The sequence below is a fragment of the Pogoniulus pusillus genome, chromosome 31 (assembly GCF_015220805.1).
Source record: "Pogoniulus pusillus isolate bPogPus1 chromosome 31, bPogPus1.pri, whole genome shotgun sequence".
In the NCBI taxonomy this organism is placed as follows: domain Eukaryota; kingdom Metazoa; phylum Chordata; class Aves; order Piciformes; family Lybiidae; genus Pogoniulus; species Pogoniulus pusillus.
Window position 1 is genome coordinate 7,434,316 of NC_087294.1, and position 60,948 is coordinate 7,495,263.

A 60,948-nucleotide genomic window follows, 5' to 3' on the forward strand; every position below is an offset into this window, starting at 1 on the left:
ATATCTCCAGGGCTGGGGCCCAACCACTTCCCAGGACAGCCTGTTGCAGTGTTTCACCACCTCATAGCAAAGAACTTGTTCCTAACATCCCATCTAAATGACACGGCACTCTGTAGAACAAACTCGCCGTCATGTCCACGTTGTTTTTCACCTCCCCAAGCCCTGGGCTATATGAAATAAAGCAGTATGCTCAGTGTCTGTAAGCACAGCGCTTAGAGAGCCCCCTGGCCACGGCAGAACTCGGTTAGCTGAGCTAGGAAGAAGTCTCGGCGAGCTTTCGTGAAGTATGTGGCTTCTTCTGGGCAGCCACTAGAGAGCAATGTAGTTACATCCCAACCTAGAGAACGTGTAATTGATTTCCCTTCCCACGTTTGACTCCTGCCAACCTTCACGCCCCCCCCCTTTGCATCAGAACTGAGACCCAACCCTCGACTAAGCCTATAGAAACAATACTGCAGGACGTTCTTAGAGAAAAGGAACAGAGCAGGGATTTTCCCCCCCTAAATTTCTCAAACGTCCGGGAGAAAGAAAGTTCCTCAGTATCTATTGCCTTGGCTTTGGTACAGTTATCAGTCCCTCCCCAAGATGAGTGAAAACACTACCAAAGCACAGTTCTCCAACTGTACTTGCAGTAATTTTCACAAATTACTTGCAGTAATCTTATTTCTCTTCAACTTATTTATACAGGTCCTGTATGAAGAGCTTAGTGTGAAATAGTGGATTTTCTCCATAGGCAGTACTGGACTGCACTAAACTTAAAGCAAAAGAAGAACAGCCTAAAGTAGAAGGCAAATCTGCTCTCACAGCCTCGGGAAGGAGCCACAGCCATCCTTACCTTCAGGGGCCATAGCCCCCTCACAGCCAAGCCCCTGGCACCACAGCCATCCTTACCTTCAGGGGCCATAGCCCCCTCACAGCCAAGCCCCTGGCACCACAGCCATCCTTACCTTCAGGGGCCATAGCCCCCTCACAGCCAAGCCCCTGGCACCACAGCCATCCTTACCTTCAGGGGCCATAGCCCCCTCACAGCCAAGCCCCTGGCACCACAGCCATCCTTACCTTCAGGGGCCATAGCCCCCTCACAGCCAAGCCCCTGGCACCACAGCCATCCTTACCTTCAGGGGCCATAGCCCCCTCACAGCCAAGCCCCTGGCACCACAGCCATCCTTACCTTCAGGGGCACTTGGTATTTGAAGAACAAGCAGTGTTCAAGCTCCAGCCCCTACTCAGGGCTGAAAATTAATGCCAAGAAGTATCAGAAGAGAAGCAATTCATAAATGGCTATGCAGTGAGTTAGCTATATATGCCCAAATAGCTAGACTGTCTGGTGTTCCTACGCTCTTCACCAAGCCAGAGGACTGATTTACACCACGGTCAAGTAGCCCAGAATGGACTGGCAGCACCTACTGCTCTCTGATTGTTTCCATCCACACTGTAGTCTCTGTACTTAACATAATCTTCCTTATGTCTTTTAAGGATGGAGCAGCACAGGAGCTGAGTACAGCTTTGATTGATTTTCACCTGCAAAGTGATACAGTTTCTGAGCCTTTAGGGTCTAGGCCCTTTCCATCCTATTTCAGTTAAATGGGCCATATATGTGACTCGGTCATGATGCAAAACCACTTCAATGAAAACGAAATACAGGACAGAAGTGTTTGACAGCCAATGTTTTTGCTAGAAATCAGCACGTTACTGAGGTCTGAAACAGAAGAAAAGGCAAGCATTTTTATTCTTATGGGAAGAAGAAAAGCCCAGGAATTAATAACAAAGAATATCCCCTTCCTTCCAAAAATGCCTCATTTCTCCCTTAAGTTTTACAGCTCTGTGCATCAAACAACCAATTTCATAATGGCTCATCAGCTACAAAGTGTCTCTATCATCAAATTTCTGCTGCTTTTTTTTTCCTTTCTAAGGGAAGGAAGCCACCCTACTGATGCAAAGCTTGAACAAGCTCAACACCCCAGAGGAGAAGCTGGACCTGCTGTTTAAGAAGTATGCTGAGCTGGTTAGTACAGGACTGGTTCTTTTCCGCGCACACTGTCTGTACAGGAAACAATAAAAGCTGCCTGCCACGCAGTATGCTCAGACCTCATGCAGTAGTTCTATGAATCCCTAAGTGCAAATATACCCAAATATCATTCTCAGGGTCAAACAATCAATTAGGAATGAGGAGAAGGAAAAAGAGCAAAGGTGGTGGTGGTGAAGTAAAAGATGAGGCAGAAAGGCTGAGTTAAAAAGTTGATGAGACAGTAGAACTTGGGAGGTGTTCTGCTGGAAAGCAGCTCTATGGAGAAGGACCTGGTGGGAATCTGGTGGACAAGAAGCTATCCATGGGACAGCAATATGCCTTTGTGGCCAAGAAGGCCAATGGGATCCTGGGCTGCATTAAGAGGAGCATGGCTAGCAGATGGAGGGAGGTTCTTCTCCCCCTCTACTCCGCCCTGCTGAGACCTCACCTGGAATATTGTGTTCAGGTTTGGACTCCCTAGTTCAGGAGCCTTTCGGTCTGGTGATGAGAAGACTCAGAGTGGAACTAATCAATGTTCATAAATATCTGAGGGCTGGGTGTCAAGAGGGAGGGCACAGGCTCTTCTCTGTTTCACCCTGTGATAAGACAAGGGGCAATGGATATAAACTACAGCACAAGAAGTTCCACCTCGACATGAGGAAGAATTTCTTTACTGTAAGAGTCACAGAGCACTGGAACAAGCTCCCCAGAGAGGTTGTGGAGTCTCCTTCTCTGGAGACTTTCAAGGCCTGTCTGGATGTGTTCCTGTGTGACCTGCACTAGATTCTATGGTCCTGCTCTGGCAGGGGAGTTGGACTCAATCTCTGGAGGTCCCTTCCAACCCCTAACTTCCTGTGATCCTGTAACATTTGTACTTAAAGGCAAATTTACCAAACTGATCCAACACTAGGAACTAGTGTCTAGGCTTCAGCCTTCACCTTCTAGAAGGAGTTTCACATACCTCTGTATATGGGTATTGCTTTAAATAATGTAATTGTAGTTTAATCAGAATGAAAATAATACAGGGCTTAGTATAAAATGTTAGGAAGCAAAATATAGAGCACTGAGCCTGATCAGGCTGAATGCTTTGATGACTCTTTCCTGAAGGACATTATTGTCCATCATCAGCAATGCCCCTACACAGATGGCATCCCTGGTCTCCAGCATCTCTTTTGCTGTTGGTTTTTTTCCAGCAGGTTCCTGGGTATATAGCAAGCTGCTTCTTTTTCAGGAAGCTGCAAAAGAGAATGAACGACTACTGTGTTATCTCATGATCTGGAGAAGTCTCACTGCATAAAGCACTACCCACTGCTCCAGTTCCTAACACTGAAGCAAAAATAAAAACCTCACAGCTGTCCTGCAAAGAAACTCAAACCAAAGAAGAAAGAGATGAAATAGTGTGACAGCAGTATTAAAAATTATGTTCACCCTCCCACACTGCAGCACACTTGGGAGTGCCACAGAAAGCAGGCTTGGGAGGCTCTCCAAGTGGCACACTCCTCTCTGATTAGCACTGACATAGCAAACATTTCCTAAGAGGTTAACAAAGTGTGAAGACTTTCCCAGTACTAAAATAGCTCATTTTCTTTACTCTTCTGTCCCTCTTGGTTTCATTTTAATTCCCTCTTCCTTACCCAGCTTGAAGAACATCGTGCTGAGCAGAAAAAGCTCAAGTACCTGCAGAAAAGACAGGCCCAGATCACCAAGGAGAAGGACCAGCTGCAGAGTGAGCACAGCCGAGCCATCCTTGCCCGCAGCAAGCTTGAGAGCCTGTGCCGGGAGCTCCAGAGGCACAACAAAAACCTGAAGGTGAGTGGTGAAGGTGAAGGTACTTGGCAGTGGGGGAAGAAGATGCTGGTGCCTTTCCATCTTGTTCTAGTACCAAACCAAAGAGATGTTTGCATCGGTACGTGCAATATATCACACATATATATGCTCTAATCTTCAGACCCCTTTACACCAAGACCCCTTTATTCCTCATTTGGATATTTCCAAGAACTTTTGGATATTGAGTTTGCCCTCACAAGTCCTCCTTGCATTATCAGGGAGCTCAGTGCAAGGCTGTTAGCACCACCACTGGTGGATACTAATGTGGAAGTCATTTGCATCATGAGAATCAGTTAAAAAAAAAGACAATTTTTAAGGAGTGTCAGGAGGTTAGTATCTATGTGCCATGCCTGCCTAGTGCTTGGTTCATTGTGCCATTTAAATGTGACATTTATAATAGCATTATGCTTCTTGACAGATGTTAGGTTCAAGAAGCATATTGTCATCAGTAAGTTTGTAGATGGCGCCAAGTTAGGTGGCAGTGTTGATCATCATGAGGGTAGGGAGGCTCTACAGAGGGACTTGGATAGATTGGATCCATGGGCCAGTGTTAATGGGTTGAGCTACAATAAGGCCAAATGACGGGTCCTGCAGTTAGATCACAACAACCCCAAACAACGCTACAGGCTTGGGGCAGTGTGGCTGGAAAGCTGTCTGGCAGAAAGGGACCTGGGAGTTCTAATTGAGAAGCAAGTCAATATCAGTAAGGGTGTGTTCTAGTGGCCAAGAAAGCCAATGTCATTGTGGCTTGTATTAGAAATGTGACTACCAGAAGCAGGGAGGTGATTGTCCCCTTGTACTTGGCTCTGATGAGGCCAAACCTCCAGTACTGTGTTCCATTTTGGGCACCTCATTACAAGAGGAATGTCGAGGTGCTGGAGCAAGTGTAGAGGAGGGCAACAAAGCTGTGAAGGGTCTTATGAGGGAACTGGGGCTGGTTAGTTTGAAATAGAGGAGGCTGAGGGGAGACCTCATCACTGTCTGAAGCTACCTGAAAGGATGATGTGGAGAGGCTGCTGCTGATTTCTTCGCAGAGTAAATAGTGATAGAACAAGAGAATGGCCTCAAGATGTGACTGGTTAGGTTTAGACTGGACATTAGGGAAAAAAAATTTCATAGCAAGAGTGGTCAGGCATTGGAATGGGCTGCCCAGGGAGGTGGCTGAATCGCCAACCCTGGATGTGTTTACAAGTCGTTGTAGTGGTTACAAGTCATTGTAGTGTAGCCTGTTACCGAGGCTCTCCCTCCGCTCATCTCGCATTGGACTGTGGTGTAGTCTCACCAGGGCAGAGCAGAAGGGAAAAGAACCTCCCTAGACTCGCTGGATGCACCCCAGGATACCATTTGCCCTCTTGGCCACAAGGGCACATTGCTGGCCTCTGGAGAATTTGCTATCTGCCACTAGGACTCCAAGGTCTTTCTCCATGGAGCTGCTCTCCAGTAGGGCAATCTCTAAAGAGTGCAATTTTGTTTCACTTAGGACTGTTCTGAGAGGACCTAAAGCAGAAGAATCCATCAAATGTTATTTTTAAAATGTCCTGCTTAAGTGATTTTTATTTGGGCTTTGGCAGGACAGAGAAGCTGATTTTTGAGCACTTGAGATGAGCACATTTGATAATGTTCCAAAGAGTGGAAAAGAAAAACTGTAGGAGATTGTGTCATTTCAATAGCAAAGGAGAAAGTTAGCCTGTCCAGATCACGAACCAGCTCTGACATGTGGTACATTACATGCACATCACGTCATGTAAATGTAATCTTTGCTTATCTGGTGTGTGGAATTCCTATTAACTGGAGATTGGTGTAGCCAAGTGGTGATGAATATGCAGTATGGAGCTGTGCTGAAAATCCACAGGGCAGATGAGAGAAGAAACATTTCTGGTTACTATTAAATACTGGCCTCAATATCTGACTTCCCTACAGCTCAGATTATTTCCTTGCAGCTAACACTTCACAGCAGGGGAAAAAAAAAAAAAAAAGACATTTAATTCTCTCTCCAAGAAAAGTGGAATAAATGTTCATTAAATAGCAGAATGCATTCCCACTGCAATAGAGTAGCTCTGCTAAGACCAGCAACTCCTTTCTCTGCGTGCTGTTCACGTTCACAGAACCACAGAACCTTAGAGGTTGGAAGGGACCTCCAAAGAGCATCAAGTCCAACCTCCTTGCCAAAGCAGCATCACCTAGGGTAGTCTGCACAGGAATGCATCCAGGCAGATTTTGAAAGGCTCCAGGGAAGGAGACTCCAAAACGTCTCTGGGCAGCCTGTTCCAGTGCTCTGTCACCCTCACTGTAAAGAAGTTTCTCCTCATGTCGAGGTGGCACCACATGGCGTGCAGAGCACTGAGGCACTGAGGAGTTTATGTCTTGGTGCAAGGCAGAGGTAATGCCTGCAGGTTTCTGCAGAGTGCTGCAGCCACACAATCAGCTTTCTGCTCACCCTGCTCCTCTCACACACACCCACTCTTAGTCTGTAACTGGGATCTCAAGGATTTAACAAATCACTGCCATTTTCTATGTGATTCAGAGGAGTTTCCTGGGAAACACCCCAGCCTGGCAGCAAATACCCTCCTCAGATAGCTTTTCCTCTGAAGCAGAAAGATCAAGAGAAATACAGTGCCTGCAATTAAATGCTTCCTGGCTCGCTGTCTTTGGCCATGAATCTTTGTACTGCCTCTGTGCTCTGTATAATTATTCCTCCTCAGAAGACAGGAGGAGCAGGAAATAAAATCCTCTGAGTAACACATGGATGTGCGTTGGAGTTTTGCATGATTGCCACTCTCAAGATGTCTCATTTCACCTTGTAATAGAACTTTTCAGTGTGACATACCCACAATCCATAGTTTTTTCTTTATCTTCAGCTGAATTTATTACTCCAGAGAGCTTTAAATCACAGCAGTGATGTATTATAGCATCGTTGGTCCACTGAAACAATGAAGAATTTTTCAGGTAGGGTGTTTGGAAGCCATAGAAAAAGATCTTCAGACACGTAAGATGGATTTCTCACCCTGACTTCTGAAAGTGAAAGCACTTGGTGGTTGTTTTCTTTGCGCAGGGTTGCACCTATGCAACCCAGGGCTAAGAGGCAGGAATAGTTTCTTGAAAAGCTTAGTATAGGTAAAATGGAGTTCTGAATTGACTGAAACCACCTAGGAATTCAAGTGAAATTTGGCAAGGTTTTGAACAAAAATAAAAAGGACCAGGCTGTTTGTAAACGTTCCCTCTTAAAAGGAAATTTTCTCTTTCACTTTGGAAATGCTAAAGCAGTGAATTTGAAACACCTTCAGAGTAGCATTTTTACCTCTTTTACTTTGAAAAGCATTTCTTCTCCAATGTTATAGTGAAGAGTCAACCAAAAGCTAACTAAACTCAAACAGAACACAGTTCAATTTTTGGGCAAGCAAAATGTTGTAGGGTACCTACACCTGTAGCCAGGTGGGGGGTGGCCTCTTCTCCCAGGCAACCAGCAATAGAACAAGGGGACACAGTCTCAAGTTGTGCCAGGGTAGGTATAGGCTGGATGTTAGGAAGAAGTTCTTCACAGAGAGAGTGATTGGCATTGGAATGGGCTGCCCAGGGAGGTGGTGGAGTCATTGTCCCTGGGGGTCTTCAAGAAAAGCCTGGATGAGGCACTTAGTGCCATGGTCTAGTTGATTGGATAGGGCTGGGTGATAGGTTGGACTGGATGATCTTGGAGGTCTCTTCCAACCCGGTTGATTCTATGATTCTATGAAAAAATCATTCCCACTAATTAAAAAATAAATAAATTAGCTGCTCCTTCATCTTGATGTAATTTTTTCACGTGCCTAGTTTCCAACAAGTGCCCCTCCCAAGTAATTTGCCCAGCTCCATCTGCAATTCTTTCTTCCTCTTAAGAGTGAGAGTCCTTACGGGCTTGTACTTTGGTTTGCTCCGTTTGTGGGTATGCACAGGTCTTTGTGTGTGAACTGCAGAGCACAGCAGTGCTGCACGGTGGTGCCTTTGCACTACAGTACTATTAGCACTAATAGCTACAATACCTTCCTCTCCTCATTCAAGGCGCTGCCAACTCTGTCACTTTCCACTCAGCAAAAGGACAGACCTTGAAGGGTGGTTGTGCAAGATCAGGCTCGTGTTGTGCATGCTAAGTAGAAATTGGGCCATTTGGTATTCATCTTACTTTAAGAGTAGGACCGGTATCAACACCTTCTATGTCACATTTCTGATATAAATTATACCTCATTAGAGTCAACTAAGGCTTTATTCAAGTATATTTATAGCAAATATCCATATGCAGTATCAGAGGGTTTTATGCAAATGAATATGCTAGCTGGAAAAGGTTTCAGCTATTAGACTATGTCGTTTGTATGCCATGGAGTGAGTTCTTAACATAGTTCTGGCATGACTTGTAACTGCAGCAGATATGGTCCTAGCCACTATACATCAGAATTACATGCCCCAGAATGGCAAACTGCCCTGAAAGCAAAAGAAGCAGGGAATAAAAAGAGGCCAAATTTCTGGATCCAAAGCAATGACTCCAGGTTCTTTCTGCATGAGAAATCCAAAGCAGAATTTCAATACTTGTTTAAAAGAAAAGGTTAAAAAACAACAACAACAACAAAAACTGATCAAACAAAGAAAAAACTTAAATCCATTAATCTTTCTCCAGGCAAAATTTGGATTCTTTGCTTTGATTCTGTAAGAAACAGCCCCTAAGGTTCCCTCAATGCCACTACCTAATAAATGAGCTCAAATGTTGGCGTCAGTTAAGAAAGTTAGGGAAGGAGAAATGAGGAATTGGGAAGGGTTTAATAGAAAGTGATGGATTTCTCTTAAAAATTAAAATCCCCAAACCCATAAATTCCACACGAGGCTTCCTAGTTAAAAGGAGATGTTTTAAAGGGTGAATTATTTTTAATTCAATCAAAGAGAATTTCACTAGAAGAGCTTTTTACTACTTCCACTGACTATCTTCTTCCAAAGCAAAAGCAGTGCTGCAGTATCATGAATCAAGACATGCATGTATGTCGTTTTTTCCAGGCTTGCTTTGATCTGAAACCCTGCTCTATATCCATCTTTATAAATGCAAATTTTTTAGTTTCCCAATGTTTTCAAGGCTGCTGTGTAATTTGCTCTGTAAATTTAGAATCATGTCTAATGCTCAAGCAGATGAAAGCAAGAAAATCTCCAAAGAGGAAGGCAAACATGTATAATCCTTCAAAGGAAAGCCTTATGCTACTCTGAAACAGTATCTTTCTGGAACTTCTTATTATGCATCTTACTTAAGTGCCTGTGTTCTCTCCCATTTAACAACAGGAGGAAACAATTCAGCGGGCACGAGAGGAAGATGAGAAGAGGAAAGAAATAACTAATCATTTCCAGGGCACACTGAGCGAGATCCAGACTCAGATCGAACAGCAAAGTGAGAGGAACATGAAGCTTTGCCAGGAGAATACAGAGCTGGCAGAGAAGTTGAAAAGCATCATTGACCAGTATGAACTGCGAGAAGAGGTGAGAGCAACACTCTGGCTGCCCATGGCGACAGGCAGCAAACTCAGCTTCCCTGAGAGGAAGCAGAAAGCATTGCCAGCCTGCCCTCCCTGCTGGCTATCATTTCAGTGTCTCGTGGAGGTAGTGAAGGTAGTGAAGGTAGCCCCTACCACACTTAGTTCTCTGAACAGGACTTACTGTGCCAGAGTCTGCATGGAAAACTCCACAGGCAAGGAGCTGTATGGGCCAGCACCCTGCTGTGGCATACACGCAGCCTTGCTGCTGTGGGAAGAGGGACTAAAGCATCCAAGCAGCAAGGTGTCTGAGCTGCCAGCCAAGCTGTGCCCCAGGCCCCTTACAGTACCCCAACAAATCCATGAGGTCCTCCCCCAGCACCTCAGTCCTAATTTTTGTCAAGTCACTACTAAGCACCAACCAAGTCTCATCTTTTTGGACAACTTGCTCTGCTGGTGATGCCAAGTACACAGGTTGCTGAGAAGGGCTCTAATGTAAATGCTTTGACCCTTCCCCAGAAGCAGAATACTCTGCTGAAGGATGAAGGAGGCCCTGTCTTTTAGAACAGATTCTAGGCACAATACTCAACATAAGCTCTAGATAATAGACAGATGGGAAATTAGTCCTTCTGTAAACATTACAGTTGGTCAGAAAATTTGGATAGGCCCTTCCAGTAAAATACCAAACTACCATTTTATTTTATCTTCTTTTGTTTTATTTTATGGCAAATGCTAACAAATATCACAAGCCTTTTTATTGTATCTAAATACATTTAGTGTGAGCCTCAGTGCAGCCAGACATTATCATACTGCATAAAACATAAGTAATCTGTCCTTCCAATCTGGAACGCCTGACACAAGACATGCACTTCTGGGCCCCTCAATTCAAGAGAGATGTTGAGGTGCTGGAATGTGTCCAGAGAAGGGCAACAAAGCTGGTGAGGGGCCTGGGACACAAACCCTATGAGGAGAGGCTGAGGGAGCTGGGGTTATTTAGCCTGAAAAAGAGGCTCAGGGGTGACCTCATTGCTGTCTACAACTGCCTGAAGGGAGGCTGTAGCCAGGTGGGGGTTGGTCTCTTCTCCCAGGCAACGAGCAACAGAACAAGGGGACACAGTCTCAGGTTGTGCCAGGGGAAGTACAGGCTGGATGTTAGGAAGAAGTTCTTCCCAGAAAGAGTGATTGGCATTGGAATGGGCTGCCCAGGGAGGTGGTGGAGTCACCATCCCTGCGGGTGTTCAAGAAAAGCCTGGATGAAGCACTTAGTGCCATGGTCTAGTTGACTGGCTAGGGCTGGGTGCTAGGTTGGACTGGACGATCTTGGAGTTCTCTTCCAACCTGGTTAACTCTATGATTCTATGATTCGACTTCCAAATCAGTTACATCTTTCATGAGGCCTTCTGATGAATGAGGGAAATGTTCATTCCCATCTTGTGGTTTCAATGAGAAGAAAATGTAGATCAAGGGAATGCACTCAGAATATTTGCTCCAGTGAATTTTATCTAAATGAAGCAAGAGCAAAGAGATCTATCAGCAACATTTACCTCCTGAAGGTCACCATAGATCCAGACATTTTACACACCAGAGGAGGTCTTTGGTTCATCTGATCTGATCTTCTCTGCATCCCCACTCAGGTACCAGGCCCAGGCCCTCCAAGCTCATGCTGTGCATGTGCAGCCAGAACACCAGAGACGTGCAGGGCTTCCATGTACAGAGAGGACAGCATGAGCTGTACGCTTGCTGTCAAGTACTGGAGGTGCAATGTGTCTATGCATTTATGCACAGAGTGGCTCAAATCAACTGGCCACTTAGTAGCTCAAAAACCCCACACCCCTTGCATACATATTATTGATGAGCAATTATTTGACCTTTAGTTCTGTTGGATTATATTGATCACTCCACATGTAGATCATCAAACTGGCAAAGATGCTAAGGCTCTTCTTAGAGCTTAGGACTAGTGCCTTAACCTAGTGCCTTAATTATAAATGAATAAGGGTTTTTTTCACAGAATTCCAGTCTAAAGGATAAACAATTTCAGATTGGTCACAGAATAATAACGAGATATGTTTATCTAATTCCATTGACCTGCTGGATATCTTATGTTTTGCTGTACAAAGTTGCTTTCTCTCTCTGGCTACCTTCTGCTTGGCTTCTGGCTGTTTCTATCTCTTCTCCTGACCTTGTATTTGCCGTCTGATTCTCTTTTCTTTTGGCTTTACAAAAGGTAATGGTAGGAAGGTAGAGGCAGTGTGCTGGTGGTGAATAGTCTTTCAGGACTTCTTTGTCTCCAAAAGTGGGGAGAGAGCTAAAATATTATACAAGAGGGTATTGTGTTGTTATTGATGTTTAAATGTATATAAATTTGCCTTCTCCTGATGCAGACCAGGCTCTGGTTTGCTTTCTGGGCTGCCAAGTGCACACTGCTGGCTCATGTTGAGTTTCTCACCCACAAGCACCCCCAAGTCCCTCTCCTCTGGGCTGCTCTCCAGCCAGTCACTGCCCAGCCTGGTTTTGTGCTTGGCATTGCCTCAACCCAGATGCAGGACCTTGTACTTGGTCTTGTTGAACCTCATGAGGTTAGCTTGTACCCACTTTTCCAGCCTGTCCAGGTCCCTCTGGATGGATCCCTTCCCTCCAGCCTGTCTGCTGCACCACACAGCTTGGTGTCATCAGCAAACTTGCTGAGGGTGCACTCAGTGCCTCTGTCTGTGGCACAGATAAAGATGTTGAACAAGACTGGTCCCAGGACTGATCCCTGAGGAACTCTGCTTGTCACTGGCCTCCACTTGGACACAGACCCATTGACAGTCACTCTTTGAGTTTGGCCATCGAGCCAGTCCTTTATCCATCTCATGGTCCACCCATCAAACCCATGTGTCATCAGCTTGGAGACCACAAAGTGGTGTAGGACAGCATCAGAGGTCTTGCTCAGGTCCAGGTAAATGACATCAGTTGCTCACCTCTCAACTGTTAATGTTGTGACCTGTTCATAGGAGGCCACCAGATTTGCTGGGCAGGATTTGGCCTTGGTGAAGCCATGCTGATTGTTGCATCCAGTAGTAGTTGCAATAGGTTGTGAGTCTTCCTGTCCTGCAGTATTTTTGTCTCATGAGGGTTCCAGTAGGTAGCTGTACATGCATGAGCATGAAAGGCTGTGTACATAATGAAGCCTCCACATTCAGCAGAGCTTTTTCTTGTTTTTTTTTCTTACAGCACCTTGATAAAATATTTAAGCACAGAGAACTTCAACAGAAACTGGTGGATGCCAAGTTGGAGCAGTCTCAGGAATTGATGAAGGAAGCCGAGGAGCGACATCAGAAGGAAAAGGAATATGTACATATCCTTCTAATCTGTCTTCTATCTAACTTTAGGCCAAGATGAGCTCTGTATGCTACTTTGATAATATATTTGGTAGCTGATATTTGATACACCATCTTCCCACATATGCACATTTAAACAGAGTGGAGAACAACATGAGATTGAAGTGAGATAGCTGAAGGCCAGTGATTGCCCAAGCTCTGAGCCTCCCAAGATGTCCTTCAGTGGATCTGCTTTTGCCATTTGAGGAGGTCTGAGGAGCTGCATGCTGTAACAGACCCTCCTCTTCTCTTTCGTAGAGCTTACCCTCCCAACATCGGTCTGCCAGTTCCTCTTCCAGACAGTAAGAATCTGGGTGCATTTAGCAACCTGCTCGCATGGTAGAGAGAACAGCTCTAGCAGGCAGACGTGGAAAAACATCCCTGCAGGCATGGCCAGGATGAGAGGAGGTCACCTCTCCCTGGTCTCCCACATTTTGGAGCTCCATCAGACCAAAATAGATTTTCTCATGATGCTTGGGATTTTCACATCCATCCCAAAAGATCAGAGTTCAACACTGGCACCTTTTCCCTCTTCCCAGTGGTGGCAGCAGCTGAGACTCCTCGAGGAGTACAACAGGCTCTCATCGTCATGTGATTACCCCTTGAAGGCTCACTTTGATGTCTTCCTATGCAGTTCTTCCATGTAGAAATCTTTACCTCTACACAAAACAAGCTGTCCCCTCCTGCAGTCTCTGTGTCACATCTCAACAGGCAGCTCACCTCATTGCTTGCACAATGTGCAGCTAAGGATTCTGATTGTCTGTGTAAGGAGCACTGTGTGGCTTTTCCAAAGAGTCAACTTTACTTAAGGATGCAATTTTATTATCTTTCCATAACTGCTCAGTGTTAGTTGGACTTCCTCCCTACATCAGGCCCCCCAGTTTAGGAAGGACACTGAGATCTTGAGCGTGTCCAGAGAAGGGCGACGAGGCTGGTGAGAGGCCTCGAGCACAGCCCTACGAGGAGAGGCTTAGGGAGCTGGGGTTGTTTAGCCTGGAGAAGAGGAGGCTCAGGGGTGACCTTATTGCTGTCTACAACTACCTGAAGGGTGGTTGTGGCCAGGAGGAGGTTGCTCTCTTCTCTCAGGTGGCCAGCTCCAGAACAAGAGGACACAGCCTCAGGCTGCGCTAGGGGAAATTTAGGCTCGAGGTGAGGAGAAAGTTCTTCACTGAGAGAGTCACTGGACACTGGAATGGGCTGCCCGGGGAGGTGGTGGAGTCGTCGTCCCTGGGGCAGTTCAAGGCAAGGTTGGATGTGGCACTTGGTGCCATAGTCTAGCCTTGAGCTCTGTGGTAAAGGGTTGGACTTGATGATCTGTGAGGTCTCTTCCAACCTTGGTGATACTGTGATACTGTGATCAGAGATGTTTAGTGATGTGCAGTTAATTGCAATTTAAAGCCTTTGTAGCTTTCTAGTATATGATTAGGAGGTATTGAGCAGTTTTCTACATAATTGGAATTTGCCATTTCTGGCAGAAAAAAAAAGAGAAGCTTGATTTTTATTAACCCAGTCCCTAAATCCATGTCATTAAATAAGAATGCATGTTCTGGGGACTGTTTGGTGGGGTTTTTTTCAGTCCTGAGCATGATGTGACTGTCTGGGTCTCGAGCAGCTGTTACAGCTCCAGTAATACAGCATAACATCACCACACTTGACTGAAGTGATGTTTTGTAAACACCACATGCAATATTTATTCATTTCTTTGTATTTAAGCCTCCTTGTTACAACCTCATAGCCTATTAATAAATGTGTCAGGTTTCCTGATTCATTTCTCCCTATGAGGAGAGGCTGAGGGAGCTGGGGTTGTTTAGCCTGGAGAAGAGGAGGCTCAGAGGTGATCTAATTGCTGTCTACCTCCCCTACCTGAAGAGAGGTTGTAGCCAGGTGGAGGGTTGGTCTCTTCCCCCAGGCAACCAGCAACAGAACAAGGGGACACAGTCTCAAGTTGTGCCAGGGGAAGTATAGGCTGGAGGTTAGGAGGAAGTTGTTGCCAGAGAGAGTGATTGGCATTGGAATGGGCTGCCCAGGGAGGTGGTGGAGGCACCGTCCCTGGAGGTGTTCAAGAAAAGACTGGATGGGAGACTTAGTGCCATGGTCTAGTTGAGTGGCTAGGGCTGGGTGCTAGGTTGGACTGGATGATCTTGGAGGTATCTTTTAACCTGGCTGATTCTATGATTCCCAGCTTGGTGTTTGCAGATGACCTCAGTCTGCATGCTAGTCTAAGCAAGCCTCTCTGCAGCTTGCTTCCATTAAAGAGGAGTTTATGAATTCTTGGATTTTCACTAGCTGTAGAAGCTATGTGGGTGAGTAGGAAAGAAGAAGGATTTAATTAACAGACAAAAGAATCAACATTTCTTTGTCTTCTCTGTGGTTCTATTCACCTTTAACTTCCAATGTAAGAGTAGGCTCTTGCACAGTACTTCTATTTATATTGTATTTTCAATTTTCAAATATGCCTTTGGAAACTAAATGCTCTGTACCACGTGTTTGGGTAGCACTAAATACTCTGTCTTGCCTAATTCCTCTAACTACATAAATCTGAAAGCCACATCACTCCTTATCAAGGTAGCACTGGCATAAGCACAGGTAGCTAGAGGACAAGAATTTCCAACTGATAAGCTAGAGACCTAACAATTTTCTCTCTGTTGCCCAAAACACAGCTCCTGAACCAAGCTGCTGAATGGAAGCTCCAGGCCAAAATGCTAAAGGAGCAAGAGACAGTCCTGCAGGCACAGGTGAAGTAGGAGAGGTGATTGCATGGTGTGCCTTTGTTTCCCAGCTTTTAACCCATGTGGCATGTTCCAGGTAAAGTATCCAAACCACTTCCTATGTATTCCTTCCAACCCCATTCTGCATCTCATAGACCGTTGCAAAGAAAACAGGCTGTTTTCAACCCAACCATAAGGTAATGTCCATGCTACAAACCCTACTGTGGTGCAAGAGTTTAGTCTGGAGGAGAGAAGGCTCTGGGGAGGTCTTGTTGCAGCCTTTCTATATTTTAAAGGGGACTTATAATAAAGATGGAGTCAGGCCCATAGTAGTAAGAGAAGGGCTACTGGTTTTAAACTAAAAGAGGGTAGATTTATACTACATGTAAGGAACAGGTTCTCCAGGGAAATTGTGGATGCCCTATCCCTGCAAGTATTCAAGGTCAGGATAGACAGAGCTTTGAGGGACCTGATGTAGTGAAAGGTGTCCTTGCCTAAGATAAGTGAGTTGGACTAAATGATCTTTAAAGGTCCCTTCCAACCCATTTTATGGTGTTACGAGTGTTTACAGTACTTAACCACACAACAGTATGAGCACCTTGGCTTGATTATTCACCATGACTACATTCAGGCACCTTCCTAATCCAGCAAGGTACTGGAGTGCATACTTATCATTAAATATGTTTTGCAAACTGATGTGCTTTTCTGGTGTGGAGTGTGAAGGCAACATTTTCATTAATTGTAGCAAAAGCTCTGCCTGCTAAGAGCTTATACAAAGGGACCTCTAGGATTTCAGTGAAGCATTCAGTAAAATAAAAACGTCAGGTAAAATTTACCCTAAGAGTCAGGCTGGAGTGAAAGGCACTAAAGCCAAGAAACTGCACTTCTAGAGCAGTGCTGTATTTGACCTTGAATATGAACAACACTCTGGACTTTCACATCAAAAAGAGACTGCATCAGTAGACTTTCTCAGACTTATAGAAACAGTCATGTAGATTAATCTTTGATAAATCAGGACAAGGGGCAGTGGGTGGAAGTTCAGGCATGGGAGGTACCATGTGAACATGAGGAGGAATTTTTTTTCACTGTGAGAGTGACAGAGCACTGGAGCAGGCTGCCCAGGGAGGTTGTGGAGTCTCCCTCTCTGGTGATGTTCAAGAACTGTCTGGATGCATTTCAGTGTGATCTGCTCTAGGTGATCCTGCTCTGGCATGGGAGTTGGACCAGATGATCTCACCAGTTCCCTTCCAGCCCCTGATATTCTATCATTCTATGATTCTATGATTTTATGACTGATCTGTGTGTGAGAATGATTCCCCTCAGCAGAGCTTTGGGGAGAGTGGGGTAGGGTAGTGATGTCAGTCCTTATGCCCCTCTGCAGCTGCCCACCTCCTCACCTATCAGAAACCCCCCTCCTAGCCCTTGCTCACAGTTAATCATACTGGTAAGTTGCTCCAGCTCTGCCTGCAGAGTTTGCTCTGACTACAGAGGTGTTGGACTAGATGAGGTCCCTTCCAACCTGGGTGATTCTCTGATTCTGTGATTCTATGCTCATGCTGGTTGTCTAATTCTTACCTGTTGAGTAGCCAAGAAAGGTTAACATTAAACTGATAACCTGGAAACATGTTAAGAGGGGTACTGGTCCTTTACATGTTTTCCAAAGGCTAAGTTAAGCTGGTAACACAGTGAAGGTTATCACATAAACTGCTGTTGACCCCAGTTTCACAGGTTCTGCAATCAAACCTCAAAGGCCTCCAGCTGACTCTCTTCCAACTGCAAACCTGCTCCAAATTTTCTCAGAGTGGTTTTAATTAAATTTTTATGTTTAACTAGAGAGAGTTTTGTATGCTGGCAGAACTCTGTAGCCAGTTTAATGAAACTGAAGGTATTGATAAAAGCTAGAATGCACTAAGCATACATTTGAAACTGTAAAACTGTTTTTAGACCAATCCAGTCAAACAAGTCTGCAAAGGCACTGATTAACAAAATAAAGATGTGATTCACCTCCTGAAATGAAACATGCAGTTAGGGGTTCTGCCCAAGTGTGAGAGCTCTGTCACTTACATAGCAGTCTCAATTTGGAATTACTGGGAACAAGAACATTATTATCAACATCCTAATCATTTGCATTAGGGTAGCACCAAAGGGCCTCTCTCATGGACTAGATGCCATTGTGGAAGGTGTTGTGCAAGCACAGAGCAGAAAAAGCATAAAACATTCCTGGATGCAAACAGTACAGAACAAGTAGATACTGAGGGGAACAGCCTCAGTAATTATGAGAAGACACTGGTCAATAAGATAGTACAAAGCTGTAATCATAGAATCAGCCAGGTTGGAAGAGACATCCAAGATTAGCCAGTCCAATTTACCACCCAGCCCTGTCCAGTGAACTAGACCATGGCACTAAATGCCTCATCCAGGCTTTTCTTCAACACCTCCAGGGATGGCGACTCCAGCACCTCCCTGGGCAGCCCATTCCAATGCCAATCACTCTCTCTGGCAACAACTTCCTCCTAACCTCCAGCCTATACTTCCCCTGGCACAACTCGAGACTGTGTCCCCTTGTTCTGTTGCTGGTAGCTCTCACTGCCTGCTAATAGTGAGGAGATGACAAACACCCACTGCTTTCTTCAGATGGAAGGAATCAGGGCACATCAGCTTCATGACAGCATGTCTCTGGGCAGCACAGCATGCCTGAGAGAGCCAAACCCAGCCCTCCAAATGGTGACAGGGATCTGGCACCAGCTGAGGTACTACGTGAAAAATTAGGTTGTGCATTCCAGGTGCTGCACCCCCTCCCTAGGCACTGCACACCCTTCCCAGGAATGTTGCTTAGGTGGAGATTTTAGCTTTGTGCTTTGAAAGAAAGAGAGAAGATAAAACTTAGCCAGAACCTTTAATTTTTGGTAGTCAGTGTAGTGCAGGCACTGGGCTGCGACAACTGAGAAGAACATAAGGGCTGAAGAGATGTCCTGACTGTAGCACTGTCATGGCATGGTGATGATGAGGTGCCCCCAGCTTCCCAAAGCCTTGCACTTAGAAGTTCCTTCCTGGGAGCAGCTCTCTCCCAGCTTTGTCTTCAGTGGGCAGCAGTCCTCATATCTCTAACTGGAGAGCATAAGTGCATGTTCCTAGTGAGAGACAGCTCTCAGAACCCATTCCCAGCCACTATGAAAGCATTCATGATTCAAATCTAAACTGCAGAAGCTATTCTCAAGTTGTGCTGGGGGAGGTATAGGCTGGATGTTAGGAGGAAGTTCTTCCCAGAGAGAGTGATTGGCATTGGAATGGGCTGCCCAGGGAGGTGGTGGAGTTGCCATCCCTGGAGGTGTTGAAGAAAAGACTGGATGAGACACTTAGTGCCATGGTCTAGTTGATTGGCTAGGGCTGGGTTGGCCTGGATGATCTTGAAGCTCCCATGCCTTTACTCAACTTGGCATGGAGGGGCTGCAGCCAATACCATACTCTCAGATATTGTGTCTCTAACTACCTATCTTAAATGTAGCTCAGGCACATCCACAGAACACTGCCAGTTATGGCCAGGAGAAGAGGCATCATAACTAGCCAGAATCAACATGAATCACAACATAACTATATGGGGGTGTTTAGCCTGGAGTAGGGCTTACTACTCAAGCATATCTTTGAACCACACGGGCCCTCACCTTGAGTTAATCTCACTGTCTGGTCCATTAGTAGTCAGACCAGCTCAGGTTACTCCCTGCCCATGAAGATGGCCCAGGGATCCTATTATTTTCCACTCTGTGGGTCATCTTAGGATGATGTAGATGTCAGACACAGTTGTGCACAGAAAAGTATACAGGTCTTGTAAGGAAAGGCAGAGCCTGGAAATCTTTGCAGACCTTAATCGTATCCTCTTCAAGTCCCCACACAGTTACCAAGGTAAATGTTTTCAGGATTCTCCACTTCTAGGGAATTCTTTTACTCCTGAGCCCCCTGTGTAGAGACAGCATAGCTGCAACATTCAGGAGAATAAGGGATCCATAATTCAGAGAGCTTTTTAAAATCACATGCCTGGGTCTTCCTAGTTTTACTCAGTTGCCCTTCTGCAAGAGAGAGGAATCACAACAGTTTGCAGCCTTAAAAAGATGGAGAGTTTCAGTTCCCTGATGTTGGTGCTTCATGGTCTCCAAACAGGAGCTAATTTCCACGTCCAAACACAATACTTATTATCTTCTACCCAAGTGAAAGTACACTGGCCTGGAGCCTCTGAAATGACTGTGGTTTTTTTCTCTCTTAATGCAGATCACTCTCTACTCTGAAAGGTTTGAAGAATTTCAGAAAACTTTAACCAAAAGCAACGAAGTGTTTGCCACATTCAAACAGGAGATGGAGAAAGTGAGTAGCAGCTCACACCTGGACTCTGTATTTCAGACTTAGATTTTGAGCCGTCTCACTGCAATCATTTTATGGGGATGGGACCATTTTTGCACATTTTGGAGAACAATCTCACTAGCATCCAAATAAGATCTGGGGCATACTCAGGCAGGGCTGATACCAGCATAGACTTCAGCACTGCAAGCCAAACATTTCATTTTCCCTTTAAGCTAAAACCAAAAATGACTGGAAGAATAAACAGTTCACCTAAAACCAAGGCAGACCCTACAGAGACAGCAAAGGGGTAGTCTGGAGCTGCATTTGTCAGCCCGTGGGTTCAGCAGTGCCCACAGCCGTCTGGGTGCCTGGAAATGACACAGAAAGGTTGACACAGGCTGCGTGGCCTTTCCACTGGAGTGTGTAGGCAGAGATGAAACTCACCAACACCTTCCCACCACTGAGCCCAAGTGATTGTTTCCTTGCAGCTGGGGTACTTATTTCTGCAACGAAACCTAAATACATTCAGCTGTTGTATCTACTTTCTTAATGTTGTGCTCTGCCACCCAGGCTCAAAACTCTGATTCAGGAAACCTCTGATGAGCTCCACAGACAACTCAGTCTGCAAAAACCCAAAGGGAAAAATGATGATGTTGGGCTAGTAGTGTGTTTTGGAAGTAGTATAGAGGTGACTAATCCAGAGGCAACTTCCTTGACATCGCTGTCTCAGAAGATAAAAGCCCTCCTTTGACTTGACAGCAATCTAACACTGTGGTCTGGTAGAGTTGAACAGAGTAATGCTGCCCTTTTTTTGCCTTTTGGGTTTGTGATTTTTTGTGCTCTGGTAGCTGGCTGCACTTTTAACCACATAATCAGCTGGTCCTACTTTATGACCACAGACTGGAGGCAGAAACTTATATGGCAGCTACACAAAACTAAATCCATCCCTTAAAACATTTAAGTCATTGCTTAGCATGACCACTACGGATACTGGTAGAAGAGTTATGAGCACAATGACCTAAATAAAAGGGCTGCCCTAATTTCATCTGCAGTATGGAATTTCTGTTCTGATTCAGCTTTTCCTCCTACTTATATAGATGACAAAGAAAATGAAGAAATTGGAGAAGGATACTGCTACCTGGAAATCCAGGTTTGAGAACTGTAACAGAGCATTACTGGACATGATTGAAGAGGTGAGCTGTGTTTTTCTTCTCAGGATGCACCCATTTCCCCACATAAAGCTTTAACTACGAGGTGAGATGAACCTGAAACCACCGGAATTCAATGTTCTTTTGTTTGTTTGTTTTCCAAGCTACCTTGATAATTAGATGCCTTTTAAAAAGAATTAAAAAAAATAAATCTCAACTGCTGGGGCTTTGAGATTGTGCAGAGACATCGTCCATAAGGAACCGAATTATGTAGCTGAGTTTTAAGTGCTCTAACAATGTGTGATTGTTAATGCTGTCACACAGAAGCAAATTTGGTTCGCACTACTTTCTTTCCATCCACCCAGGCAATTAATGTGCTCTAGCTAATGAGCTTCAAATTCACATCTTCTGTTAACTGCCTCTGTAGGCAAACTCTTAAGAGCCAAAAGTGAGTACTGTAGCTTACCATAGTTGTAAACACTCGGTCACAGGGGCATTGCAGAGGAAATTCATAAGCATGTTGGGACTCATTCAAATAACATAGGAGGCTGCATGAAGTTTCACCCCAAACTTACACTAACCTTGGACCAAATCTTTCTGGTTAGCTTTGCAGCTCTGTGCTATTGCTCTTTCTACAAGCTGCAGTATCACTGGGTGTAGAAGCAAGAAAATGTAACAGTTCAGGCTGCTCTCACACAACCCAGAATCAAAACATTCAAAAGGTATAATACAGCTTGTTGTCACCCCAGATTCACACCCATGCCCACCAGAAGTCGAGGTAGGCTTTTGGATGTTTATCTACATGGACATTCACTATGTTTTTCCATCTCTACAGATCATTAGCAGGTATTGCTGCAAATATTTTTGAGTGAAATTGGTTTGAATCTGTATGGATAATGCTAATATGCTGTAACAGAGGTGAAGTTCCTCTTGGAGCTTCAGTACAAAAGACCATAGTTATTATACAGCAGTTGGTTAAAGCCAGCTACCTGGTAGAAGCCTGTGATGTCAAATTGTTTCCTGACTGACAGTTCCACTAACGAGTTGCATGCATCATACCTCAGTCTCCACCTTTGTCTGATATCTTTTGCCACAGAAAGCCATGAGGACCAAGGAATATGAGTGCTTTGTGCTGAAAATCCAGAGGCTAGAGAACCTTTGCCGAGCTCTGCAGGAAGAGAGGAATGAACTGTACCAGAAAATAAAGCAAGCCCAGTTCCCTGAAGAGGTGAATGGAAATGGCATGTTAGAAGAAGAAGATGCTGATACAAGCCCTTCCTCTTTGGAGCAGGAAAGCATTGAGCTGCGCACTAATGATGAGGCCATGCTGAAGGAGCTGGCTGAAGCTTTCAGAGTGTCCCACAAGGCAGAGTCATCCCTCCCAAGCAATAGCAGTAATCCAGAGACCTGTGATGGTCAAACATGTAATGCTGTCCTGGCATCAGATCTCCCCTCTCCTCTCACCCCACAGCCAGAGGCCAGGAATCACTGTGAGCAGCCCAGCACGAGCACAGCAGCACTCACTGAACACATGCCAGGACCCACTGGGACCATGCCAACTCCCACTGAAAATATGACAACACCCACTGAGAACGTGCCAAAGCCCACCCAAAGCATGCTCGAGCAGCCGGAAAAGGTGCCAACACACAGAGAAAGTGTGTCAGTACCTCCCAAGAACATGCCAGTGCCAAAACCAATTGAAACCATGCCAGCAACCCCTGAAAACGTGCCAATACCTGCACAAAACATGTGCACTTTGCTTGGGAATGTGCCAGTACCCACAAAAAACCCACCAGAAGTTGCAGAACATGTGGATAACCCAGCAGAGCAGTCTGTACAAGGTCAGCCCACAGAGCAAAAAGGGGACACAGATATGGAAGCAGTGGATTGAAGACACTGGTGTGTCCAGGCTTGTCCTCTATGAACCACAGCTCTAAATAGAATCACAGAATCAACCAGGTTGAAAGAGACCTCCAAGATCATCCAGTCCAACCTAGCACCCAGCCCTGTCCAATCAACTAGACCATGGCACTAAGTGCCTCATCCAGGCTTTTCTTGAACACCTAGATAGATACCTTTTTCTTTGTTTTTAAAAGAAACAACAGATGGGTGCTAAAACACACTGACACATCTCGAGGCAATTGTGATGCACTTCCCCTTGCTACCACTGTCCACTAATAATGGATTTGCAAACTTTGCTGTCCTTCATCTGCTTGAAGCATGGTATTTTCTTAATGACAGAACAAGAAAACGAAATTAGAGAGTTTTTTTTTCTTTTCCCCAGGCATAATGAGTCACCTCATCCAGCAAAATAATGCTAAAGTGTTGGACTTTCAATGTTAAAAGGAAAAAATAATCAGAATTCACATACCTCTGTTTAAAGATTCAGAATTAATTGTGTCTATTTGGTATGATGCTGCATACAAGATGGTCTGCTTGGACACGTGGTGATTGTAATAATAAAATGAGGTGAAAGGCATCTCTACTTACAAAGTAGTGAGACCATCAATGTGCTCAGCCATGTCTCTCTGGACAGGTGCAGTAACAAAAGGTGAAGTTTTTGTACAAGTGAACTACCACTCAGCACTGTAGCCTGAGCACCCACAAGCTCTTAGCCTTAACTTGAATTAGTCTTTTCTGCTTAAGTGTTCTAAAACAAGTTTTGGTTTCAACAGAACTACAGTGGAGGGGATAATAATTTTTTCCCTTATTAAATTACTGAAAACAACAGCAATTTCCAAACTGATGGCAGTTCCCAAGGTAGGGGTCACAACTCTCTTTCTCCATCCAACAAAAACTTGATGTTTTGTCATCCAATTTGAAATCATGAGCCAAGCTGAGGGACTCCAAGCTGTTTCCAGCTCACAAATGAGGCCAAAATATGGTTGCATATTCCAGCTTCCAGGCCAGGAGCAGAAAGCAGAGTGGAGCAGTAGAAGATACCAAAATGTATTCAGAAAATCCCCCTATAAATCATACTTCTAGATAGGTCCATCTCGGCCGGTCACAGCCACACAAACCTCTTACCACAGCTTGCGACACGTGCTGATGCTTCCAGAAGGCTGAGCACATTGGTCTGTCGCTCTGCTCATAGCAGTGGAGCACAGGTAAAGAGCCCAAAAGGGAATAGGTACTAGGATAGCAGGAATTCCTCTCACAGATATCTTTAGGGACTGGCTACATTCTCGTTCTTTCTCTCGTCTGACTGACTCTTTACATCTGCCTGCCAACACATCATTGTTTCATAATGTAGCCACCTTGCCAGAAACTGGTTGAGTCTGGCACCAAGAACAAAAATGAAGAAGGAAGAATGATAGAGTACCTACCCAGGCAGTTGAATGGACTCAAGGAGAGTCAAAAGGCTTTGTGGAAGACTTATTGTTTCTCCTCCCCTTCCACTGAATTCAGTCTAGACCTTTTGAAGTTTGAGCTGGATAGCTTAAGAGTTTGAAAAGGGCAATTAAACAGGATGTCCCAGGGCTGGAGAGGGAAATACTGCAATCAAATAAACCCATGATTCTACACAAATCCCAAGAAGCCCCTGAAGACAAAGCAACTCATTGAAGCTGGAGTTGAAATACAGGTGAACCAAGAGGAAAGATGCTCTCTTTGTGAGACTGTGGGACACTCTGATCACAGAGTCCTTCCAGCACACTACCCTTTGAAAGTGGAGTCTGAATCTTCAATTTGCAAGTTTGCTTTGATATGGCCTAACAAGTAGCTATTATGGCTACAGTTTTCAAAAGTGGATGCCTCCTGTCAGATACCAAGTCTGACAGAATTTATTTCATGTCTTTAATCACCCAAAAGTACATCATTCAAGTCTTAGTAACCTTAAGGCCCTTTTATTAAGCAGTGGAGAAGACAGACATTTTCATTCCTCTGAAGACTTTCAAGACCTGCCTGGATGTATTCCTGTGAGCCCTGCCCTAGGTGATCCTGCTTTGGTAGGGGGATTGGACTTAATGACCTCTGGAGGTCCCTTCCAACTCAGCACATTCTATGATTCTACAATTCTGTGATTCTGTGATTTTGAGGACAAGTCATCTCATGGTAAGACAGGCATCCAAGACAGAAGAAATTACTTTTTCTCTGAAGATGCCATTTCTCATCATTGATTCTAGAGCCAATCTGGGATGACTAGCTTAAATTTAAAATGCCTGCTATTACATGTCTCTAAATTAGGCAACATGAATCCTAACAAATGTTGGGATTCAAAGCCCTAAGCAAATGGCCATCTCTGAAAACCAAGTTAGTTATGTGCATGTGAAAATGTTAACCTATGTGAAATCCTTATCCTAAGATACAACATTAAACTCACATGATTTACTTTTTTAGTTTCTATTGACTTAAGCTTGCAGAAATATAGTTTCCATTAACTATCTATTTCCATTTCTATTGACTTTAGCTTGTAGAAATACAGTTTCCATTACAAGTTTTGTTTGTTGTTAGAGTGACTTTCAAAATTCATGCAGTTTATATAGCTGTTAATGTTTTTTATCCTTTCTTGGTCTTGTTTGATTCTGTGACCATTTTAGCAATTGACTTCCTTAAAGCCAGCTTCTTTTCTTTTAATTGTTGAAGTGTTCTTATACCTTTGAATATTCAATTACATAATAACAACGATCAACATGGCCTCGCAATTTTAACTTGGTTCCACTTTGCATAATCACTGCAGTTCCATCTTTAGTTATATAATTGTTGCCTCATGTCTTCCAACTTCAGCAAGCAGGGAGACAAGGATCCTACAGATGAAAACTTCCTACATAGTCATGATTGATTCTTACAGCATCATCCCTTATGAATAATTACACAACCTTCTGGGAAAATCACTCCCACGCTATTCCACCTTCCTCCTTTTCTGCCCTTTTAATTCTTGCATCTAAAACTGCGCTCACATACTTGCAATTCCTCTTACTGTGTGAGTTTCCACCCACATACTTGTTGCTTCTCTTCTGCCATATCATTTACCAACTGCATTTTATCCCAGCAGTTTCCTCCTTATTCTCAGCACACACAAACAACTCTGAAAGCACAGGAAAGTGACCCTCTGGGCTTTTAGTTTCAGGATTTGGCCTCACATGTTTGCAAGAGATGAGAGAAAAAGTTGTAGGAAAAAATCCAGCTGATCCCAGTCTGGACAGAGCATTTAGAGTAAAATTATGGGGGTGGTTTATGTGTAATCTCACAGCATATAGAGCTGTGAGAGGCTGGAATGCTTTCAGTAGAGGTGTAAAACTTAACCATGCACCTATTTGTCATTCATTGCATCAAATTGGCAGTTTACCATCACAGACATCTGTGTGTTAACCTACTTTCATTCTTCTTCAAAATAAATGAGTGGCCTGCTCTTGCTCTCTTCCCATACTAGTACCCAGTACAAAACTGGCTCTGTGTGGGAGCAATGTCCTTGTGAAAAGCCTTTGGGATTGCAGATTGGACCTCAGTTCTGCTGCACTTCCCTCTGGTACCTCCACACTCAAGACAGAAACCCACCACATTTCTGTCATCATTTGGAGGCAACAAGTGGCAGTGAGACATATGTCTTCCCTGCTGCTCATCCTTATCATCATTCTCCTGCTGATACTGGCAGTCCCACTAATCCTGGTGTGTGCTGTGGGCACCTCCTTCAATCTTGCTTTTATTTCATATAGTTATTCCCACACACCAGGTACAGATTTGGAAGTGAGGAAAGGTGGTCATGGTAGCCATAATTTCCACATTAAATCCATCCATTGCTGCTCTGCTTCCAAAGCTGCCACAGCCTTTATTTGCTGTCCAGCTCTGCCAGTGTAAATCAGAGTAGCTCCTTTGGAGCCACCTGAGCTCCAAATGTTCATGTCCAATGAGAATCCCATCCAAGGGGCTGAATTATGAGGCCATTAGCAAGCCCTCTGTTCCTACAAAGTGAACGTTTTACCCAGACATTACTTCAGGGGCCCTCAGAGAGGCAGAATAGATTTATTCGGTTAGAATTTGGCCAAGGCATTGCACTCAATGAAGCTACGTTTAGGAGAAGTGCCAGAAAAGCAATCTTTATTGACTACAAGTGGCCACAGCCTGCACTTTGCAGCTCATCCAAACACCAAGTGCTGCCCTGCTCCAGCTCACATCCTTTCCTCAGAAAGAAAGGCAGAGAACCTTTTCTTCAACCACTTCACCCACTTCCTGCAGCTCTTCACTCTTTCACAGTATCACAGTATCACCAAGGTTGGAAGAGACCTCACAGATCATCAAGTCCAACCCTTTACCACAGAGCTCAAGGCCAGACCATGGCACCAAGTGCCACGTCCAATCCTGCCTTGAACAGCTCCAGGGACGGCGACTCCACCACCTCCCCGGGCAGCCCATTCCAGTGTCCAATGACTCTCTCAGGGAAGAACTTTCTCCTCACTTCAAGCCTAAATTTCCCCTGGGGCAGCCTGAGGCTGTGTCCTCTTGTTCTGGTGCTGGCCACCTGAGAGAAGAGAGCAACCTCCTCAGGGCTACAACTTCCCCTCAGGTAGTTGTAGACAGCAATAAGGTCTCCCCTGAGCCTCCTCTTCTCCAGGCTAACCAATCCCAGCTCCCTCAGCCTCTCCTCGTAGGGCTGTGCTCAAGGCCTCTCCCCAGCCTCGTTGCCCTTCTCTGGACACGCTCAAGCATCTCAATGTCCCTCCTAAACTGGGGGGCCCAGAACTGAACACAGGACTCAAGGTGTGGTCTAACCAGTGCAGAGTACAGGGGCAGAATGACCTCCCTGCTCCTGCTGGCCACACCATTCCTGATGCAGGCCAGGATGCCACTGGCTCTCTTGGCCACCTGGGCACACTGCTGGCTCATGTTCAGGCGGGTATCGACCAGCACCCCCAGATCCTTCTCCCTGCAATGACCAGACTAAACTTACTCTGCTTGCTGGAGCTTGCTGGATGGTCCTTGTCAAAAGCAGAACAAAATATGACTACATTCAGGTTTCATTTCACACAAGATCTGAGTCAGGGCTGATGATACTGTGAGCAGCTGCAACAGCTCTCTGCCTCCACAGTGCAGGGGGCTCTGCTCTGCTCACCAGCTTAGGGCTCCATGTTGTGGAGGCAGGGAATTAACGTGGCCCAGTCAGGAATATATATAACAATAGAATTGTTTTGTCTTCCTGAAACCCTGCCCTCAAAACTATACACAGAAATTCATTTGGTTTAATTAGCAGACTCAGTTTGATTACCTTACAAAGGATGCTATAGATAAATCTGGCTATTTAGAAGTCAGGAAATGGAAAAGATTAAGCTATAAACACACTTAATCAGGCTGAGCAGAAAGTTTACTCACAGGCGATGGAGGCTGGCTGAGAGAAAGGGCAGTCCAGATGCTTGTCAGCTCTCTCTTTCAAAAGACATCGAGATCGTTAGGCACATTAAGCTGGCACAAAAGGTGCTTACGGTGGGGAGCCTCCCAACCAGGGACCACCCAGTCCCTCAGGAGCTTGTCCTTCACAGTGCCGGGGGGCTCTGCAGGAAGTATGCAGGCTGGGGAGAGCTCTAAGGCGGGCAGCACCCCAATGTTCATTCCTCTCCTAGACAAAGAGCCGAGTTAGCACTTCCTAGGCGGGAAGGCCACGGCCAATCCCCAGCCCGATCCCAGCGCGGGCACTGCTCGGGGCAGCCCTTGTGCCCCAAGGGCCCTTTGCTTCCCGCTCTGTGACGCCTGCAGGGCGAGGCGGGGGAGGAAAGGGGTTTTGCACCTTTCCTCTCCTTTTCAAACCACGGAGTGAGAGGAATTGTGGAGTATCCAGGACTTCAGGATACTCCAGCACATGTCAGGCTCTCTGATGAACGGATCTAACTCACTAAACCGACAGAAAAGTAATACAACTAAGCAAAAAAAAGATTATTTTCAAGCACGTCAAAGTGCTGATGCGTAGAGTGGGATTAGTCCTTCTGGCAGCAGGAAGCCCAGAGCAGCTTCAAGGTGCTCAGCTTTCAGGCAGCTCAAGCAAGGTCACCTCAGGCATACCAAAATCCTTCTCACTACTTCATTGCAGCACTACCTGTTGCCACAGCTGGAGGCAGAACGTGGGACCAGATGGATGACTGCTGTCAGCAGCAGAGTATTTGCTATCTCTTAAAGACTGCATCAGGAATGGTGTAGCCAGCAGGAGCAGGGAGGTCATTCTGCCCCTGTACTCTGCACTGGTTAGACCACACCTTGAGTCCTGTGTTCAGTTCTGGGCCCCCCAGTTTAGGAGGGACATTGAGATGCTTGAGTGTGTCCAGAGAAGGGCGACGAGGCTGGGGAGAGGCCTTGAGCACAGCCCTACGAGGAGAGGCTGAGGGAGCTGGGATTGGTTAGCCTGGAGAAGAGGAGGCTCAGGGGAGACCTTATTGCTGTCTACAACTACCTGAGGGGTGGTTGTGGCCAGGAGGAGGTTGCTCTCTTCTCTCAGGTGGCCAGCACCAGAACAAGAGGACACAGCCTCAGGCTGTGCCAGGGGAGATTTAGGCTCGAGGTGAGGAGAAAGTTCTTCCCTGAGAGAGTCATTGGACACTGGAATGGGCTGCCCGGGGAGGTGGTGGAGTCGCCGTCCCTGGAGCTGTTCAAGGCAGGATTGGACGTGGCACTTGGTGCCATGGTCTAGCCTTGAGCTCTGTGGTAAAGGGTTGGACTTGATGATCTGTGAGGTCTCTTCCAACCCTGATGATACTGTGATACTGTGACTAGATACCACCAAAGGAGTCCTCCTTCCACTGCTTCTGCTGGGTATCACAGCCGCCTCTCCTATATGTGGGGTGCCACCTCAGTGACCCAGCTGTGGGCTGGTTTGGGGTTTAAGTCAGCAGAAAATCAGTGTTGCAAATGGAAAAAAAAAAAAAAAAAAAAAAAAAAGAGACTGCTGGTGTGTTTCCCCAAAGTGGCTACTACTGGGCTGGTGTGCTAGTGCTTCACTCAGTGTGGAAGCTGAGAGGAGCTGAGGGCTTTTGAGCATGTGTGCCCTGCACATCAGTAACACTGAGGTCATGAACAAACAAACTTCCGCTGCCACCCCTGGGGAGCAGAGTGCAGCATGCAGATCCTCAGCAAAAGCTGAGTGCAGCCCACAGATGTTTTCACATGGGTCTACGCCCAGTGCTACAGGTATTAATTCCTACAGGTTCTAGCAATGGTAATGACAAGGAGAGAAGGCCTTTGTACTTGACAATAGTTTCTCCCAAGCCAAATTTTATACTGCAAATAGACTATGGTAGTCATCAAAAACTTTGATTGAAGCTCTCCCTGTCTTCACCAAAATGCTAGTTCTACCTTTCCACCACTCTGTTGCATCAGGACATTCCTCCCTCCAAACACATTCTTCTGTACATTCTCCAGAGGGGAAGTGAAATGTTAACTCTCCTATCACCTCCTTTATGTCTTCAGCCTTCAGCCAACTCTCCACCCCTTACTGATGAGCCAGATTTTGAGATTCCTGTCTTCTTGTGAAAGAGATTTAGTGGGTGATTCCTCATTAATACAAATATCACCGTTCTCATTAGAATTCCTTCTTAGGGAGAGCTCTGCCAAATGCAACTAGACAAATTCATACAGTACTTGTTCTCAGTAACACCTGTACTGAATTTCTGATGTCCAGCAATTACCTGAAGTACAAACCCTCTTCTGCCAAAAGCAGGCAGAGCAACACTTCCATGAACTTCAGGAGCCAGAGGACAGCTACAGTGCCAAGCTCACACCTTGGCTTCCTGGCTTTGCTGCAAGCTACTTCTTATTTGTTCCCACCACAGATGCCACATTAGCTCCTGAAAGCATCTTCTGCTAGGCTCTTCCCGAAGAGCAGAAAGATGGCTGAGTAATCCCACTTCCCCCACTCCACCTCCATGGACACAATGCTTCCTTGCACTAAGCAGCCACATCACCCCATTAACAGTATGCCACCAGCGATCTTCTAGCAAGGACCCTCAGGAGATGTTCCCCATGGCAACAGGCATTGTGCCATCGACATCCAGCAGCAGGTGCACTCAAGTATCATTCCTTTCGTCCTTTCTTTCCCATACAAATCTTGTAGAAAAGTAGTCCTTGGAAGGAGGTCACAAGCATGTTACAGATGAGGCAGGCAGAGCACAGAGGCAAAATAATTCAGCTCAGACATACATATACTGTTCCAGTTCCCAGACTGGCTGCAGCCTCTCTGCATTGCAACTTGTACCTGCAAGCACTGAGGTGCAGTGCAGACCCAGCTTGGCAGGTCTGGAAAGAGTGGTGTCCATGCTTCCCCAGCTACGAGCATCCTGCCAGCCTCAGTGCAGGTGGGAGGGAAAAGTTAAGGAAGTGGAACAGGGACGCTTAGTCAGAGCCACAAAAAGTTAAATCCAACAAGGCACACGTACTGCCAATTTTTAAGTGAGGACTGCTTACAGAAACATCAGGGAAAGCTGCCATAAAACTTTGGAGAGGAAATGCCTCTTACTCTGCACTTGACTTGTACTCCAACCAACACACAGTGAGCTGAAGCTTACACGGCACTTTACTACTGACAATTCAGTTCCCAGGTCCTCCCCAGCCATATGCCAAGGTCTGCAGCCTGCTCCATTACAACCACCAATCCAATCAGTCAGCCTAGCCCTGACTGCACCAAATGCAAAGGCTGCCCAGTTGAAAGACTCCCACACAGTTCAATATATTCTCTGGCAGAAAACTGAGGTTAAAATGCAAGTTAACACAACTACTATTTGTGTAACTGGAGTATCCTGGTTACAGAGCTTGTAACCATAGCAATCATTTAAAGCTTTAAAGAAAATACTCTCTCATTATTAAAATGTTGATCCTTGATTCTGTTTCGGTTTCTTATCTTTCTCTTGTCTCCAATCACAGTGGTGCTGTCTGCTCTGAAGTCTTATAGAAGGAACAAAAAAGGAAGAGCTCACCTCAGAGCTGCTATCTGCGAGTAGTATGTGTGATCTGTGCCAACAGATTGATGCCTCCTAAGCATGCAAATACGAAAAGATCAGTTTGTCATGTGAGGACAGGGAGGTTTGAGAGCATTACACAAGTAATCAGCTAGCAGGGACCTTTCTCAGAAAAAGTCCCAGGCAATTAAACTGAGCCTACTATTCATCACATTCCAAACACAAGATATTACTTAGGTTGGAGCCCAACTCATTTGAAAGCTCAGGCTCAAAAAAAAAAAGGGGGGGGGGGGGGGGGGGGAGAAGGGGAGTGGGGAGAGGCAGAAATATTTGGCAATTGATAATTTATATTGGTATTTAAGTTTCCTTAATTTTATGTCCAGATTACTTTCTATCTCCAAAGACACCATTCCACAGTTATGACTCCTGTATTCCTAGGAGTCATGCAGGCATCACACAGCAGCAACATTGATTTGCTACTCTCTATCTGGACAGCCAGGGAGATTTTTATTTTGAAAAGATCCTGAAGGAGCCCTTTTTTTTTTGTTTCCCCAACTGCTTGTTAAATGAGTATGTAGCTAGGAAAATGGGACACCGATGCAGTAAGATGGATGTGATCTGCACACGTGTTTTTCTCACAAGAAAACAAGTGCAGTGCATGTTTAACAAAAGGGAGTCGCTTCAGGGTGACATTATATAACAGAGACAGATGTAAACTGTTGAACATACAGCACTCCAGGCAGGTACATTACAAAGAGCAAACATTTTTCTTCACAAGGAGCAAATTTCTTCTTGGCACATACAATCATAAAATCAACCAGGCTGGAAGAGAACTCCAAGATCATCCAGTCCAACCTAGCACCCAGCCCTAGCCAATCAACTAGACCATGGCACTAAGTGCCTCATCCAGGCTTTTCTTCAACACCTCCAAGGACAGCAACTCCACCACCTCCCTGGGCAGCCCATTCCAATGCCAATCACTCTCTCTGGCAACAACTTCCTCCTAACATCCAGCCTAGACTTCTGGCACAACTTGAGACTGTGTCCCCTTGTTCTGTTGCTGGTTGCCTGGGAGAAAAGACCAACCCTCACCCAGCTTTGAGAGCTAACCCTGGATGCCACCGCAGCTGGTTCAGTCCTGCAAGCTTTGCTCACACTGCATCAGGCAGTCTGTGGGTTAAGGAGCTATACCAGCTGCTGTAGTTTCCCTGCACATCACACTGATGTTGGTTGGACATCACTGAATGAAAAGTGAGTGTGCAGGAAGCCCAGTGACTAATACAAGCATCTGAGGCCAAAAAATACTAATGCACCAAGTCAATGACACAGCACAGCAGCCACAGCCTTAACAGGAATCAAAATGAACAGAATTTGTTTCACAGAATACTGTCAGAATAGAAATAAACCACGAATATAGCTGTGTGAAACCTGGACATGTATTCTTAAGTGTACACACCCACACACATATGCAGCTCGAATATTTTATTCCTCTCTTCTGATAGAATCAGGGATGGCTCACGCAAGAACATGAGCCCAGGCATGCTTCTAACCCAATTTGCCTGTGACACCCCTATTTTAATTACATACTCTATCATGTAACAGCTTGAAAAGCCTTATTTCAGTGACTTTTTCTTTCCTCTGCATTCTTGCAATGCTATCCAGTCTCTTCTAGCAACACAGTAATTACCACAGCAGATCAAACCTGAAGTTCTGCAATTCGTCTCTCAGTACCAGAACAGGTAAAGACAGCAGTAATTAAGCTAAGGGAACAGTTTCTACAAAATACTAGTTCTCATTTAGTGTTCTCACATAGGCTAAAGCCTTAAACCATGATCCAAAGTCACTCTGGCAAAATATCAATATGGAATCACTGAATTCACTTGCAATTACCTGATGGTAGCTTATTTACTTTTCCACTTCATAAACAGTTCATACTCTAAGAGGCAGCTATGCACAGTACTTCCTGTAATTAACACAACACACAGCTTTTCAGATTTAAGGTTCTCCAATCTAGTCAGTTACCTGCTTCCAAAATTAAACCTGAACAGCTATGGCTGGCTTTTTAGAGCGTTTCCAATCTCCCTATCACACCTCAGCTCTCTTGAGCTGTGGCAGATCGCTTTACTTCTTTTGCCTTGATGATTCGCATCCTTCCTGAAATTCTCTGTAGTAATGCACAGAGGCTGAGAAAATCATGCTGTAAGCACATGGGGCATGGTTTGCTACAATGCAGCATTAGATCATTAGTCAGTCAGCTGAAAAACTGACACAAGAAGCAAGGATTCAAGGCTCCCTGCCTTGCCATAGAGTTTCAGAGATAAAATGCACAGTTTTAACACCAGAAACGCTTTTGCCTAGTGCTACTGCATTGTGCTCTCCCTTATAGAAGCCCTTCTGATACTACTCAGGCACCAGAGGGCAGACATAGATTAAAAGATTCAAGCAGAAGTGAACATTCAGCAGCAGAAGCAGAAGTGAAGGACCATCCACACTGGCCACAGCCAGTGCAGCAGGGAGGCACTCTCAAAACAGCTCCCAAAGGACACACTCTGCTCAAAACAGCTCCCAAAGGACACGCTCTCCTCCAATGTCAACAAAGTGAACGGGACCTGTAGTTTGCAAGGGGACACATTACACCCACACACCCTTTTAGTACATCAATCTTCAAAATTACTACATCAAAGTTTCATTTTCACTGACACTGAAAACTTGCTTTCACTGCACCCTTGTAATACTTACGGCAATTGAAGTAAGTCTCTCTACAAAGGATCAGTTTAACCAATCAGCCAGGAGAAGAAGGGAGGGGGAAGGAATCCACACCATTAGCTGTCAGGTATTTACTTTTTATTTTTTTAATACAGAGAAGTCACAACAAAATATTCTCTAACAACACACGCAAATGATATCATAACCAATTATTTGAATTTCATCAACATTCATTTGCTATGTACATATTCTTCCATCTGCAAAAGTGCAATCCGAGAATGCCTCAACAAGAAACCTTTATGGACAAGTGTATTTCTGAGGGGTTCTCTCACCAGTGGCCTTACAACAACATGTTTGTCTTCAGTTATCTGGTACAGCAAAATGAAGAGTACATGGGGAAAAAAATTAAAATCAACTGGGTTAGATGCTTCCCTTGTAGGAATATTTCCTATTTTCCCAATTAATTTCATTACAGATACACTGCTCGCTACTGGAGATGTTAATGCAAATAGACTATGAGATAGTCTATAGGCTGGCTACAGAACACTGTAGTTTTAATGCCTCTGCAGTATTAGATAGCACAAGAATTTCAGGCTGTTCACCTTGGTAGCTGTCAAATTACACATCAGCATGTAAAAGATGTTCATCATGTTAGTTATGGTTATCCAAATTTACTTTTAAACATCCTACTGACAATTATTTTTTGTATGCATTCAAAATATGAAGTCTACCTTAGCGCAAGCCTCTCCTATGGAAAACAGAGTTAACTACTGGAAAGAAAAGCATTTGCACATGCAACTCCTATTAGTATCACAAGGAGTACCGTGCACGTAAGAACTTGTGTAGAAAGAACCTCCAAATCCAGATGATTGTATTCTCGTTTACAAAGCATATTTCAGGCACAATTTAATCCGACCACAGGCCAGATTAAAAAAGAACAAACAGCATCAAAAAACAAAGAAGAAGAAAATAAAAAGAGAGAGACAACGAAAGGTAATAAAGAATAAACTTTAGCCAAACAATCAAAGCAAGCTTGTTGATGGTCCCACTGTAGCTGGGCTTGGTGTAACCTTGTTTGTGGTAATAACCACACCAGGACAGTGTCAGAAGTCTCTCAAAGCCCTTCCCATAATTCTCCTTAAAAAGGAAACAGTTTTCCCAACATTGCCACTAACACACAAACCCCAAGGATGTGCTTCAGACCCAAAACCAAGCTCAGGAGCACGGACAGGAGGAAGGGAGTGCCAGAGCTGAACTGCTAACTCACTGTTGAGACCAGCAGCAGTGTAAATGTACAAGACAGACAGTCCAGATAAGAAAACCATCAACATGAACTGGCTTGCTTCTATGGACCATACTATTTGAGTTAGCACTAAGTCACCTGTGCCAGTGTAAGCCCCCTGTGCAGCTTCAGTATTGCTCAAAGAACAGCTCATGTTAAAAGGAGCTAATTCTGTGGTGAAGACAGCAAAGAAATGAAACTAAACTCAGCATTTTTATGCACAAAGAAACACAAGTATTCAGTTTGAGTTTTATGTGTACATTAACTTCTTAACTTAGCAAGAAAGCATAATTCTCAGTCCAGAATATGAAACATTTTTTTGGCTTCTGACTTTTTCTTGTTTTCTTTCCCAGGCTGGCAGAGTATCAGGGCCATTTTCAAGAGCAAGACTTAATCATTAAAAAAAAAACAAACAGATATTCTGATTTGGAAAACAAAAAAAAATAACTTGAGAAGGAAAAAAGAATCCCACCTTGTAATCAGAAACAAAATCCACATCTCTCAAAAGGACAAATGTTCCATAAATACACTACTGAGAAAAGTAAAAAAAACCCCAAGAAAACAAAAACCTCCCCTAGATCTCAACTGGCTTGAGAAATCACATGAAATCTTCACGGCCTCTTTTAAATTTTTTGGTTGTGTGATGGAGAAACTGGAACAAAACCTAAGAACTGCAGAGCCTACAGGTCCAAGCCCTCTGATAGAAATTCACTGCCTAATGCCCAGTCTATTATGTACAGTACAGAGGTATGCAGAAAGTCTCCCAAGTTTTCAGATCTTGGACTTAATGCAATTTTGAAAGCTAAAGGTCCAGCAACTGTTTTAAAAGGCAATGCCATGTTTCCTACTTGATACCTCTCTGCTCTCACAGGTCTGATAGTCCAGATCCCACTTCAAGGTCCTCAATTCCACTCCAGTCACACCAGCCCACAGTAGCCAGCAAAGCCTCAGCCTCGGCAAACAAATACAAACACAACCCCATTCAGCTCAGCCTCTCCCCTCCTTAAAATGCCTGTGAAGAAACACCTTTAAATAAAGCATTTCAAGATCTGTGCATCGTATTGGTATGAACAGACGACGTGGCTGGGCACATCACAGCCTCGGTGGAAGCAGCACTATTGCCACACGCTCCGTCAGTGAGGACAACACACACCAAACACACAGCAGGAAGACATTATGCCAAAAGAAACAAGAAACAACAAAGAAAATTAAAGACTGAATTCTCTGGCATACATTTACATTCACTTGTCACAACATCTTAGTTTATCCCATCTTGGGAAATCTGAAAGCAAGCCTGCTGAGGCAACCAGCAGCACAGGGCCAGCTCCTGCGCCCATGGGAACTGATAGAAAAGGCTGAAGGAGTTGAACAGTAACAGGGCAGTTTCCTTGCAGGGATTTCCCACTTCCACCAAGCTGGAGGGAGAACCCTACACAATTATCCACTTCTTAAGTGGATGCACTTCTTTGTCCTGTATGTCTCCCACAGCCTCCCTATAAAGTGAACTGTAATCCTACAAAAATAATAAAATGCAGTAATTTTTAGCAGAACTTTACCCACACTCAGGATATATTCAAAGGCCATTAAATTGGCTTGCCTCCAACCTTCACAGAGATCTTGTCAGGACAATTCTGGTTTTAACAACGTGTGTATATATATATATATATATACATATTAATATGTACACAGACAAAGAAGCTGCTCTTTCAGTTAGAAAAGAAATTAGATTTCATCACAGAATGAACCCTATAAAAAGATATGTAATAAAGTTGAAATACCCATAAAATAGCTATTACTAAAGCAAAGCTTTCGTCAATAAGCCTCCAAAACTTTAAATGAAGAAAATGGCTTCACGAAGTGGTAGTCTAAATTTCCACAGTGAGGACACTGCTGGACGTTGCTGTATTCGGAGAAATACTGCATGCCAATCCGTACGTCTATCACTGGCTTCCCACAGTGCTTACAGTTCAGTCGAGCCTGCAAACAAAAACACAACAAAGAAACAAACAAACAAACCCTTTTGAAATAAGGAAACTTGCCTCTGCCCCTCGCCCCTGAAGAAGAGGGCGGCACATGCAGCCCTTCGCCCTGCCCACCCTAGCAGGAGAAAGGGTAAGGCAGGAAACTGGCAGTAATAGCATCTGCTGGTAAGGATATTCCTCATGTGGACCAGCAGCTCACAGACATACACGACATTTTTCACATGAAATACCACCACCAAATTCTGGAGACTAAGCTACCTCCCACTCTGACTGATGAGGGGCAGAGAGCAAACACAGTTTATATATGCAAATCATTGTTTTGTATGGCTTCATCTCTGAATCAGTTCCTCAATCCCCAACACACAAAGTGCTGTCTCAATGAATCATGAATGAAGCCACAAAGTGAAGAGAAAGTTTTACACTTACGCCCTGCAATTCAACTGTTCAGTGGTCTAGGCTGACATGTGAACGTGATCTGTCTATGAAAGCTACCAGCATTTTAATCTTTTGGCTTAGTAAGCGTGTAAGTTGATCTGCTTTATCAGCATGGCATGCTATTGTATCACTTTAATATCAATTTAAACATTTATAATACATATCAGGTTATACAAATCAGACATTGCTTCCAGCCCCCAAACTGTTCTACAAAATCCAGCTGAGAAAGGACCAATATTAACTGAGTGGATATGAAAAATAATTAAAGGTCAAGAGTGAGGACAGACTGAGCTGTTAATGTTCAACAGTAACAAATAAAGAAAAAAGGAAGCCTTCTAAAGAAATCTAGCTGATAAACCCAGCCCGTCTGATGTAAAGAAATCAACAGGCAGCGTGAAAGCCCAGCAGACCATTTGAAATACTCAAGAGAGGGATTTGAGACTGTAAAGGAGTTCAAGAGCAAAGGTGAAAAATGAGCATTGTGGGCTTGTGACGCACCACAGCTTAACCTCACAGCAGCTCTTCACTGAAAAGAGCAAACCAATATTTTCTATGGCAATCTTGACCTGAGGAATTTTCCTGGGGAAGAAATTGTTATTAAACTACTATTATTGTTGAGACCACACTCAAAAAGAAACAAAGCACCAGCTCACAGCTCTGCTTAGAAAGCAGAAATGCTAAAAAATACAGTTCTAGTAGTGTATAGACTTGTATAATTTTAACCAAACTGTTTTCCCCCTTGCTAACATCAGCTAGGTGCTACTAACCTGTCAGTGGCTGCAGTTCCTTATCCACATCTGTGATGTGTAATTAAGTGTTTTCAAATAAAGTGTGAATTACTCAAAATAAAATTAGCAAGGTAATTTGGAGTTAAATTATAAACCATATTTAAATGTCATTCCTCTGTACACAGGGAATCATCTCTAACAGTCAAGGCGAAACAACAGTGTGTATTATCTGGCAGTCGCAGCCACTGCAGCTAATGATTTCATAGTCAGTTCTATTGCTTACCATGTACTGTCACACTGTCCATTAATCACATAATTAAGGCTTTTCTACAGTAAGGCCTTAATTCCTGTCTTGTACCTTCAACAGAAGCAATTCAGATTTGAATTTGATGGATTTTGCAGTGCTAGCTAGTCAGCATCAATGTTTCATCTTTAGAAGTCTCTATTTAAAGTTTATGAGCTCAAAAGGTACTAAATTTGGAAGTAATACCTGCCTTTAGTTATAACTTTTATCAATGTCACTTTAACCAGTAGCAGCAACATCACTTGTCTTACAAGCAATAGGTTTTGGTAAATATGCTACCTTTAAAAAAAAATGGCATTTTGCATATTGACAAAGTTGTGGTTTAGATTGCTATTAAGCACACACATTACCACAACCTGATCAGACTTTGAATGCATATATCTCTGTGAGACTCCTGTCCTAACCCACTAATGACACCTAGGTGCCTGCAGGTAATGAACCAGTCCACAGTATCCTGAGTACAATATTGAACCATTCCTGAGCCATTCCCAAACAAATGCCTTTTCCATGGCTGTCTACCCCTACCTGCACAAAAAAAGTGTTCTGCCCGTCATATGAACAATTCTCTTGGATACTGATTATCCTCCTGTCTCAGGCACATGTCTATTCTGGACTAACCCCCAGACCTTGGATCTTTCTCACCTGAAATACAGATTAGGTGAGCATTTAATGAAAATTAAGCTGCTTCAGGCTGTGGGGGATTACCATCACCACAGCCACAGCAAAGACTAAGGACAGCTGGGTACTCTCCAAGCATATGGACACTTTAGACCCTTCCATTCCGTTGGGAGTTTCTGATACAATTTTCTTAAGATAAAACACAATACAAGAAACTCAAATAAATCTGAATGTAGGAAACACCTGCTCAAAACATGCAATTGGTATTAAAATACTACTGGAATTACATATGATGTCAAACATACTTGCTAGTGATTATCCTAAGCATCAGATTTAATTGTGACTACACTAAAAGGAGCTTTGTTTAAATACATAAGTTTTTAAACAAAGCTGCATTGCTTTTGCCTAGCCTCCTAAGTTAAGACAAAAGGACAGGGAGTTTCTTGTACTGCACTCAGAGGCACAGGCTGGAAAGAAAGGATGAAACAAAGGAAGCAGAAGAGACACACAAACCTTGGCTTTACTTATTATCAGCTGCAATTTCACCTTATGAGCCTTATTACATATGGTACTAACCTGACAACAGGGAGATGCTGCCAGAATATCGTAGGTATACATAGTTCCCAGCTGATGCCAGCTTCCATCCCATCGGGACTTGCACTTAATGCAGATAATTTTGTGAACCCCTTCTAAGCAGTCTACACAAACAGCATAGAGGTGCATAAGCCTTCCTGTGGACAGGAAAGACACTTCTTAAGCAGACTAGAACAGAAGATTAAAACACATTTCCAGCAATGTGTGATCTGACCTTTAGTGACATAAATCACACCCTCAGAAATTTTATTTTATTTAAAGAAAAGGAGCAAATGATGAAGTAAAAAATGTTTCTCTATGGGAAGTATATAGGGCTTGACTGAGGTGATTTTCCATGGATACAAACTCAGGAATCAGTTATCACCCTGCCCACACTCCCTTCCTCCATTTGCTGGTAGATCTTAACAAAATAGTTTATAAAAGCAGTTACTAAAACTCCATGAACAGACGTCACTTTAAGCTATATGATCAGCTGCACTGTTTCCAAAACCAGGGCTGTGCCCTAGCTTCATTCCCATTTCTCAGAAGTGGAAAAGTGTTGAGGCTGATTAGCAAGATGGGTACAGATTCATTTAGCGACTTGACAAAATCTTCCAGCAAAAAGGGAACTAAGGATCTTATATTCTGCATGGAAAAAAGCAACAGCCAGAAGATCAATTTTGTTCCATGTACTTTTTCCTGACTGTTGATTAACAGTAAGCATATTTCCAAACATTACATATCATATATACCCAGATTTCAATATGCCGTACAGAACTATGAATCCACCAAGCCCTGTCATGACTTTAGGCTCTGTATGTGCAATGACTTCCAAAACCTGTGTCGTATTGACTTCCATAAAATCCAAGTGGCTCAGACTTGAAAATTATGTGTTTCCTCTATATTAACGTGACTGAAGTCACCAATGCATAATCCAAGATGTAGATTTCACACAAAACAGAAAGACCCACACAAATGACAAAAAATGTGGCATCTAGACTATGTCCAATTGGTAGCCACTGGATTTATTTGTAAGTTTCATAGCTGGTTATCAGAACTGGGCTGGTAGAGTACTGAATGTAGAGGGTTATATTTTGCACTGCTGTGTAAGACAAAGCTTAGGTGTAGTGCAGTTACAGATCAGCTACAAAACAGGACTGCATGCAGTGTTTGTGGTGGATTGCAATTTGTGCTCTTCAGCACTGAACACACAACAGCAACCTGCAACTTAATGAACACATGTACCTTGTGCCTCTTCTAGATAAAAGGGAACAGAATGTCAACAATTTAGGCTTAGTCCATACCAGACACATTGAACATTCTTTTTTTGGTTTTAAATGTTTGGGGTTTTAAGCCAACTATTTCATAAAAATCAAAGGAAAACTCCCAACTTTTCTTAAAGTATCTCCAGATGAAAAATATACTTGCTAGTACGAGCTGGTAAAAACTGAGTTATTCCATTTTGGCATGTTTGGCTTTAGAAAAATGCAAGTGATGAGACTAAAGAGCTGTGCTAGTTTGAAGCTAGCTAGAATGTTTTGGTGAGAAGAACTAGATTACAGGCTGTGAAAGGAAAATAATGGTGATGTCTACTTCGCTCATAGGCTTGCTGAGATGTGTAAGAACAAGAAGTAAAAACACAGATTGTCACTTCTCAGCACTTCTGCTGGGGAACTGGCTGAGCCGCGTTTCTTTGTAGCCTCTCTCTGCTGTTTTTCTTTCCTAATCCACTTTGCTTCCTAACCCCCTGGCCAAACCTCCATTCTTCCTTGGGACTGGGGTAAGGTTAAGAGGGACAGGGGGAAGGTGAAGGGGCGGTTGAGAGCTCCTCCTGGGGACTCAGGCTACTGGGAGGGCTGTTGTTTCTGTATTACCTTTTATCTTGTATATTTCTGTCTATAACTGTATACACTGTAAATATCTGCTTGTATATTGTGCTAGCTGTAAATATAAGCTTCATTCATATTTCCAGAGCCAGCTGAGTCTAGTCTGGGTGATTCCTAAAGTGTGTTGGGGGGAGGGAACACCCAAACCATCACAAGAGCAAATATAATATAATAAACTGTGCTCCTACATTGAACACCTGAGATTGTAGGAGTTCAAATAACTCCATGCATAGAGTTTTGTGTTGTGCTAGGAAGATAAAAATAACATTTCTATGTCCGAAGGTCTGCACTGTTCCTGCACATTAAAATCCTGCATTTTGCTCATTGTTTAATTTTCAAGATTTATGTTATTATAGAAAATGAGGCACCTGACATCCCAAAGATGCCTGAAATAAATTGGTTTCTGTACTTAAGCAAAAGTAACGACCTGGAACAGCACCTCACAAGCTCAATTTCATTTCAAAGAGTACTCCTGGTGATGAAACATTTTACCCAGGACACGGAGGTAAAAATGTCAACAATTAATTATTGATGGCATCTTGCCTGAGCAGATTTTTCAGCTGTACTGTCCAAAGGGCAGGGAGCAACTAATTAAAAAAAATAATAAAATTCCACAAAGTTTTCATTCTTAGTGGCAAATACTAACAACTGATGAGTCTCATCATTACTGAATCAGGTATTAGTACTGACAACATCACACAAGCACAGCAAGCCAGCATTCTTATCTCACGTGTGTGTATTCTTTTTATCCTTGAGCTTTTTTAGCCTCCATATCTGCCTATTGTTTTTTCTCCTTAAGTACATTAGGCAAGATGGAAACAACAATGTTAGCATGGATACAATCTACAATCTAGTGACTCGGTGCACAGTGATCTAAGAAATGAAAAGAAAATACAGAGTTTGTTGAGCAAAGGAATGTTACACAACACATATTATGGCCCTCTATGAGAAATAGCAAATTTTATTTAAAGGAGAGAAACTAAAATGTCAAAATATTTCCTGTTACTAACTTTCCAAAATACCTTTCAACCTGTCTTTTAAAAACCAAACTACTCAGGCTTATATTAATCATGCAGGCTGCAGGACAGGCACGTTTTACTGTGCACCACTTTGATCATTAAGTTTTGGGCACAGCTTTCAGGAAGAGCTGAAGTTCATCCTAACCCACATCAATCTGCTGCTCCAGGTGGAGAAAATTAATACATGTTTTCATCTCAATGCAGCACAGAGCTGGAACGTGATTAGGATGCAGTCCAAACAGATAAGAGTTTGGAAACAAGTCTAAAAACCTCACTAACCCACTGCTGATTCTACCTACCATATTAAAAGCCTACTTCTGCTACACCAAATGTGGTAGTTTAAGGCTTATTGGCAAATCCCAGTAAGAGAAATTGGGACTTTACTGAAAGTTCAGTGTAGAATGTAAAGCTGTTCAAGGCAGGACTGGACGTGGCACTTGGTGCCATGGTCTAGCCTTGAGCTCTGTGGTAAAGGGTTGGACTTGATGAACTATGAGGTCTCTTCCAACCTTGGTGATACTGTGATACTGTAAATTATAGCACTGAATGCAAAAGAACAACAATGATAAAGTCTGTATGATTCATTGGCTTGCTAAGAGGGATGAAAAGCCAACATATAAACAGTCTCTCACTCTTTGTTCACTTTGCCTTCTGCCTTCCTCCTCATCCACTGCCTCTGTGTGCATGGCTGAATGCTAACCTTGACTGACCACATAACACAGGATATCTTGCTGGATATCTAACTGGGGGGGGAGAAGAAGGTGGCATTGGCCCCTTCTGAGCTTTCTTTATCCATGAAGGAGGATTGGATTTCTTTATTATTTCTAAATTGTATATAATTTTAAATACATGTAAATATATTTTGTATATATGCTTGTAGATTCAGCTTGATATAAAATATAGCTTTATCTTACTTCCAACCCTTCTGAGATAGTCTGATAAATTTTATTTGGGATGGGGGGAAATTTCCCAACCCAGCACACTGAACTTCTCCAGGCTGGTGCTAACCTAGGCCAGATTTCAGACTTTTCCATATTTAAAAAAAAACCCTAACACATATATATCTATATAGCTATAAAACAAAATGGATGTTCTCTAATCTGAAAGCAGACAAGAGGCCTATTATCTCACCAGTGCTACAAATACAACTTGCAGCCATGCTGCAGCACAGCATGCTCAGATTCAGAAGTTTCTAAGGTTGATGCATATATCTTGGAGAAAAGCTCTCAACAGATAAATCAGCATGCACACCCTGCAGGAACAGGTTGGCTGGAAAACCTTTCCATGGTCTCCCTAGAAACCCAAACACAAGGCATGAATCTTTCTACAAGGCATTTACTTTTTGTAATTCCTTCCAAGTGTTTCAATCTGATTCACATGATTTGGATGTGACTCCAAGCTTTACAGAACTGCTTAAAAATGCAGAGTCGGGATGAAAAATCTATAATGAGTGGGACAGGGCACAGAAGGCAGATCCACCATTTATGAGACCTAGCATGACTGACAGACAACCTGTACCTTGAAGGTGACAGGGAACATCATATTCAATCTCATCGTGTCTCGATGGGCTAAGGAACAGGGTCCCATCCACCAGCGGAAACTGTTCAAACACTGGCAGCGCCCTGTGGCATAGCGCACAGTTTACAACGTTCCTGTGGCTGGCACTAAGAGCAGCAAGGATGAACTTCCGAAGGTCCTCCCCTTGGCCCACCTGGGCATCATCTTCCATCCGCACATGGAAAGTATTCAATTTGTGCCTAGGGATGTGAGTAAGCAGCTCAGACAGATCGAGCCTCCTCAGAAACTGCACAGGAGCATCGAAGTGTCCTGATCTATGTGCCTGCAAGCCAGCTGCTCCGTAATCGAAATGGGCGTTCCGGAACATGCCCCCACCAGCCATGCTCTTCTTATGGGGCTCCAGGTGAATGGCGTTCTTCAAGAACTCCCCCAGGTAGCGCGAGGAACGAGGGCCGCTGAAGTGCGTGGGGGCAAGAATAGAGTAGCCGGTGGGTGGGGACTGGCCGGGAGAGACACAAGGCGAACGAACCGCGTAGCTGCCACCCATGACGCCCTTCTCCTGGGAGTTCTGCCTGTCCATCGAGTGCCTCCGCTGCAGGTCATTACTTAAGCCTTTCTGCGGCTTGTTGGCTGGCCTGCCCTTTTTGGCCTCCTCTGCCGACTCCGCCACCGACCTTCCTGTGCTTTTCTCCAAGACCGATTTTTTCTTCTTATCATCCTGCATTCGCTTCACCTGGTACCAATCCGTGTCCTTCTTTAGATGGCCCTGCCCACACCGGCAGGAGCAAAAGCGAAACGCCAGGTCGTAACCCTTCTTCGTCCACATGTTCTGCCGACACTGCTTTTCGTTCCAGCTCCGGGCTCTGCCGATGCAATTGAACTGCACAAGAATGCTGCTTTCCCATTCATAGAAGCACTGCAGGTGCATCCAAGTGCTGTATGGGCAATGCTCATTGTTGCATATAACTTTCTGGTAGTCATCCTTCTCCAGGTCCACCGGCCTTCCAAAGCTACAGATCAGTGGAGTAGCACAAGGGGCTTCTGTGGAAGGTAAAGCAGACGTATTAATAACTTCATGACCCACTTATTGCAATACTTCTTTAAACACCCTGCCAAATCTGCACGTGAGCTCCTACTCGTGATCCGTATTATCCAAGGGCCCACATGCACTAGCGCTGGATCAGGGAAAAATGCAGTCTTTGCCAAAAAAAAGCTAAGTATGTGAAAGCAGATACAGAAACAAGAAAATAAAGAAACAAAATGACATTGCATTTTGTTTAATATTCCAAGCCAAAGCACCTCAGAAGCATTAGCCCTCCTCAAGGGTTTGTGGATACCGTTGCAAGGCCTTAAGAAGTAAGGGGAAAGTTCTGTGGATGTTTCTGGAGGGTTGCTTTGAAGCCTGAGAGGCAACATAGGGAGAACACAAAGAGATGTCTGTTTGAAAAACAAGCATTTGATACAGCCTGGCTTTGCAATCACAGGGAGAGGCAGGAATTGATCTTTTCTTTGGGACTGAGCGAGGGACAACAGCTAGGGAGAGAAGGAGGAAGTAAGGACTTTGAAAAGCAAGACAAACAGCTTATGTTCCTAGTACAGAAAGGAGGAGCTTTGTTACAGCACTCAGGCAAATGCAGACTACGCCACCATCACTGACCTCCTGAATAACTGAATCTCACAAACCAAAGAGTTCTGCAATGCAGCCAGTTAGGAAAAAAACAACAAAAATGCCGTGTGGTCTTTTATCAGCAAAGTAGCAGCCTTTGCTATATCCTTGAGCAAAGAACAGTTCAATTCTCTCCCTGCAACTCTATCAGCTTCTACACAAAAACACTCTACAAAAAAATGTTCTGCATTTACAAACCAACAATATTCTCCCTTCCCTCACCAAAGTACTATGGACTACGCACAGCTCCCACTTCTGGCTACTCAACTGCAGCCAGGAGGCAAAGAAAAGATGGGAAATTTTCCCTTGGAGTTTCTACTGGTTCTTAAGAGTTTCTAATTATAAGATTTTAGATGCTTACTCAAGTACTACAAATATTTCTCCTCTGTATTTCTGACTTCCTGCTTCCTCCACTTCACCAAAAATTACTAATTCAACAGGACTGTCTGGCTGCCTTTTTAACCTTTCTACTGCTGCATTCCAATATTAGGAGGCTTCTTCAGCATCTTCAATATTCAAGTCCTACCTCATCCTGTGCAAAACAGTGAGGTTTCCTGGTCTACACCAGAGCCTTGGGACTGGCAAAAGAGGTACATCAAGCCTCGTGGGGACAAGGCTGCCACAATCTAGGTTTTCTTTCTTAGGACTTCAAATTTCTACCTGGTAAGTTTAAAAATCACCACTCTGCTGCATTGCTTTCAGTCCTACTCTGGTCACTGCTAGCACAAATACCACAACAAATACCAGTTTGCAGTGGGATGATAGAGTTTACATCATTACACTTACTTTTACTCAGGCTGTCAGTAATAGATACATGACCCACTACCACTTGTCCTGCAGCAGCAACACACAAACCAGATGCTTTAAAGCAAGAAATATTTACCATGCCAGTGGTTTTGCCCTTTCCCAACAACCTTTTTAAACAAACAAATAAACAAAATCTTCAAGGTTACCTTCAACGAATTCAAAGCTATGGTAGCTCTTAAGACTTTCTCACTCAGAAGAAGACAGGCATTGAAAGCATGAGACAGTTTTCCTGAACCACCGCCTGGAAGATGCCACAGCTTTCACCTCACTTCCCTGCCTTTGTTTCTAATTCCAGAAGCTGCACAGTTGCAGGGAGAACTTTCTGCAGCACATTTCTTTCAGCCTATAAACTGCAAGCAAAGCGTGTTCCCTAAAACATTCTCTTAAAGCAGGAAAAGCCTATTTCATTTCACAATATGGACTTGTTCAGTAACTAAAACAAATCACTAGAACATAGATGAGAAGCTTTCCCCAGGGACTCTTTGGAAGTTCCTGCTACACGTGTGACCTGTACTCTTACTAGTTGTTTCAGGTCTCTCAAAAGCCCATTAAAAACATGCAGGTTTTGGGATGTGATCTTTCAGAGGGATAAATTTTATTAGCTACTAATGATTAATTTTTCCTCCCTTTTTTTTGTTTATTGTGTATTAGTGAGTCAAGAGCAAAAATGAACTGTAAAAAAAAGAAACACTTATCTGCTCTGAAATAAAACCTGTTGATTTACCAGCTCAGAGTTCCTCCACCCATTCTGCCAGACTTCGAGTCACAGTATGCCACACCAAGCTCCTCTGCAAAGTTTCTCTATGTTGTCAGTCATTCTTTCATCATACTTAAGGTCTCAATTTGCAATTACAGTATCATTATGCAATTCACCTCAGAGAAGCTAGTTAAACCGAAACCTTTACAGGCAAACTATCAGAAGTCAGACGTGCAGCAAGATACAAGAGGTACCAATACCAACAGTTCTCACTTACACATTTCCTGTAGTCTCCTATTTTAGTACATATGCCTTTCCACCACTATCAGGAGGCAGGAAGAAAGAACATGCCAAAAACCCACTTATGCTCCCCTTGTGTTTTGGAGTGTAAATGTTCTAACGGTAGCAGGTGTAATTATAGCTGACAGCTGAGAAAATTGCTATACAGATGAGTCTAGAGATCTCCACTTCAGAATAAAGACTTTACACTTGTGCACGCATATTGGCATAGTTAAGTGACTGTAAAAGAGAAGTGTTTCCTTGTTTTCTGATGTAAAAGTATCATCTCTACCCCCCTGAGAAGCCTCTCCATTATGTGGACAAAAAAAATAAATTAATAAGTGGTTGAAATATAGGAAAAAAATCCAGCACAGCCTGTGCATTCCACTAAACATATCCACACTTAGTTGATTATGATCATGTCCTGGGTATCTAGAGGCTACTGCAAATGACTTCCAGCAGATTTTTCCCCCTTTTCTTAGTTGGTCAGAGTTGTGGAATGGCATCTTTTCCAGCTTCTCACCGAGAACATAGAAATGTCAGATTACCTAATGAACTTCCCACACTGCCTAACCACGAGCAAAAAAAAGCTTCAAGTTATGGCCTTGATAAAAATAGTGCAGTATTTCCACAACAGAAACTGAAGAGCCTACCATGGCTAATAAAAGCTACCTCAGTAGAAAGTTCTACTTCTGGAGTAACCTCATATTTAAGAAAGCAGAAAACTCTACTACCCAAAAAGCGTATGCAAAACCTCAGGGCAACATTTTGTTCTGCCTAGTATTTCAAATTCCAGCAGGTCTATCTGTACAAAACAGACTGTGCAGGACTGAATACCCCTTGAAGACGTCTCTCTGTTCATGTCTCCTGCCAAATACAATCACACCACATATTTCTATGTAAAGAATAAATGAGAAATAGAAAACAGAGCACTATTTTGGTGCAACATTTCTAGTTCACAGCATCAGGTATGCCTTCATATCACTTAGAAGGGGAGCCACAGCAGCGAATGTGAGGAGTTCCTCCCAACAATTCACAGAATCACAGAATCAACCAGCTTGGCAGAGACCTCCAAGATCAACCTGTCCAACCTATCAGCCAGCCCTGTCCAATCAACTAGACCATGGCACTAAGTGCCTCACTGAGACTTTTTCTGAATGCCTCCAGGGATGGTAACAACACCATCTCCCTGGGCAGCCCATTCCAATGCCAATGACTCTCTCTGGCAACAACTTCCTCCTAACATCCAGCCTAGACCTGCCCTGGCACAACTTCAGACTGTGTCCCCTTGTTCTGTTGGTGCTTGCCTGGCAGAAGAGACCAACCCCCACCTGGCTACACCCTCCCTTCAGGCAGCTGCAGACAGCAATGAGGTCCCCCCCCCGAGCCTCCTCTTCTCCAGGCTAAACAACCCCAGCCTCCTCGGCCTCTCCTCACAGGGCTGTGCTCCAGGCCTCTCACCAGCTTCGCCATCCTTCCTGGGACATGTTCTGGTACATCAACAATTTGCACCCTTTGAAGTTCTCTTGGTTATTTGATCATGTTATAAATGAGACAAAATACTTGAACTGCAAAACTTTTTAAATTCTTGTTATCAAGCCCTTCTATTTTTCATTAATTAGAAATACATTTGGAGATTATTCTTCAAAAAGTCAGAGCCAGGATCATTAATGTTTTACAGTAACAAGACAATTACTGACAAGAGAGACAATGAAGGGGATTAGACAGAAATTCCCATGACCAAACTGCCCATCCACACCTTGTTCCAGTTTAGGACTAGAGTCCTAATTGTAAATACAGTTTTCTAGAGAATTCAGAGAGAGTTCTGGGGGATGAGAGTTCAAAGGGACTGAACAAAATAGAAGAGATATGTTTATCCCATTCCATTAATCTAAGAAAATTCTATATAGTTTGGAGCTCAGAGTGTTCTTTCTCTTTATCCACTGTTTTCCTCCTTTGCTCCTCTCTGAACTTTGCTTTACTCCTCTGCACCAACCATTGTTTGGGTTACTGGTAGGAAGAGAGAGATAATATTGTGTTAGCTGGTAACAGCCTCTGGGCTCTGTCCATGGGGGCATGCAGGGGGGGTGTACAGAGTGGGTAGCTGGGCTACTGCCTGGTTGTATATGCATATCTGCATTTGTATATATTTATTACCTTTTATTTTTAGCCTCCTTCTGTAAATCCTAATTTCATTTTACTTCCCAATTCTGAGTAGCATGGTCATTTACTACTTGTGAGCAAATCCCAGATTCTGTAGTGGTGTAAAACCACCACACACCTGCAGCCCCAAGCTGGTGTGTTACCTAAATACAAATTACTTCCAAGTGACTAATAGCTCAACAGCTTTCTGGTTGCCAAAGTTATGAAACAGAACTTCAGGAAAAATGAAAGATTACCAAGTTTAAGAGCACAAAACTGTCTAAATTATCACAAAAATATCTCAGTTTCTAGATGGTTTTCCCAGCCTAAGAGAACAAAACAAGACAGCATGCAGTTCTGGACAGCTTCAACAGTTGAGACACAGATGCATGACTGTAACAGACAGACTGCCAAGCTGCAACTATAATTGCATGCTGCTTCTTGTATGAATTTATGTCTCCACATGAAAAATAAAGGCTTTATCATATTCCACAGCAGTGAGCTTGATCAGTAATTGTGAAAATAGTTGCAAGGGGCAGCATTTAAGTGCCTTCAGAAACAGAAGTAAAATACAATTACAGAATCACAGAACATTACAGGTTGGAAAGGACCTCCAGAGATCACTGAGTCCAACCCCCCTGCCAAGACAGGATCACATATGGTAGTCTGCACAGGAATGTATCCAGGCAGATTTGGAAAGTCTTCAGAGAAGGAGACTCCACAACCTCTCTAAGCAGCCTGTTCCAGGCTCTGTCATCCTCACTGTAAAGAAGTTTCTCCTCATGTTGAGGTGAAACCTTCTAAGTTCCCATTTGTAGCTGCTGCTCCTTGTCTTACTGCTATGCAACACTGAAAAGAGATTGGCCCCATCCATTTGACACCCACCGCTCAGACATTTATAGGTATTGATGAGGCCCCCTCTAAGTTTTTCCCTCTCCAGAGCAAAGAGCCCCAAGTCTCTCAGTCTCTCTCCACAGGGGACATGCTCAAGTTCCCCAGTCATCCTCATGGCTCTCCATTGAACTGTCTCCAGCAGGTCCCTGTCTCTTTTGAACTGGGGAGCCCACAATTTGACACAGTATTCCACAATATTCCAAACAAAGATCAACTTGGGCAAACACAGCTCATTGTTTTAACAAGGTGATGGTTTCTGCCTGGCAGAAGTAACATAAAATTAACTTGTCTTTAAAAAACAAAACCATCATAGATGACTGCAAGGAAGCTGTTTTTGAATGTTTTGGGGTTTTTTCTCAGTTCTTCTGTTCAGGTTTATAAACATCAGTAAAAGCCAGGAACAGAAACAGACAGCTGAGAAAAATCTCCTTCAACAACCCCCTCCCCCCCCCAAACATTAGTCAGTTTCTACCTTTTAATAAAAGAGGGTATGTGAAGACCAGCCTTCCCATTTTATAACCCAAATTAAGGCAGCAGAACAACAGCTGCCCAAGGAACTTCCCTCTGGTGAAGTAAATGGAGGAGAATGTTGTTTACTTCTGTTTACACGTCCATCCTAAAACCAAAGATGCACCCAGCAAGCCAAATGCAATGACTCCATGGCTTCAATTTTGTGACTGCTCTCATTTGTTCCAAGTACTCAAAGTGGATGCCTAAAGCAAAATTTGCTCTTCCCCCACCACATGCCCACATTATCCATTGTGTTAAGCACCAGAGTTTTTCAGTCACTGGACAGAAAGAGCTAATTATTTCCTGTACTCATCAGCGTGGGTTTAAAACTCACTGCATAGATGTGTGATCACTGGTAGAGCTTATGGGGGTGTTAAACACGTGAGGCTGGGGGCAGAAGAGGAAGAAGCGCAGTGGCTGTTAGAAGAGGCAACTGTCAGGTGACAGTAGGTTGTTATGGATCTGGAAAAATAAATTATCACCAAAAAAATAAAGAAAGGCAAAGTCTTGGCACTGGACCAGCTGCACGACATTTATTATGGCTTGTTTGCAGTCTACCACTACTCTAGCATCTCAGCATCTATGCCAAGGACATTAGCAAAGCCAGAAGGGTACCTGTGGGCCACATGCTTTGCAAGTCAAGCACTTTAATCTGTACTACCACTTTTCCATGCACAGAGCCCTCTTCACAACCCTACACAGCTACAAACTCTTCACTCTGGCAGCTCAAACCAGAGCGGAGTCATTTCTGTGGAAAGCTACTCTCTACTAATCACCTGCATGAATCTTCTGTATTTCCTCTGCCATCAGCACAGCTTCATTTTAATTGAAGTTATATTATACATACATATATATAATATACATATGTATACATATATATTTTTATATATATATTATTGTGCTAATACTGTAATGCAACTGTAGAAAATAAGCCACCAAACAACAACAAAATAGACTAAACAAAAACTCACCCAGTGTTGGTGCACACAGAATGCAATCTAATATTCAGGAGGTTGCCAAGATGTGACAAATATTGCTGTACACATAACTGGTTAAACAGCACAAACAATAATAACAGCAATACAGAAATGATGAGCCATCTTCCCAAAAGCCTGAATCCAGTAGGAAGGATACAATGGGAAAAAAATACTTCACAAGTGGATGCAAAAGGGAAGTTTGGATCTTCAGTGCAGCAACACCAAACAACTGCTGCCAATTTCAAAACAGCTCAGCTCATGGCTTATACTGACCACACTGATGATGACTGATGTCTCTCCAAAACTTCTTAAGCAATCTTTGTTTCTAGTAATTCTGCAGAAAGGAGGGGAAAGTTTCTAGTAATTCTGCAGAAAGGAGGGGGAAAACAAGACAGCAGTACCTACTAAGCTGCCTAAAACACAGGCTTTCTTGTGTATCATGAGACTCCTCCTTACTTCTTTGAAACAGAAATCAGCACTGGCATTTCATCTCCAGTGAGAAATAGACTGAGCTCAGGCTGGTTGTGACACCCAACACAGACCCACCTGGACCATCCTCTGAGAGCCACTGACTCCAAGAAATCCACCATCACAATAGGAGTCTGGCTGATAGCTTTCCACGTGTTAAGCTCTAAATGCTCACACATGTCTATCTGGAGCCCAATCCTATGCCCAAGAACTCAGTAGCTGCAGTCAATATTTATGCTCAGAAAGGACTTAAAGAGAACAGAGCCATAAGCAGCCTGGCTTTTCCTGACAGACTTAACCCATGTACAAGACACTTCTAGTTCTATTAGGCAGCTACCACATGAAGTGACCACCTTTCCCTAGAAAAGATTCATGTAATTTGGAGCTAGTGAACCCTAATTCACTTCAAAATTCAGGTAACAGGCCTGCTGAAGGGCTCAGCAGATGCTAGAACCATGTCTGTGCACTTCAGTTATGCTGAGTCCATGTTTGTCTTCAAAATTATTTTCTTTACAAAAGAGAAATAAACCCAAGAAGTCTACCAACTATAGTGGGAAGATGCCAAGGAAATCAAGAAGGCTTAACTCATACCTGCCACATTAGCACCTTCTAACTTGCAGCATAGTCAGAGCTATTGCCCATTTATGAAATCAGCAACTAGCACAAAGTACCAAGTCAGTTATCTGTGGCTCTTATTCAACCACTCAATCCCAAGCCATCACCTCACTAGAGTAAGTCAGAAAGTCAAGAACAAAACTGTAAGAACTAAGGAGAAGAGACACTCACATGGTCACAACAGTTCTGCAGTTTGCTTACACAGCCATCTGTACTCCAAGCTGGACCAACTGCCTACGCTGCTGAAGCCCACCACAAGAATTTGCATGGTCTTGTAGAAGTCACCATAATCTGGACAGTTATCAACTCAGTCAACTCCTTTCCATTTAGCATCTGTGGTCCAAACACTTAGAGTAAGTCAGTCACCAGCTCTGGCTTTTGCTTAGGGTGTACAGACCTCCTGTGCATAGAAGAAATCTCGCCCTAGCTTCTGCTGCAACACCCACAATCCAACTGCAAACATCACCAGTTCACAGTACAAAAGAGAAGAGGTCTGAGCTTCTACCTGTATCTGCACCAGGATCACTAATGCCATTGATAGTCCATTGCAAATTCTGAGTTGATTTAAACAGGTCAGGCGACAATTGGTCTGCTGTGCCACAAGCAGTTGTGCCTAGGCTAGGCAGACTCACACTAGTCAGCATAAGGAGTTTTTTCCAGTGATCTCTATCATGGTGAGTGCAGAAATGAGTGACTATCTCAAGACTGGTGGGCATTAATGTTATTTTGAACACTGGCTGTTGCTTTGTCCACCCAAGAATCATCCTCACTAAAAAGCATTTCCACTGCAGCTTTTAAAAACTTGGAATGCTACAGAAAGCTAACCCTTGTGCCTCATGAAATAAACATCCTAATAACTCAAGCAGACTTTAATGCACCTGCTCTAGCAAGTTTTCAGCAGCAAATTCTAACTCATGGTGGGAATAAAGAGCTAACTGTGGCAAGCAGCAGATGCCCTAAGATCAAGCACAGATGTAAACAAATGCATGTCCACATTAAGAGCCAGGTAGTCATTGGAGAGGTGAAGGGAAGAGAAAAAGGCTAAAAGGTTGAATCAGGTGGCATCAGCACCTCTTTTAGTTTCAAGTCTAGTAATGTTAGTATCATTACTCTGTCCTTCCCAAGTTTAAGTATGATAGTATTTTACTAACCATGCTAAAGGCTGAAGCAGCTGGTAAAAACTCAGTGAGAAACAGGAGATGCAGTCACTCTAGCTGTCACCTTAGCTGCAATACCTAGCACCATTGCAACAAAGCAGCTGCTGAGCGTGGAGCTGTCGGTTCAAATAGACATCTCCCTCATGACACTGGGCTGGCTCCCAGCCCTGCCCATGTGCAGCCTTCAGCATCTGTGCCGAGACCTCGACAGTACACTGCTCCCAAAAAGGGTACCAACAGCACAGAAGTGTTGATAGGGAGTACGAGGTACACTTGATAGCCTGTATCTGCCTGAAGCTACCTCCTATCCCAACTCAAGACAGGAACAGCAATAGCCCTCTCAAGTCCTGGAAGTAGGACAGATAAAGCTCTACAACTTTTGGAGGTAAGGCTGAAAAGAATACTCTCAAGGTAAATGTCACCAAAGCCTACTGGGACATGGCAGTGGCCCACTCCAAAGCCTGAAAGCTTTCAAAACAGAATTACACACTCCAGTGACCAGACTACTCCTTCAAAACACTTCTTTAAAAACAGTTTAATTTCTATCAAAAGTGTTTAAAGAAAGCTCATGCCCTACTAATTCTGTTGTAATTTTAACACCTTGAAGACTATATGGAGTATTTTACTCTGAGATGGATGCAAAGTTTACCTCTATTTTTTCCCTCACCTACACTGCAGGAAGAAAAGCAGAAAAGGACAGATGTCTGCCAGTCATCACAGTACTTTAATATCAAAGGATGTCTCAATATGCAAGGCTGTAAGTGAGGCTGAGGAAAGCTTACAAATGTCTCCAAGGACTAGAAATCGTTTTGTCACAACTTGTTAGATCACAGGAAGATGTGAGATGAGTACAGACAAAGTAAAGCAACCAATTCAAAAACTGTGTTCCCTCATATGAAATCTAACATACATCAAGCCTAATCTTTACTCATGCAAGCACTACACTTGAGCAAATGAGTAATCACATGTACACAGAGTGCTGTCAGGGCACCAATAACCATTCTGATAGCAAGTAACTGTTAAAAAAAAGACAGATGGCTGTGTACTTCTTTGCATAAAAAGATCATATTTATTTTATTCAGTAATACAGACAATCACAGAATTTTCAGGGTTAGAAAGGACCTCAAACATCATCTAGTTCCAAACCCCCGGCCATGGGCAGGGACACCTCACACTAGATCAGGCTGCTCAAAGTCCCATCCAGCCTGGCCTTGAAGACCTCCAGGGATGGTTTAAGTGCTAGTTGTTACTGTCACCTCACCAGAAATAGGTTGGTGCTCACCCAGCTACTTGACTGAAAAATCATCTCTGGGCTCCAATTAGTTAACTCTTGAAAATGCCCTCTCAAAAGTGAGATGAGTGCCTCACCCTCTCTCGCTCCAGTCCCCAGCTGTGCTTCCCACTGGTGCTGCCATGGTCTTTTTGCTTCCTATCTCACTGTAGTGAACACTGAGTGTGTTTCAGCACCCATTTGTTGTTTCTTTTAAAAACAAACAAAACCAAAACAAAAAGCTATCTGTCTAGGTATTCAAGCAAAGCCTGTATGAGGCACTCAGTGCCATGGTCTAGTCAACTGGACAGGGCTGGGTGCTAGGTTGGACTGGATGATCTTGGAAGTCTCTTTTAAGCTGGCTGATTCTATGATGCTATGAATTCTCCTTGTGGATGTCATCCCAATACCTCCTGAAAAGTTACAGTGGAAGACAGACAAAAAACATCATAGCTGGTCAGTGGTTATTTTCTTCATCATCGTGATCCCCATGTGGGAGTCTAGAACCTTCTGATCACAGTTTGAGCTACAAACATGTAAAAATTGAAACACCATCCAAAAGAAGTACAAGGAGATCCCCTTTTAGGGCAGGGGAAAAAAATCAGTCTACAATTCTTAATTATCATGCCAAAACCTCACTGGCACTGCAGAGAATGAAGGTAAACTAACCAACATGTGGAAGGGAACCACAACTTTCCACTGTAAAGGGGATGCTCTAACAGCAGTTCTGTACTACATGGCACAGCTAATCAGAGCTACACCAAGAAGCCCAGAGGAAATTTAAAATTCTATTCATTATGACACATGGATGGGGGGGCATAAACAACATGAGGACCACATAATGAACTGTGATAACTTAAATAAAAAATAGAATTAAATCTGAACTATGGACTCTTCCCTGAATGAAGAGGGTCCTGATGGGACTGCATAATTAGACTGTCATACCAACACGATGCAAAGATGCAATTATTACATCTGTGGCCTTCATCTCTGCATACCTCTCTCTTGTCACACTAATGAAAGAAAACAGGTTATGTTCTAATGATCATCTACTGTTTTTCCAGAGCAGGAGAGTGGTATTACCAAACATGCAAATTACTCTAGAATAACACAGAATCACAGAATCATAGAATGTTTTGGGTTGAAAGGGACCTTTAAAGGTCCTCTAGTCCAACATATGGTAATGATGCAGAAGAGAAGAGCAAGCCCAGGGATGACGGACCGACAGGACCAGTGAGCCTGGGAGTACAAGTCACAGCATGCAGTGACACAATCCAAAAGCAGCAGCACAGTGAAGATCTTCCCTGAACCCAGCCTGCACATTTAATCCATCAGTCAGATAGTTTCCCATGAATAACCGAGAGTTGACTGTGTGCAGAACTCCATTAACCTCACAACTGCCTGCAGCAGGCCATGTCCTCCAAAACCTGCTTAGTGATCAAGTAATTGCATGGTCTTTTACAAACCTCTTGAGCCTAGTAATGGGGAACTCACCTCCAAGGCCCTGGTTATACCACATAGCTTCATTTCAGATTCATCAGTTTTAAAGACTTGAGGGAATCCGTTGTCACTATCTAATCTTTTCCTTGCACGTGAGAACTGGATTCCCAGCTCTGTAGCACAACAGGAGCAGTTTCCTCTTTCATCTCCTGAACCAGAACTGTTAAATGCTTTGGATTTATCAGTGAGAATACAGTTCATGAAACTTCGAGCTCATGATTATCTGATGGGCAGTAGCCAACATAAAGCTAGCAACCACATCTACTCCTCCAGCCTTTATGACTATCTGAAATGAAAGACATGACTAGACATAATGATGCTGTCAAGGCAAAAATGAGGTGTGCTGACCAGGCCCTTACAGAAAATTCCAAAGCCAGTCCTGTACCTCTTTCGTGAGGGGGAAGAAAAAGGGGAGGAAGTGTTAAGGATGCTTCTGACCACTGAAGCCATACAGAAGAAGGGAGAAATAGAATAAAAGAACATGTCAGGCTAGCTCTCAGAAAGATAGCCTCAACTTCTGAGGAAGCTGGCCAGCAAAGAGGAAGGATATGTAATGTACCTGCGACAAACAGTCTTACAGAAGACAACCCATCCATCTAGCAAGCTGTACCACCAGCAGGGTTCACTGGCATCACCCTGGGTGGCATCTGCACAAGAAACAACACTTCAATATCCTCACACAAAACTGTCACACCAGAAATGCATCTTTGCTTTCACTTCCAGTTCAGTGTAAAATCTGGAAACGCTCTCTCCCTCCTTCAAAAATCAAATGAAAGCCAACAGTGCCATGTACGAGGCACCATCTCCAAAGCAGAGGCTGCCTCTGTTACATCACCAGACTGAATTAATCAAAAACCACCTCTGGAAGTTCTCTAGCACCTGCTAACCTTTCTATATATTTGTATGTATTTCTGTTGTTGGTTTGGTTTGGTTCCCCCTTGTATGCTCACTTAGAACAAATACTAAGAAAACCCCAAACCAAACAAACCTAAAAAGGAAATTCTAAGCATTCCCTGTGATTCTCTGGAGTAAATAATATTCTTAGAAATGCAGTCCAGCAAAAAGTGATCTGTAATTAACTGCTAATATTTCTAAGGAAAAGTTTCCAGGAATGGGGTATGTTGAACACTGTAATAAGATGCTTGGCTAACAGTAGCCAGGCAAAACGATCACTACAAAGTATAAAATCAATTGTAGCTACACTTCCACTTTTCCAAAGCATTTAGGATAAAAAGTTTAAGTCAAATTTGGGAAGGGGAAAAAGGTAGAGTAGGGACTCTGCACTGTAGTTTGTAATTCCAACAGCACGCCTAAAATGAGAGTGGGGAGTACTGGCTTACTAAAAAGTGATAAAATCCTAGTCTACCTTGAGTTTTAACCTGAAATATCGTTCTGCAGCAGGACTATTTCCAACCACGGACAGCAATCTAAGTTTCGGCAAGAAAACACCTCACCAAAAATGCTCCTGTCAAAAAAAACAAACCCAAACAAACAAAACCCCCAACCATCCATCCAATAGCAGCATAAAATGGTTGATGCAAACTGAATATATTACCTTGACAAACCAAACTGCTGTAAAACGGCAAATAAAAGAGACCTAAAAGTAGGATTCCATTTTCAATTGTGCTGAAATAAAGTCGGGATTTTAAAACTAAGCCCTGAATAAGCCGCGACGCAGCGGGAGCTGGCGGGGGCTGCACCTCCCGACTGCCGCCGGGGATGCTCTGTCCCGCTGACCGAGCTCCGGGACGGGCGGCCCTCCCGCGCCCACCCGCAGCTACGGCGGACAGGCTGTGCGGAGCAAGCAGGTTCTCGCTGCCCGCGCCGCTTTCAGCACTGCTGCCGCGGAGGCCCCTGCCCTCCGGCGGGTCACCGGGCGGGGACATCCCGGCGAGCAGCCCCCCGCCCTGCCGCCCATTTCGGGGAGATCCCACCGGCAGGAGCAACTGCGCAGGGCCTCGGACGGCGCTAGCCACCCTCTACTCCCAGCCCCGCGCCGTCCCTATCCGCACACCCGCACATCCCTTCTCGCCGGGAGCTCCTTCGCCCCGCCAGACTCCCCCCGCGCCGCCCACACGGCTCTCTGCCGCTGCCTGCGCCACGGCGGGAAGCCGGAGGCCGCGGGGCCCGGCCCGCCGCTCACCGTTCTTGATGTCTCCGGGCGCTGCGCCGCCCGCGGCAGTTGCGCCGCCCGCTCCGCCGCCTGCTCCGCCGCCACCAGCCGCCGCCGCTCCGGCGCCGCCGCCAGCCGCGGTGCCGCCGCCCGCGGCCGCCGCGGCTCCGGTGCCCGCCGCCGCCCCGTTCTCCTGCTCGTCGCCGCTGCTATTGGCGCGCTTGTTCTTCTTGCCCTTGCCGCCCTTCTGGTTCGGCATCGCGGGCCCGGCCGCCGCCGCGGCGGGGCGAGCGGCGGCGGCTGCGGAAGGCGCCGCCGCCGCTACCTCCGGCTCATGGCGGGGCCGCTGCGAACGCTCTGCGCTGCGCGGCGCCTGCGGTGGGCGGCGGGGTGCGGGGGGGCCGGGACAGGGACGGCGAGAGGCGTGTCGCGCTCCGCCGGCCGCCGCCGCCGCCCCGCTTCCTCCCGGAGCTGGCGCGGGCACTGGCGGCAACGGGAAGCGGAGTGCGCTGCTGGGGGCTGGGGCAGAGCCAGAGCCAGGAAGGAGGAGCGGGAGGGGCTTATCGGGAGAGGGAAAGCCCTGCTTGCGACGGCACGGGGTGGGGGGCCGCTGCCGACAGTACGGGGACGGGAAGGCAACGGCCCCTCCCGGGAGGAGGCAAAGCGCGCCCCGCCGCCAAGAGCTGGAACTGGAGCCAAAGCTGGACCCCGCCGTAGCAGGGGCGGGGTAAGTGGCCGCGCCGGGAAGCTGCTGCTGTGGGCCATACCGAGACCTGGGGATAGGGCGGCGGTTTCCGTACGCACTTTTCTCCGGAGCCCCGGAAGGCGCTCCAGCGTCTTGGCAGCCCGGGCGGCTTGAGCGTCCAGACAGCGGGGAGCAGCTGGAAGGTGCAGGAATAAAAGGGGAAGAGGGAATCACGATAATGTAGTCTAGAGAGAGCAGGTTAGGGAGCAAAAAACCTCACAACATCACAGCCCTGAGTGAAGAATTTTCATGTCGGGTATTTCCTGGTGTAGGTAGTTCTGTGGGTGCTGCATAGTTGGGGCGAACCTTTAGGATGTGAGTTAG

The 60,948-nt window shown here is 44.4% G+C and overlaps 2 protein-coding genes across 2 annotated transcripts in view; one reads left to right on the plus strand and one right to left on the minus strand.

The window, feature by feature from the left end:
- The window catches only part of TXLNB (taxilin beta), a 24,436-nt gene extending 1,683 nt beyond the window's left edge, over positions 1-22,753 (plus strand). The window contains exons 3-10 of the mRNA XM_064169244.1: positions 1,914-2,005; positions 3,647-3,817; positions 9,128-9,322; positions 12,529-12,648; positions 15,335-15,409; positions 19,646-19,738; positions 20,812-20,907; positions 21,959-22,753. Coding sequence (XP_064025314.1) covers positions 1,914-2,005; positions 3,647-3,817; positions 9,128-9,322; positions 12,529-12,648; positions 15,335-15,409; positions 19,646-19,738; positions 20,812-20,907; positions 21,959-22,753 — 1,637 coding nt within the window. The remainder of the gene's footprint in view (positions 1-1,913; positions 2,006-3,646; positions 3,818-9,127; positions 9,323-12,528; positions 12,649-15,334; positions 15,410-19,645; positions 19,739-20,811; positions 20,908-21,958) is intronic.
- Positions 22,754-34,560: 11,807 nt separating this feature from the next.
- HECA (hdc homolog, cell cycle regulator) lies at positions 34,561-60,178 on the minus strand. The gene is made up of 4 exons (XM_064169177.1): positions 59,910-60,178; positions 44,785-45,825; positions 40,365-40,519; positions 34,561-37,698 (listed from the first exon to the last, which is right to left on the minus strand). The coding sequence occupies exons 1-4, from the start codon at positions 60,136-60,138 to the stop codon at positions 37,534-37,536; spliced, it is 1,590 nt and encodes a 529-aa protein (XP_064025247.1). The 5' UTR covers positions 60,139-60,178; the 3' UTR covers positions 34,561-37,533.
- Positions 60,179-60,948: the final 770 nt, after the last annotated feature.

Excerpts from the sequence above, each read along its gene's own strand:
- HECA (XM_064169177.1), bottom strand. The coding sequence starts at position 60,138 with ATGCCGAACCAGAAGGGCGGCAAGGGCAAGAAGAACAAGCGCGCCAAT. Across the intron at positions 40,520-44,784 it reads TGTTCCCTGTCACCTTCAAG|GAAGGCTTATGCACCTCTAT; the intron begins GTACAGGTTGTC and ends TCCTGTCCACAG. Across the intron at positions 37,699-40,364 it reads CAGCATCTCCCTGTTGTCAG|GCTCGACTGAACTGTAAGCA; the intron begins GTTAGTACCATA and ends TTTTGTTTGCAG.